Source organism: Cololabis saira, chromosome 2 (assembly GCF_033807715.1).
Source record: "Cololabis saira isolate AMF1-May2022 chromosome 2, fColSai1.1, whole genome shotgun sequence".
Lineage (NCBI taxonomy): Eukaryota > Metazoa > Chordata > Actinopteri > Beloniformes > Belonidae > Cololabis > Cololabis saira.
This window is the reverse complement of record NC_084588.1, coordinates 5980225-6052313: the sequence shown is the minus strand read 5'-3', so window position 1 is coordinate 6052313 and position 72089 is coordinate 5980225. Positions and strand designations below refer to the sequence as shown.

Genomic DNA, 72089 nt, shown 5'->3' with positions numbered 1-72089 from the left:
TGCTGGGCAGATGCTGCAGATGCTGCTGCTGGAAGCAGCTCCGTGTTTACTGCTCACGTCTCAGTAACTTTGGTTTTACTACTTTGTTTTTTAGTTTAGTTTACTTTATTGGTCCTTTCAATTTCCACAACACAAATAACCCAAAGTACAGGTGTAAATCATCAGTGTACAATTTTAACTAAAAACCAAGGACCAAAAGGTGTAGACTGAAGCCTAAGCTTATGACGCCTAACCTTTTCACAAAAAAATGTTAGCTTTTATAAACTAGTGCATTTAGGATTTAAAGAATGAAACAAAATACATAAATAAATCCATATGAGAAGTTGCCTGAGTATAAAAAAATAACTGTACACAAACATACAGCATATTCCAAATGTCATTACTAAATATCATTCCATACAGTGTGTGTGTGTGTGTGTGTGTATATATGTGTGTGTATGTATATACAGGCGCGTCATCTCCGCCGGGGACAGTGGGGACGCGTCCCCACCACTTTGTCTGAGGAGCAGATTTGTCCCCACCAATGAGAGGGCCCCGTTTTGTGTGATACGTTCATATATAATCGTAAAATTTGTAGGTTATAATAAGGATAAAATGTGCATTGTGCGGCCAGTGTAGGTTAATTCTTACTTTACAACTGTCCTGAACGCATCAGGGCTGTGAGCCAACCTGATTGGCTGGAACTTAACTTGTTTCGTTTTTTTACATTTGAACTAACTCGTCTTGTTGTAGGCTATGTGCGACTGCGGCATTTTGGAGGGAACTTTGAAAGAGGAAAAATAAAAAAATAAAAAGCACCAGTCTGGATCGTTAAAAAGAAAGGTAAAAGAGAGAAAGGAGAGGCTAGTTGCTTCCTGTCCGCCGCTCACCTCATATTTTGCAACGGTGCCGGTGGCTGATGAGGAGGCTAGTGTTAGCTGTAGTGCAGAAAGAAGTTTCAGCCGCCTAAAGCTCATAAAAACCTGTTTACGTTCGTGCATGGATGAGGCCAGGCTGTAGAACCTCACTTTGCTGAGTGTTGAGCGGGACATTAACATCGATAAGGAGAAAGTGGTTGGCAAGTTCGCCGCCATGAAGGAGAGGAGGGTAAAACTTTAAGAAGACCACACAGCATGTACATAGTTCTGAACCGTTACATTGTTTTCAACGTTACTTGGAATATATTGTTGGAGCCGAGGATGATGTCCTGGAGTTCGGAGTCTGAATTGGTGCCGCGGCAACAAGCGCAGAGACAGCAATCGGTGAGCACATAAATAATGATCAGAATGTTGTTATTGCCTTGACCACCTTAATGTACCTTGTGTTGTTGTCAACTGTAATAGACCGCCCAGTCTATTTTCTATTTGAATGCATATTGTGTGCAGTTGATACATTTTTAATAGGCTATGCGTTTTGTTGTGTTTAGACCGCCGTGTCTATTTTCTATTTATAGATATCATTAATGGCTTATAGACAATTGTGTCTATATTCTATCTGAATAGATTGTGTAATTGTAGTTTACATTTTAAGTTATATTAAATGGTTTGGCTCAGACTCTGTGAGTCACACCAGCACCAAGGACAGCGATGCTCTCAGATGTGAGAGCATCGCAGATGCGGTGTGTGTGTGTGTGTGTGTGTGTGTGTGTGTGTGTGTGTGTGTGTGTGTGTGTGTGTGTGTGTGTGTGTGTGTGTGTGTGTGTGTGTGTGTGTGTGTGTGTGTGTGTGTGTGTGTGTGTGTGTGTGTGTGTGTGTGTGTGTAAACTGGTTTGTGGCTTTCTGAGGCACCTAGGCTTGCTTGGCTCAGTAAACGTGAGCATTTGGGTTGTTTGCTGGGTATGATGAGGTGTCCGTTATCTTTAAGTTGTTGAATAGTAAAATAATTATCATAAGGGCCCATTGAGAATGCTCCGCCCCCTCTGTGCTGAAACCCACGCTCCGCCACTGAAGACCGTGCAGATGGCTTTTAATATGGGGACAATATCGCGTCAATACGCATCATCTAATGCAGGGGTTCTTAACCTTTCTGACCTTGGGGCCCAATTTTTTCAGTACAGAGTGGCCCGGGGCCCATTAAATATAAACACTGTATAGCAGGGGTATTCAACTAAAACTTTAAGAGGTCCATTTGGAGAAAATGTACTCAAGCGAAGGTCCAGAACATCATAAAATATATATATATATATATATATATATATATATATATATATATATATATATATACATATGTGTGTGTGTGTGTGTATATTCAAGTAGCCTCATAGTTGTATCAACATCTGCATCTGACTGTTATATTTAAAAAAAGTACATATTTGCCAATTAACATGTTTAACTTGAATTAAACATATTTTTTTCTCTTAAAAATAAAGTAGATTTTATTTTATTTTTCAAATGCTATCTTATTTTATTTCTCTACCAGCAGTTTGAATTTCCCCTTTTCTTTGTTAATTGTCTCAACACATTTTTATACTAAATTAATATAAACACATCTTAACAATTTAACAGTTTTGCAGTTTTTCTTTCTTCCCCTCTTATAATCTTATGCCCCCACTTTCTGTTGTTCAGTGAGAGAACTGAGCTCTAATTTCTCCTGTCAGGACTTTAAATCTGGGCTGGATGGTGTCAGGTTCTCATATGCATGTGGAGGTGCTCATTGATGAGCCTGAAACGATATTTAGTTTTAATTATGTTCATTGTGGAGAAAGCTGCTTCACAGCTGTATCTGGACCCAAACATGGGCAGGATGTTTTAAGATGGTCAGTTTATTTTTCTGTGACTTCAGTTCAGACTTGAGTGGATATGTTTGATGAAAAACTTTGTGTTTTGTTTCAGTGGCATTTCACTTTCGCACTTTGAACGCCACAGTCTCTGAACGTATGAGACACTGGTTTTGTCCCAGTGGGAAGACTGAACAGGATGAATCTGTCCATTCCGGGTTGCATATTTAAAAATACAGCGAGGACAAAACTTAGTTTGATTTTACTTTAAGTTATTTACATTAATAAGTTGTCAGGATTCAGTGTGTCGGGTTCATCCGAGCCTGATCAGCTGCGACGGGCACAGCCCGCACCGCAGCTCTCTGGTCGCGCTGCAGCAGTTACTTTCCGATGCTTTTTCGAAAGCCCAAACAGTCCAGTCCAGCAGACACGACAGCCCACGCATCTACATCTACCATCCTTCAGCAGTAACGACGGAGCCCACCGCCCGAGCGGCAGCCTCAGCCGACCTCCCCGGCCGCGGGGACGCGCCGGGATAAATGAGCACGCCGCGCTCGCTTGCTCTGGGCGCAGACCCAATTAATCGATCCCTAATCCTGGCGGATCTAAACCTACTCTGTGCAAAATGAAGGGTTTACTCTGTAAATACACACCATTTCTCTTACTATTACACGTACAGCTAGCTGAGTGTCTTCTCCTCATTTGGTTGGGAGTTGCTATGCAGTCCCGCGGCCCCCGCGGCCCACACGTACAAAACTGAATTTTTTTTGGCGGCCCAAGTGTGGGCCGCGGCCCTATGGTTAAGAATCACTGATCTAATGCAATGCCTATTATTTATCATGAAACCTCAATTCGGAAGTAATCGGCCTAGCTCGTACCCAGCACTTTTCAAACCTTACTCAGGTTTATGGTAAATGCCCCCAGCACTTCTGAAATCAAACTGACGCCCATGTGTGTGTGTGTGTGTGTGTGTGTATATATATATATATATATATATATATATATATATATATATATATATATATATATATACATACACATACAGGAGCGGTTTTCATTTATCGTTGTTAATATTACTACTGTATTTTCCGCACTATAAGGCGCACCTAAAAGCCTTTAATTTTCTCATAAACCGGCAGTGCGCCTTATATAGGATCATTACGGTAATTTCTGTTACTGTAGTCAGGAGTGTCGCTGAAGTAACGGCGCTAAAAACGTCAGGAATCGTCACAGATGTTCAAGACAACAGCAGCGACGCTGACTCGCATAATGGCGACTGTGACAGACGGAGCAAAGCTGGTTTTTATTTTGTTAATAAAGTTTGACATACTTTTCTTCTTGTTTTTTTTTTTTGCATTTGCTGTAGGATTTTGTAGCATTTCCTGTAGCGCAGCTCCATCAGGTAGATACGTAACTCAACCCCAGCCACTATAGTCGGTATTTTACCATAGATTTAGTGCGCCTTATAGTGCGGTGCACCTTATATATGGAAAAAGTTTTAAAATACGTCATTCATTGAAGCTGCGTCTTATAATGCGGTGCGCCTTATAGTGCGGAAAATACAGTATTTAAATGCTTTGTTCTTAGTGTTTTTTGAGGCCCTGATGATTAAAGATGGTAAAGCATTTTCACTGACAGCCTTCTCGTCTCTCTGCTTCCCATCTGACAGACACAAACGTCCAGCCGAGCTGAAGGCTGAAGGGTGTGTGTTCCTCCCAGGACGGAGCGGATCAGTGGAAAATATTTGAAAAGAAAAACGGAGCCTGAAAAGGCTCGTCCTGAGTGTTCCTGCTGGACTTTAGCTGTTTTCAGAGAAAGCAGTTTCCACGGCAGGACGTGGCGGTCGGTGCAGCTCAGACCCAGACCACGCAGATCTGAACCCGTTACAAACGTTATGCTGTTACGGAATAACTTTAATCCTATACGTCCCAAATATTGTAACAAATGCAAGGTTTCTTATGGGTCTTACTTCCACTTTATTCGGCAGGCTATGGAAACGCCTGTGGTCATCACATGACATCAAAGTCGACACAAAAATCTCTGTATATAAAGCTGTTGTGTTGTCAGCCCTTCTCTATGGTGCCGAAACGTGGACACTATACCGTCGCCACATCACACGTCTCCGCTGCCTCCAACAACGCCATCTACGGGCAATCCTTCGCATCTCATACCATCAAAGAGTGACAAACGATGAAGTTCTGACTCGAGCCAATATGATGGATATGGAGATCATCCTCTCCAAGATACAACTAAGGTGGGCAGGGCACATCGCTCGTATGCCTGAAAACCGACTCCCGAAACAAGTACTTTTTGGAGAGCTTGCTAAAGGAAAAAGATCTGTCGGTCGCCCACTCCTACGATGGAAAGATACACTAAAGAGCACTTTTAAGCAATGTGACATCTCACCAGACACATGGCAACTCGAGGCTTTGGAGCGTTCCAGATGGAACAACACCACAAATGCTGGCCTTAAAAAGTTGGACGATCTGAGGCAGCAAAACAACGCACTTAAACGTGCACGTCGTCATGCGCAAAGGGAGGCCACTGCTGACGGGAGCCTAGGAGCATTCAAGTGTCGTCACTGTGACCGAAGATGTACAAGCCGCATTGGCATGCTAAGTCATGAGCGTGCCTGCAAGAAATAAAAGAAAGAGTAGTGAAAACATTGGAACATGGACGTTTCGCAGGCAGCCATCGTCGACTCGACGGGCAGCTTTGTGTTGTGTGTGTGTTACTTCCACTTTATACGTTTCTGGGGAAAGGTTTGTAATGAAATTTCTGTAATATTTGGTAAAAATCTAGGTCTTAAACCCCTTTCTTGTATTCTTGGATTACATTCTTCATTGAATCTTAAACCCCACACGGTAAAACTGCTTGACGTTCTTTTGTCTGGTGCCAGAAGGTGCATCTTACGTCAGTGGATTTCTGACAAACCTCCTACGCTTTCACAACGAAGTATAATAATAAAACTCATCCTTCTGGAAGCCACGACCGACTGGCTTAAGGACAAACCCTCAATGTTTTATAAAGTTTGGGAGCCATTCTTAGACTACATTGGAACAGAGAGTGCACAGACTTTGCAGAGAGGCCTCTATGGACTTATCTGGAAATATATATATATATATTCCTATAGAAGCCTATACTTGAGTTTGAACCAAGCGGAATATTGTAACACCTCACTGTCTGGATATCTGGTCATGCACCCATTCAACTGTTAAGTCTTCTTTCCCCTCCATCCCTTTTTTTTCTTCCTTTATTTACTCATTTTGCTTCATCATCGTGTGTGAATTCCTGCTCAGTGTGTTCTGTGTAGAATATGGTGTTCTTATATTTTACTTTAAAACCAAAATCAATAAAAAATATCTATTAAAAAAACGTTACGCTGTGTGGTCACGTTGGCTCTTTTAGTTTTGGCAGCTTTTTAAAGTGTTGACTTTGGCCCCATCTGCTTGTGGTAACAGCACACTGACACTTGTAGAGTCGCGTGGAAAAGAAGAGATGTCACTTCTCAAAAATCAAGTCATGAAGTCTAAAAACACACATCACATTTAAAGGATGTCTTGTTCTTCCTGATCAAGGATTATATTGATGATATTCTCTGTTTTTTAACCTATAATTTTGTTAGATGTGCCTTTTATTTTCCATGTGATTCCCAGTAAATGCTTTTTTAAATTTTATTTAAAGGTTTAATTATCAGGGACCATGCACATTAATAATACATTTAAACACATGTAAAATATGCCAGAATTAGCCAAAAAGGCTATTTTGAATCTGCTGTCCCTGGACTGGTGTAAAATAGTCAACCTGAAAGAAAAATTATTAAGATATAATCAATAAAACATTTCCAAATAAGAAGGCTACATTAGAATAAAGATTAAAAGGTAAGAGACTAAGCTCAAATACATGCACACACAGGTTAACGTAAGCTCAACAGACAATTGCTACAAACGCAAACAGACACAACATGAAGCAGCAACAGTAACATCAACATTAATAACAAGACACAGTAACACACTAACAGGCCAAAAACAAACAAGACAAAAGCACTAAAGACAGAATAATTTCACATGAATAAACCCTTACCTCTCTCTCTGTTGTTGCTGCCAGCTGTTTTACTTCTCAGCATTTACAGGCCAGCATGTGTCAAACACGGGGGATCCGTGTGGAGCAGGTGGAGCAGCCTGGCTGGATGTTGAGGGTGGTTCTCTACGGGCCTGGTGAAGCAAACCTGCCCCACGAGCTGAGCAAACACCTGATAGATCTCTCTCTGCCAGTCTCCCGTCTATTATCCACATGTCTGTGTGAACTTGGCACAGAAGGAGGAACGTTATGTTCAGCCGTGAGTCCTGGTTCTGCAGCAGCTGGATCGCACGGTCAAAGTGTGGGGGAGATGTGGAGAACACTGCTGCACCCATAGAGGAACATCTTTATTTATTTTTATAAACTTTCTTTATTGATTTTTAATACACAAATTGACAATGATAAAGTGCATGTAAATGACAGTAACATAAGAGCCCCAAAAAAAAACAGTCAGCTTGGCCATATTTCACATACAGGACTGTCTCAGAAAATTAGAATATTGTGATAAAGTTCTTTATTTTCTGTAATGCAATTAAAAAAACAAAAATGTCATACAATCTGGATTCATTACAAATCAACTGAAATATTCCAAGCCTTTTATTATTCTAATATTGCTGATTATGGTTTACAGTTTAAGATAAAGATTCCCAGAATATTCAAATTAAGATAGAGATATTTGAGTTTTCTTAAACTGTAAGCCATGATCAGCAATATTAAAATAATAAAAGGCTTGCAATATTTCAGTTGATTTGTAATGAATCCAGAATGAATGACAATTTTGCAATACAGAAAATAAAGCACTTTATCACAATATTCAAATTTTCTGAGACAGTCCTGTATTACAGTGACAATAACCTAACTTTTCAAGTCAAAATAGAAACATAAATAAATGACAAAAGGTAAATAACAATAAAGTGGAATCTTATTCCGGTGTAACTGGGAACTTTCTCTGCATAGGCAAAGAAAGGTCCCCACATTTCACTAAATGTTCCGGTTAGAGTTTGTATCGGATTTATTCAAGCCTCAAATTGTTGGAAATCTCTTTTTTCAACAGTGTATGTGATGGCGGTGTTGGTGATTTCCTCCTCATTAGAATAAGATGTCTAGCCAATAATGTCACAAAAGCTATCAGATCTGCTTGAAGTTTAAGCAAAGGCAGTTGAGAGAAGCCAAACAACGCAGTAATGGGAATAGGCTCAATAACTGTCCCAGTTACCGCTGTCAAAGTATTAAAAACTGCAGTCCAATAGTTATACAGGGATGTAAAATGACCAAAACATATGCACCTGATTGGCTGGTGTTTGATGACATTTTTCTAGAGGAACATCTTTAGGTGGAGGTTTGAAAACTTGGGACATTTTAGTTTGTGACTCTTGTTATATTGAATCTTTATCTTTGTAATTTGTGCGCTGGAGCGCCGTGGCGAAAGAATTTCCCAGAAGGGATAAATAAAGTCTATTCTATTCTGTTCTACTTCTCGGAACTTTGTCATATTTGCCAAAAAAACAACAAAAGTATGTTGTATGTTTATTTTTAAATACCAAAACAGAAACTGCCACCACTCTGTTTACCGTGGAGTCATTAGCCTCTTCACAGGCTGCTCTCTGCTCAGAGTTCACACTAACAGGAAGTCTGATAACTCAGAACAACCTCTCAACCCTGCAGCCAGAGCAGCTCCATCATCCACACAAGTAAACACCCAAGACTCAATTAAACACCCAAGACACCAGTTAGTCAACAACAGGACCGCTGGTCCATCTTCAGTCCAGTAGCACACTTCATGTGGCTGAACTGTCATGTCCAGGTCAGTATCCAGGTCAGCAACCAGGTACAGCTGGGGGGCTTTCTCTTTCACACTTCAGGCCTCCTGGTTGCAGCAGACCAGTTCTGCTGTGGCCGGGTGTCACGATTGGTTTTATTGAGGACCCAAACGTAGGAGAGCAGGAGTTCCAGAAAAACGCAGGTTTATTTGTAAAGACAAACCAAAAACACTGCTGAGCAGGATCAAAAAGGCAGAACAAAAACAGGCCAACACATGGTCAAGGTTCTGGGGGCCGTCCTCGGGGCCGGACCGACCGGGGAGACAGTTCGGGGGCGGGGGGCGGTCTCGGGACGTAGCAGGCGGGTCAGGAGATCGGTCTCAGGACGTAGCAGGCGGGTCAGGAGGTCGGTCTCGGGACGTAGCAGGCGGGTCAGGGGGTCGGTCTCGGGACGTAGCAGGCGGGTCAGGAGGTCGGTCTGGGGGCGTAGCAGGCGGGTCAGGGGGTCGGTCTGGGGGCGTAGCAGGCGGGTCAGGGGGTCGGTCTGGGGGCGTAGCAGGCGGGTCAGGGGGTCGGTCTGGGGGCGTAGCAGGCGGGTCAGGAGGTCGGTCTGGGGACGTAGCAGGCGGGTCAGGGGGTCGGTCTCAGGACGTAGCAGGCGGGTCAGGGGGTCGGTCTCGGGGCGTAGCAGGCAGGTCAGGAGGTCGGTCTGGGGACGTAGCAGGCGGGTCAGGGGGTCGGTCTGGGGGCGTAGCAGGCGGGTCAGGAGGTCGGTCTCAGGACGTAGCAGGCGGGTCAGGGGGTCGGTCTGGGGGCGTAGCAGGCGGGTCAGGGGGTCGGTCTGGGGGCGTAGCAGGCGGGTCAGGAGGTCGGTCTGGGGACGTAGCAGGCGGGTCAGGGGGTCGGTCTGGGGGCGTAGCAGGCGGGTCAGGAGGTCGGTCTCAGGACGTAGCAGGCGGGTCAGGGGGTCGGTCTGGGGGCGTAGCAGGCGGGTCAGGAGGTCGGTCTGGGGGCGTAGCAGGCGGGTCAGGAGGTCGGTCTCGGGACGTAGCAGGCGGGTCAGGGGGTCGGTCTCAGGACGTAGCAGGCGGGTCAGGAGGTCGGTCTCAGGACGTAGCAGGCGGGTCAGGAGGTCGGTCTGGAGGCGTAGCAGGCGGGTCAGGGGGTCGGTCTCAGGACGTAGCAGGCGGGTCAGGAGGTCGGTCTCGGGACGTAGCAGGCGGGTCAGGGGGTCGGTCTCGGGGCGTAGCAGGCGGGTCAGGAGGTCGGTCTGGGGGCGTAGCAGGCGGGTCAGGGGGTCGGTCTGGGGGCGTAGCAGGCGGGTCAGGGGGTCGGTCTGGGGGCGTAGCAGGCGGGTCAGGGGGTCGGTCTCGGGGCGTAGCAGGCGGGTCAGGGGGTCGGTCTCGGGGCGTAGCAGGCAGGTCAGGAGGTCGGTCTGGGGACGTAACAGGCGGGTCAGGGGGTCGGTCTCAGGACGTAGCAGGCGGGTCAGGAGGTCGGTCTGGGGACGTAGCAGGCGGGTCAGGGGGTCGGTCTCAGGACGTAGCAGGCGGGTCAGGAGGTGGGTCTCAGGACGTAGCAGGCGGGTCAGGAGATCGGTCTCAGGACGTAGCAGGCGGGTCAGGAGGTCGGTCTCGGGACGTAGCAGGCGGGTCAGGGGGTCGGTCTGGGGGCGTAGCAGGCGGGTCAGGGGGTCGGTCTCGGGGCGTAGCAGGCGGGTCAGGAGGTCGGTCTCGGGACGTAGCAGGCAGGTCAGGAGGTCGGTCTCGGGGCGTAGCAGGCGGGTCAGGGGGTCGGTCTGGGGGCGTAGCAGGCGGGTCAGGGGGTCGGTCTCGGGACATAGCAGGCGGGTCAGGAGGTCGGTCTGGGGGCGTAGCAGGCAGGTCAGGGGGTCGGTCTGGGGGCGTAGCAGGCGGGTCAGGAGGTCGGTCTGGGGGCGTAGCAGGCGAGTCAGGGGGTCGGTCTCAGGACGTAGCAGGCGGGTCAGGAGGTCGGTCTGGGGGCGTAGCAGGCGGGTCAGGGGGTCGGTCTCAGGGCGTAGCAGGCGGGTCAGGAGGTCGGTCTGGGGGCGTAGCAGGCGGGTCAGGGGGTCGGTCTGGGGGCGTAGCAGGCGGGTCAGGGGGTCGGTCTGGGGGCGTAGCAGGCGGGTCAGGGGGTCGGTCTCGGGGCGTAGCAGGCAGGTCAGGAGGTCGGTCTCAGGACGTAGCAGGCGGGTCAGGAGGTCGGTCTCGGGACGTAGCAGGCGGGTCAGGAGGTCGGTCTCAGGACGTAGCAGGCGGGTCAGGAGGTCGGTCTCGGGGCGTAGCAGGCGGGTCAGGGGGTCGGTCTGGGGGCGTAGCAGGCGGGTCAGGAGGTCGGTCTCGGGGCGTAGCAGGCGGGTCAGGGGGTCGGTCTCGGGGCGTAGCAGGCAGGTCAGGAGGTTGGTCTGGGGACGTAGCAGGCGGGTCAGAAGGTCGGTCTGGGGGCGTAGCAGGCGGGTCAGGGGGTCGGTCTCAGGACGTAGCAGGCGGGTCAGGAGGTCGGTCTCGGGACGTAGCAGGCGGGTCAGGAGGTCGGTCTGGGGGCGTAGCAGGCGGGTCAGGAGGTCTCGGGACGTAGCAGGCGGGTCAGGAGGTCGGTCTCGGGACGTAGCAGGCGGGTCAGGGGGTCGGTCTCGGGACGTAGCAGGCGGGTCAGGAGGTCGGTCTGGGGGCGTAGCAGGCGGGTCAGGGGGTCGGTCTCGGGACGTAGCAGGCGGGTCAGGAGGTCGGTCTCGGGGCGTAGCAGGCGGGTCAGGAGGTCGGTCTCAGGGCGTAGCAAGCGGGTCAGGAGGTCGGTCTCGGGGCGTAGCAGGCGGGTCAGGAGGTCGGTCTCAGGGCGTAGCAGGCGGGTCAGGGGGTCGGTCTCGGGACGTAGCAGGAGGGACACACCGAACCTGGGTTCATCTTGGCTGGTCCGTTCTGTCACAATTGATTTTTTTGAGCAGGAGAGCAGGAGTCAATGAAAACCAAAAACGCTGCTGAGCAGGATCAAAAAGGCAGAACAAAAACAGGAATCCAAAAACTAGACGAGGAGAAAATGGCGGGAGCAAACAGTACGGACCAGCGAGGAGCAGGGGTAAGACAAGACCAGATATACACAGGGGACAACGAGACACAGGTGCAGACAATCAGGGCAGATGGAAACAGGAAGGACAGAACTGAAACTCAAACTGGGGGAAATGTCAAAACCCTGACACCGGGTTCAGTTCTGATTAAAGCTCTGGACCAGTTCTGCTGCAGGTAGACCATCTGGTGAGCTGGAGCACTGGGAGTAACCTGGATCTGAATGTCAAGACCATAGAGGTCATCATGGACCCCAGAAAGAACCAGCTACACACCCCTCTCCTCATAGCTGCTGTGGAGATTTCCCAGAGTACAGAGTTTCTGGGGGTTCACATTTCCAGTGACTAGTCCTGGTCCACACAAACAGCCTCACCTTCAAAGAAAGCCAACCAGAGGCTGCACTTCCTACGTCGGCTGAGGAGAGCTCACCTACCGCTGCCCATCCTCACCACCTTCCATAGGGGCACGATCGAGAGCAAACTGACCAACCCATGTCATCTCCATCTGCCATGAAAGCTGTACGGCAGCCGATGGAAAAGCCCTGCAGAGAGTGGTGGATGCTGCAGCCAAAGTCCCCGGCACTTCCCTCACATCCATGGAGGACATTGCACACAGTCGTTGTCTATCAAGGAAAATAAAATTCTGGCGGATCCCACCCATCCTGACCGTGGAAAGTTCACTCTCCTGCCCTCAGGCAGAAGGTTTCTGAGCAACAGGTGCAGAACAGCCAGGCTCCATGACAGTTTTTCCCCACTCCATAAGACTTTTAAATAAACAACTCGTTCCCTGTCTACCCTCCACAATGATTGTCTACAGTACTGCACGCAGAGTTTTAGTTTGTAGCCTAGTGTCCTTATCTTTTAGTGTTTAGAGTTTTTAGTGTTTTAATTGTTCTTATTGGTTATTACTTTTGGTATGACAATAAAGTGAACCTTGAACCTTGAACCTGCAACCGGGTCCAGTTCTGGCTAAAGCTCTGGACCAGTTCGGGTTAAAGGGGACCTATTATGAAAAACAGGTTTTCTCTTGCTTTAACATATATAAAGTGGTCTCCCCTCAGCCTGCCAACTCAGAGAAGGAGGAAAGTAACCAAATTCTGCAGTGTCTGTACAGCCGCCCGGATGAGCCGTCCGGTGTGATGTGGCTTCTACGACCCAATAAGATTTGGTGCATTTTCTTTACGTAACCAAAATGCAAACCACGCCCACAACTATAAAACCGTGTAACTGCATGAGCATCCGACTATTGTAGCACTGCGTGACATCGGACGCTCTCTGTCCATCTCCCTCCTGGAGCTGCCACTTTATTGAGGTTTTTGTAGTGAAATGAGGAGGAATCATAGAGATAACTTCTCATTTCAACTAACTGGATCAGCCGTTCCTCATCATGACTGTTTCCTACAGCGCTTTTGAACCGGCTTTCAACGCGAGTGACAGGAAGAAAGTAGAAGCAGGGCGTCCGACAAATGTTCAGCTGAAAACCTCGCGTCGCTGCGTCCAGTTAGGACAGTCCAATAGAAAATAAAGCAATGGAATTGTTTTTGTTGCTGACACTCGCTCGCATCGCATGACCACGCGGAACCATAAATCAGCCTTAATAGTGTATGCAGCCGTCTGCTCTTCTGCCAGAGCGATGCTTTGTTCCCTCCCCTGCTACGGGTCATTCAGGCAGCCAATCAGCACAGAGCCTCATTATCATAGCCTCCCCTCCCCTCAGAATCCCTCATTGATAATGAAGTTAGAGAATGAGATGATAAAGACATGGTTTAGAGGCTGAATTTCTAATTTCTGTAGAAAAAACAATCAAAAACTTGTTTTTAAGACATTTAAGGCCTGTTTAAAATAGACATTAAATGCCATAATAGGTCCCCTTTAAAGCTCTGGACCAGTTCTGCTGCAGCCGGGTCCAAAGGGGGTTCTGGCTAAAGTTCTGTAGTAGGATGATGACTGTTACAAAAAGAACTGGACTCTTTTGCCCTGTGGTGTACAGACAATTGCCTGGACTTAAACAAAGACCAAAGAAATGGTCATAGTCTTGACTTCCGCCATGGACACCTCACTCCCACACTGTCTGTCAACACTGAAACAATAGAAAGGGTGGAATCATACAAATACCTCGGCACAATAATGGACTACAAACTCACATTTCAACCTCACAGTGAACATCTTGTTTCCAACTGTCAGCAACGCCTCTTTTTTCTCCGTAAACTTAGTAAACTCCAGGTTCATCAGACAATACTTTCTGCTTTCTATAAATGTTTCATTGAATCCATCCTCACATTCAACATAACAGCCTGGTTTGGTTCACTCAGCATCACCCACCGCAACAGTCTAAATAAAATAGTCAAACTCAGCAATAAAATCATAGGTCAGGAACAGGAACCACTCATCAACATCTACAATACTCAGGTCAAGAAAAAAGGCACACAGATCGCAACAGACACAACACACACATGACATGGCAACTACACTCTACTACCATCAGCATCAGATACAGGTCACTCCCACTCCGGACAAAGAGAGATCATCCAGTTTCATCCCCACCTCAATCCCACTTTTAAACACCTAACCCATTTTTCCTTTTTCTATAGACCTGTTTCTTTCTTTTATCCTATGTAACTTTTTTATCCTGTAGCCTATGTGATTGTTTTTAACCCTTGCTACGAGTACTTGTGCTTATGTAGGAATTTGTTTTTATTATTGTACTGCATGTAAGGATTCGTGGACTGTGATTTTTGCACTTGCACTTTTGTCCTCCTGCAAGAAGTTCCTAACGGAAAAATAAAGTACTTTTGAGTTTGAGTTGAGTTGAGTTCTGGTCCAGTTCTGCTGCAACCGGGTCCAGTTCTGGTTAAAGCTCTGGTCAGTGGCGTCAATTCAGTTGAAGCTAAGGTATGGCAAGGTTACGACTCACAGAACTTAACTAGAGTATCAATCAACACGTCCAGCAAATACTCATCACACAAGTCTGCTATGTAGCTTATCTGTGTGGTCAAGAAAATTGGAACTTTTTCAAATGCAGTCTCGCTCACTGCAAAAACTCAAAATCTTACCAGGAATATTTGTCTTATTTCTAGTTAAAATGTCTCATTTTTAGGCTGCGTCCCAATACTCCCCCTCGCCCTCGTTTTCTTCACTAACCCTAACTTTTGCGCGTTCCCGTGAAGGTAGTGGTGTCCCAATTCCTCTTTTCACCTAGGGGGAGGGGGAATAACGAGGGCTAGGGGCTGAGAATAGCCCCTTCAAATCGAGGGATTTCAGATGCTGACTTGGCGAGCGAGGGGGTATGAAAATTTCCCAGAATGCTTTTCGTCGTCATTTGCGGACTGAATAAAAAAAAAAACATGGCGGACATTTCTTGTTTTTTTGGGAATAAAATCAATATTTTGAGTTAGTTTCTGCATAAAAATGCGTTTTGATTACATTTCCTTTTGCAAACCGATATTTTACTTTCATAATATTCACTCAGTGAATGTACATAATCCCTTTTTTGTCCATTGTTCGCTAAGATCGCGCCGGAATATGGTTACGTAACCTACGTAAGCGACGCCGTAGGTTACGTAAACTACGCCATAGGCTGCGTCTATTTAATGCGGACCTAAACTCCGGAGCCGGCAGACAGAAATCTCTAAATTTCGGAGCAAATTTCTTAACAGGCGTAGCTACAACTGTTAGATTTCATCTATTAAACCAACATCTTCCTAAATGATTTATTTCAGCCAGCATAATTCTCAACAGAGCTGCGTCCCAGGAGAGAGTTTCTCACCCGGGACGACGCAGCAGCTTGACCCGGCGGACACGTCTCTTCTCGGGCTGTGAGCTGAGGCTGCTCCCCGGGGGCGGCGGCTCTTCTCATCTCCCAAAACATCGGGTCAAATTTCTTAACAGGCGTTATTTGGATAAACTGAGCCCCGGTTGCGGATCTTAAGGTTACCTTTATACCTGAAAAAATATTAAAACTTAATAAACGCCGTAGGTTACGTAAGCTACGCCGTAGGCTGCGTCTATTTAAACCTCGCCGACCGAGGAAAAGGAAAAAGGAAACGTTTTTTTGAGTCAAATGGCGACCCGCAAAGAGCAGGAGGATATTGAAAAGAAAACCCACAAATGTAAGTATAATGTCCCATGGAATTAAAAAAAAAAGTTTTGTAATCACAGTGCTTTTGTAGTGCTTTTGCGTTTGTATGAACAGTACATAGAAATCCAGGGTAGATAACATTGCCGTGTCCTGTTAACTACTCGTTAACTCTCATATTTTCTACAAATTTGTTGGATATTTCACATTACTATAAGGCAGCAACGTTATTTGGGGGGGGGGGGGGGGTTACGAAGTAATAACGTTGCTTGCTGCCTTGTTATCATAGTTCAAACTTTTTCTTTTTGTTGTTTGTTTTTTTTTTTTTTTTTTTTACGAGGACGTTTGTGCATTGCAGTAATCACATTTCATTCCAGGGACTCCGGATCAGGTCCGACACCTAATAAGCTTTAGGACTACCAACGAGGAGAATTTTACTAAGAAGAAATATGCTGCTAAACCACTGTGGGAGTGAGTGATCTAGCCTATCTGTGATGGGGTCCTTAACCATGGTATAACTACTATTCATCACTGTTTTCTGTTACAGGAAACTCACCAAAGAGCTGGAACTGGAGGGGAAGGTGACCACAGCACAAATTGGCAAAAAATTGGAAAATCTTAAAAAAATATATAAGGTAAGCAATGGTTATGGTTATGGTAAGTAATGTAATGAAATGTATCTGTAAATGTATTATCTGCTGAAGAGATGATGCTTAACAAAAAAAAAATACATGTAAAGTATTTATTAATAATCTTCTGTAAATTGTGTGTGTGTGTGTGTCTTATGCAGGACCTCAAAACCCCTAAAACCGGCTCCGGGACAGACAGTGGGGAGGCCACAGCAGCCTCATGGCCTTTCTACAAAGAGATGCATGAGGTTTTGGGGTCCAGACCTTCAATCCAGCCTCCATGTTTGTTGGCGTCTTATGAAGATCCCACGCAAATACTCATGGTAAGTTTAGCAGTAAAAAAGCACAATCTTATTCCCCAGTCCTTCTTCCTATAGCTAGCTTGTGCTACGACCGGTGGTTCTCTAACTGTTATTTTCTTTTCAGAACATAATCGACCCTCCATCCTCACCGGTGTCCTCTCTGACAAATTCAGAGGAAAGCACAGAGGTAATTTTTATTTATACAGTGATAATGAACCTGGTATGATGTTGTGGGTGTGTATGATAGTCCAGTCATGTGTGTAATCAACATGTGTATCCATCTTTTTTTTATCTCAGAACACTTTGGAAGACGCCAGCACATCGGCCTCAAGCTCTGCCTCACCAGCTGGAAGAGGAAGCTGGAAGCTTCAGGCATCAGGTCCACTTTCCCCCCGATCCCCCAAAAAAAGAAATTCTCTATGCAGGACTTCCTTCAAGCTGAGGCCGCCAAAGACAGAAGATGTCAAAAGAATGAAGAACACATGGACAGGTTCCTGAACCTTTTAGAGAAAATGATGGACCAGACACCTCATCAGCAGTAGCAGCACATACACTGCAAATTTATTTTTTTGTACATATTTCTGTGCAAATTTTTTTATATGGAACAGCACCTTTCTTTGTTTTGCGTGCAATGTTCACTTTTTTCTTTTTAAAAATTGTATTTGAATATAGCAAATAAAGCCTTTTTTACTGCAGATTCTCTCACCTTATTTTACTATTGATCTCGTTGTACAGTTTATATTATTTGAGACATTACCTTACTTTGAGAAACCCCAGAAGAGAAAACTGTTGTGTAACAAGTTTTATTAGACAATTTAAAAGTATTTCCAAGTGAGTAAAACCACACAAGTACAAAACTATATGAAGAACACATGGACAGGTTCCTGAACCTTTTAGAGAAAATGGTGGACAGGACACCTCATCAGCAGTAGCAGCACATACACTGCAAACTTTTTTTTTTGTAAATATTTCTGTGCACATTTTTTTATATGGAATATACGTGCCATATTAACAGAGCTACAGCTGAAATTAAAACAGCTTTTGGCTCTCAGCTTCCTGATCAGGGTAGGGATGGAAACGAGGGGTAGGGGGAGAAATGGGACAGGCACCTGGGCCAAGTGCCCTAGATTTCAAGTGCCCTAAAATCTCCCCCTTCTTTTTTAGGGCTTAGGGAAGAAAAGAAGTGCGAGTGGAGAAAAGAAGGGCGAGTGAAGGAGAATTGGGATTGGCCCTTAGTCAAAAAATCTCATTAAACTTAAAACAAAAGAGTCATTACCAGGAAAAAAACTTGTTATTTGACCATTTTCACCTGTTTCAAGTAAATTTTCACTTGAAATATTTGGAAAAATCTGCCAGTGGGACAAGATTTATCTTCTCATTACAAGCAAAACAATCTTGTTCCATTGGCAGATTTTTCTACTTATTTTAAGTGAAAATCTACTTGAAACAGGTGAAAATGGTTGTTTTTGAGTCTTGTCTTAAATGTAATGAGATTTTTTTTTACTAAAAATGAGACATTTTAACTAGAAATAAGAGTTTTTGCAGTGTATAATAACTAGTGAAATCGATCATGTTCTGATTTGCATTTGTTATTCTATATGTATTAAGTAATAGAATAATCAATACAAAGAGACACAGAGTAATTCCATAAATGTATTTAAAAAAAGAAACATTTACATTTAACCCTTGAAGCCAAGGTGTGGCGGCTGCCATACCTTGCCATACCCAATTGACGCCCCTGGCTCTGGTCCAGTTCTGGATCTCTGGATCCTTCTGGGACCAGCTCATCATGTGGCTCACATCTGTCCGCGCGCCCGTGCGCGCGCCCGCCCCTCAGCATCCTCCGCCCCTCAGAGTCAAACCCGACTCTAGACTCCGGACCGGTCCCGGGACTCTGGTTTCCATCCCCAGGACCGCGGTCGTGTCCTCCGCAGGGATGGATCCCCCCGTGAGAGGCCCCCCCGGTGCCGGCCCCCGCGGTGCCGGCCCCCCCGGGCTGCAGCCCCTGCTGCTGCTGCTGCTGCTGCTGCTGGTGTCCTCCTGCGGGGACGCGGCGCGGCCGCGGCTCGGACCGGGACACTTCTACACTAACCACTGGGCTGTGCGGATCCCCGGCGGCCCGGGACACGCAGACCTGCTGGCACACAAGTTCGGATACACAAACCTGGGCCAGGTAACCGACACGAGCACCGGCTTCTGAGCGTGGGGACACTTGGCCCCTTAAAACTTAAAACCAGAGATAAATGTTATGCATCCCAGAAAGTAATGAGAGGGTGACATTTACCTGGATGTGGTGACGCGTTCAGACTGAAGGCTGATTTATGGTTCCGCGTTACACCGACGCAGAGGCTACGGCGTAGGGTACGCGGAGACCTCAGCTGATCAGGAGTTTAAATGTGTTGGCAGGGCCGGTGTTCTGCCAATTTCTGCTGCTTTGCCAAAAAATGCTCCCTAATGGTTTTCTACCTTTGTAGAGCTAGAATTTTACTGTGTTTTAATCCCTAATCCACCTCCTTTCCCCACCAAGTGGTCCTTGTCACTTGCCAGGCCGTAATTGTAAATAAGAATGTTCTTAATGACCTGCCTGGTTAAATAAAGGCAAATGACTGAATGAATATCAAATAAAGCGATAGAATTTTTTTTCCCTCTTTATCGTATAATGTTCACAAAGTGTAATGCAATTCATGTCATGGGTAGTGTATTTTGAAGGATCAAATACTCAACATCCCATATTATCAATTTTAAATCATGCAAGAAATGATGGACATGCCAATCAAACTTTGAAAATCGACTGTTCGCATGCGCAGAACCACAAAGTAGCATTTCTCGGCAGGTAGCAAGGATTGGCAGAGCACCGGCCCAAGCATCCATGGGGCCCTATAAGCAAAATATGATCTTGGGGCCCTCTATTACTGCCAATAATACTGATTATTGATCATTCACACACCCACTATAAACTTATTTCATGTTCTTCCCTGTCATTAAATACACTTGTAAAACTAGATGTAAGAACTTTTTGTTGTAGTTAGATTGTAATCCACAGGGATTAAGACCATGGAAGCAACAACAGATTAACAAACCTGCAGAAAAATCTTTCAATTAACATTTATCAAAGTCAGCAACTGCCCCTACTGGCCACACAGAGAAGTAATAGATAAAAGGTGAAAGAGCTGCACAGTTGCAGCAGTGTTGTTTCCATCATCCTACTGTCAGCCTGGCAGGTTTTTGGGGGTTGACGACATCCACTGCCAATCCAGGAAGCAGGAACACACGGAGACACACGTCAAGCACTGGAAATCTGCAACAAAAAACCACAAACAAAGCACGAAACCGGCACGGAGCCATCCAAAACACGAACAGCAATCGACCTAAATCTTGAGATCTGATCGCAGTCTGAGCTAAGCTATCGCTACCGCTACCTAAACCCAAAAACTAGAGAGCCAGCATGCAGGTGAACAAGCCAGTGTGTATGTATATGATCATGCATGTGTGTGTGTGTGTGTGTGTGTATTTTATTTATTTTTATTTTTAACTCTTGACTCTTAACTCTAGTGGTCACGGGGCCCTAAGCAGCCGCTTAGTTTGCTTATGCCTTAGGCCGGCTCTGTGTGTTGGTATCCTTCAGTGAAGGAAAGAAACTCCCACAGTGGACACTGGGAGGACTTTAAACTGACTAAAGTAAGAAGTAGGATGATTGTGGAGAATCACACTTTTTTCAGTAGTGGCACAACTGGACACAAAAGACACAAACTCATGAAACTGGCCACGACTAATTATTTGTTGCACAACCTTTTGAGGCAAACAGGTGATATGTGTAACTCCCACTCACGTCTGAACCTGCTGACAGGTATTTGGCCCAGTCCTCATCGACGCTCTCCGCCCGCTGTCTCGGGTTTGAAGGGTTCTTCTCCAGACTGGGTCTATCCTGGGTCTTCCCCGGGGTCTCCTCCCGGAGGGACATGCCTGGAACACCTCCCTAGGGAGGAGGGACATGCCTGGAACACCTCCCAAGGGAGGCGTCCAGGAGGATCCGGTACAGATGCCCAAGCCACCTCAGCTGACTCCTCTCAATGTGAAGGAGCAGCAGCTCGACTCCGAGCTCCTCCCGGGTGACCGAACTCCTCACCCTATCTCTAAGGGAGCCTCCAGCCACCCTGCGGAGGAAACTCATCTCAGCCGCTTGTATCCGCGATCTTGTCCTTTCGGTCACTACCCAAAGTTCATGACCATAGGTGAGGGTAGGTGCGTAGATTGACCGGTAAATCGAGAGCTTCGCCTTTCGACTCAGCTCCTTCTTCAACACGACGGTCCGGTACACCGGCCGCATAACTGCGGATGCTGCACCGATCCGTCTGTCAATCTCACGCTCCATCGTTCCCTCACTCGTGAACAAGACCCCGAGATACTTGAACTCCTCCACCTGAGGCAGGACTTCTCCACCCACCCGGAGAAGGCACGCCACCCTTTCCCGGTGGAGAACCATGGCCTCGGTCTTGGAGGTGCTGATTCTCATCCCGGCCGCATCACACTCGGCCTCAAACCGCCCCAGCACATGCTGAAGGTCCCAGTCCGATGAAGCCAACAGGACAACATCATCCGCAAAAAGCAGAGATGAAATCCTGAGGTTCCCAAACCGGAACCCCTCTGGCCCCTGGCTGCGCCTAGAAATCCTGTCCATAAAAATTATGAATAGGACCGGTGACAAAGGGCAGCCCTGCCGGAGTCCAAACTCCAGAATGACATTTGCAGCTCTACTCAGAGGGACGTCAAGCTGCTGGGAGATGTTCTCATACTCTTTATCTTCGACAGGATTGTCTCTTATATGGGTTCTCATCCCCTCAGACGTCGCTGTGCTCATTCAGTGTGGCCAACGCCACTGGTGTCCTCTCACCCTTTAGATAGTCAGACCGACTCTCCTGCCTTCTATTATGCTAACTAGAGGACACGCTTACATTTATGCGTCACTATGGTCAAATTATTCTGAATCTTTTCTAAGGGTACCAACTAATGCCAGTTTCATTAGCTTGTTGTTTTCATGATTCTGTTGAATCCCAATTCAAATGGAATATTTCATTTCATAAAACAATGTTCGGTTAATGGGCAGCACAGTGGCTCAGTGGTTAGCACTGTTGCATCACAGCAAGAAGTTTCCGGGTTCGACTCCCTGGCCCGGGGGGGCCTGGAGGACCAGGAGGGCCAGGATGGCCTGTCCCTGGTCCAGGTTTCTTCCCTCCTAAAGGGGAGTTTTTCTTGCCACTGTTTGGCTTAAGGTTTTTGTCCCACCAGGGGAATTTTTACCAGCCATTGTTTATGTTATGTTTATGTAATAATTACTTGGTCATGTTCTGGTCTCTGGAAAGATGCTAGAGACAAATGCTGTTGTAATAGATGCTATATAAATAAAATTGAATAGAATTGGAATTGAATCCCTACAGTAGATCCTGGAGAGGACAACGAGAGTCATATGTGCTCCTCAAGTAGGATTAAGTCCATTTGTTTGTCCATTCAGAGCTGCACGGCCAACCAGATAGAAAGGTAGAACATTCTCAACACAGAAACAACAACTTACTGTTCCAGCTACATAAACAAACAAAGGTCTCGGCCAACACGAAAGGACGCAAGACAGAAGGCGTTATCTTTCTGTTTTACAGCTGATCCACAACACGGAACTGGTTGACCCTTACATATTAATAAGAAAGAAAATCCTGCCATGTGTGGAAGAGAAAAACAAAGAAACCTTTGTTAAGGTTAAGAGTATAAAGAGAAATGTAGTTTAAGTCGAAACAGCCTGTAGTCAGAAAAGTATGAGCGCGTGTGCCAGCAGCGCAGATGTGCCCCATCTTCTGCCCCATCGTCGTTGCCAAGCTGACAGAAAACATGCATATAGATGACATCACTGACTGGATTAAGAAACGTTTGCAACTTAAAGCTTCTGTTCTGAGCAGCGTTTAGTTTGAAGAAGCACTGCAAAAGTCATGCAAACAAGAACACCTTGTACACAGGTGCTGCATTAGTAATAGAGGGTCTGCATTGACATCACTTCCCCACTGGACCAGCCCCCTTACTGGCACTGAGTGGCAAAACATCAGCAAAAACAGCTGCAACTAGTGGAGAAGACGAGCTAACAGTCGATTATTGGCTTAAATTAAAGGCAGTTGGACTTGACAGTGACCCGTACAGTTACCCCAAGAACCAGTGGTCCATGGACATTAATATTTGGTACAGTTACCAAGAACCAGTGGTCCATGGACATTAATATTTGGTACAGTTACCAAGAACCAGTGGTCCATGGACATTAATATTTGGTACAGTTACCAAGAACCAGTGGTCCATGGACAATAATATTTGGTACAGTTACCAAGAACCAGTGGTCCATGGACATTAATATTTGGTACAGTTACCCCAAGAACCAGTGGTCCATGGACATTAATATTTGGTACAGTTACCCCAAGAACCAGTGGTCCATCGACATTAATATTTGGTACAGTTACCCCAAGAACCAGTGAACCATGGACATTAATATTTGGTACAGTTACCCCAAGAACCAGTGGTCCATGGACATTAATATTTGGTACAGTTACCAAGAACCAGTGGTCCATGGACATTAATATTTGGTACAGTTACCAAGAACCAGTGGTCCATGGACATTAATATTTGGTACAGTTACCAAGAACCAGTGGTCCATGGACATTAATATTTGGTACAGTTACCAAGAACCAGTGGTCCATGGACATTAATATTTGGTACAGTTACCAAGAACCAGTGGTCCATGGACATTAATATTTGGTACAGTTACCAAGAACCAGTGGTCCATGGACATTAATATTTGGTACAGTTACCCCAAGAACCAGTGGTCCATGGACATTAATATTTGGTACAGTTACCCCAAGAACCAGTGGTCCATGGACATTAATATTTGGTACAGTTATCCCAAGAACCAGTGGTCCATGGACATTAATATTTGGTACAGTTACCCCAAGAACCAGTGGTCCATTAACATTAATATGTACTTATTTTTCTACGCCGGGAGATACACGAAGCAAAGCTTGAAGGCATACAAAAGTCTTGACACTTGGTCCAACTTAAAGGCAGGATTGGTTGGTGAAATTAAAGTGAAGAGGACACGGAACTTTATGATTTGACCGTTTAACGTTAGCTACCCAAAAATCCAACATTACCTGATACAAAATGGGAACCACAAATCCACGTTTCGGTGTCTGGAATCCAGTTGTTTCTGTGAATTGCAGCGATTTATTTTTCTCTCTTAAGCTTATTTTTAGGCAGTCTGTAAAACGATAACTCCGATTTCTTGCTAAATCTATGAGTACAGTCGATCGCACAACAGCTCTTTCCCATTTTAGATGTTTTCCAGTTGCTCAAACTGAAAGTCTACGCTGCCACTCAGTCTTTCTGACACTCAGTCTTTCTGACACTCAGTCTTTCTGACACTCAGTGGGCGTGAAGTGAAGTCGCTGTGAAGTCGCACCTGTGACGTCATGCGCATTCCCTCTATTGTTGTGATTGTTTTGATGTTGTTGTTGGATGTGCTTGGTCAGGTTGGAAGTCTGGACCATCATTACCACTTCCACCACAGCAGAGTGGTTCGCCGGGCTGCCTTTTCTTTGAAGGGCCCCCACCACTTCATCCATATGGATCCCAAGGTAAGACTCCACACACACACACACACACGCACACGCACGCACACACACACACACACACACACACACACACACACACACACACACACACACACACACACACGGGCCTGGATTCAGTCTAGAGTAATGCGCTGGCAGCATCTCACATATTTCTATCATAACTGCTTTTCTTCACTTTTTGTTTGATGTCTTTGTTTCCATGAAATGGGATTCAAAAGAAGTGAAAAAGAGACATCATGAAAAAAAAACAAGTGTAGCAAATGTAAGCAAATATGTGTTCTTACCAAACGTTACCAGCAGTGACCCACTGTCACGAGCCAAATCAAGGAAATGTTCAAGTTCTAAACTTTATCTTCTGGTGCAGTTTACAGCTCAGATCGTAGAGCTGGTAGTAGCAATAACCTAAATTCATCAACGTCCTTGGCATCTGGCCCGCCTGGTCTTCAGCAGGAGGTCCCCCCTTATGATCCAAGTCCTGTTCCAGATTTCTACCCCCTTATGATCCAGGTCCTGGTCCAGGTTTCTACCCCCCTTATGATCCAGGTCCTGGTCCAGGTTTCTTCCCCCTTATGATCCAAGTCCTGTTCCAGGTTTCTACCCCCTTATGATCCAGGTCCTGGTCCAGGTTTCTACCCCCTTATGATCCAGGTCCTGGTCCAGGTTTCTACCCCCCTTATGATCCAGGTCCTGGTCCAGGTTTCTCCCCCCCTTATGATCCAGGTCCTGGTCCAGGTTTCTTCCCTCCTAAAGGGGAGTTTTTTCTTGCCACTGTTTGGCTTAAGGTTTTTCTCCCACTAAGGGAGTTTTTGGTAACCCTTTCTTTTACAGTACAGTAATAACCAGGTAATACCATGGTAATTACACTGTAATTACCTAGTAGTACCTTGTATTTACAAAGAAATTACATGGTAACTACCGGGTAATTTACCCAGTATGTACTAGGGAATTATTACTTATTTTCTTGTACCATGTAATTATGTGTATTTACCATGTAATTACATGGTAAATACCTGGTTGTTTAAACTAAACATTACTAGGTAATTACAAAGACATTAGATGGGAACTATGAGGGAAATTACAGGTATTTACTAGGTTAATATTGGTAACTACCAGTCAATTTACCATTTACTCTGAAATTACATGAATTATTTATTGGTATAAGTACCAGGTAATTACTAAGTATTTTACTAAGTATTTTTCTGCAAACTACCAGGAAATTATAACCTATATTTGAGGTAGTTACCAGCTAATTACACTTCAATGACCATGTAGTTACCTTGTATTTACTATACATTTCATGGATAACTACCGGGTATTTACCCATTCATTAATGATTTATGTATTATCTATGGATTGCTGCATGTACCCCCGAGGGGTGTAAATGACTCTATTGACTTGTAATTAACCTGATAGTTACCATGTTTTACCTGGCAATTGGCAGGTACTTACCTTGCAGTTACTTGCCCAGTAATTCTATTTCCTAAGTATTTACCCAATAAGTACAGACATTGTTACCTAGCTTTTACTCAGTAATTAAAGTGAAACTGGACTGTAAAAGAAAGCGTGTGTTGTTTCCATTATATTACCTGGTACTTCCTCATTAACTATAGACATAATTACATGATATTTACCCATTAATTAATAGAAAACTGGACTGTAAAAGAAAGCTTGTGTTGTTTCCATAATATTACCTGGTAATTGTAGATTATAATTATAAAGATTTGAACAATTGGCAAAACGTCTGATAATTACCTCCCCTTTAACCCGCAATTAGAAAGTTGGACCACGCCCCCTCACATATACCTCCTCACACACCCCTACCTACTTGCAACAAATACGCCAAAACAGGTGATCTGTCAAAGACAGAAAATATAGGCACATTCAGTCAATCAATGCAACAAATAAAAAATACAGGGCATTCAATAACGATATAACAACATATTTAGATCTCAAACTGGCATGTCAAGGACCCCAGTATTATCTGCATTTGTCCATCACCCTTAATCTCAATTTTTTTTCCAGAGACCCTCAGAGAAGCAAAGATTTGAGACATATAAACAACAAAAACACGGGGCGAAGCACAATAAAATAACTTTTCATAAGTTTCAACACAAAATATGAAAAGTTAATCATTTGCTTGCATAGTTTACCAACTCTGGAAGGAATCTAGGCTCCTAGGACACTAGGCCCCTAGGCCCCTTAGGACTCTAGGACCCTAGGCCCCTAGGACTATAGGCCCCTAGGACTCTAGGGCTCTAAGATTCTAGGCCCCTATGAATCTAAGCCCTAGGACTCTAGGCCCTAGGACTCTAGACCCTAGGACTCTAGGCCCTAGGACTCTAGGCCCTAGGACTCTAGACCCCTAGGACTCTAGGCCCTAGGACTCTAGGGCCCTAGAGCCCTAGGCCTCAGAGCCTCTAGGCCTCGGGGCCGTAGACCCTGCAGCCTCTAGGACTCTAGGCCCTAGGACTCTAGACCCTAGGACTCTAGACCCCTAGGACTCTAGACCCTAGGACTCTAGACCCCTAGGACTCTAGGGCCCTAGAGGTCTAGGCCTCACAGCCTCTAGGCCTTTAGACCCTTAAGCCCTGCAGCTCTAAGTGCCGTATTGTCCTGCCCCCCCCCCCAGGTGGACTGGGCCCAGCAGCAGGTGGTAAAGACGCGGGTGAAGAGGTCGGCTCAGAGACAGCCACATGTCCTTTCCTTCAACGACCCTAAATGGTCCAACATGTGGTACATCGTAAGCAGCGTCCCCTGAAGATTCATACCACATTCATGACTAGACGAGACGTTTATGGCTGTATCTGTGTTTCTCCTCAGCACTGCAACGACAGGAGCGGCCGCTGTCACTCAGAGATGAACATCCTGGCAGCCTGGCAGAGAGGATACACCGGAAAAAACGTGGTGGTGACCATCCTGGATGACGGCATCGAGAGGAGCCATCCGGACCTGAGTCAGAACTACGTAGGTGCTATGCGTTCGTCCACCTCCAAAGACACAGTCATGTAGGCTCCTCGTGTGTTAGCACGCGGCTAGGGGGGTACCAGGACTCTCTACTGGTCTTAACCAGCGTCCTTCCTGCTGTCCTGTTTCCTCCCTGCAGGACCACTTTGCAAGTTATGATGTAAACGGGAATGACCACGACCCAACACCACGCTACGACTCCCGCAGTGAAAACATGTAAGAATCAACTCCGCCGTGTGTAAAAAAACAACACTAAGTGAAAAACTATGTTGGAAGCCACATATTGATTACATTAGACAGAAATTGTCAAGATCTATTGGTATTATTTACAAAACAAGGGATCTGTTGGACAAAAAATGTTTGCACATATTGTATTTCTCTCTTATAATGCCATACATATATTGTGTGGGGATTTGGGGAAACACATACAGAACTTATATACAGTATATAACTTATATAGTGTAGACCCTATAGTTAAACTCCAGAAAAGAGTTATGAGAATAATAAATAAAGTTTCTTATCGCGATACAACTAATACATTATTTATATTCAGGCACATTAAAATTCATAGATATTGTTTATTAAAAAACATTAGAAATATTATTTCGAGTTAAGAATAAAAGCCTTCCTACTTGTATTAAACATTTCTTTAGATTAAAAGAACCAAATTATAATTTAAGAACGCTATGGGTCTTTGAAACATGTTATGTGAGGACTAATGTTAAATACAGATGCGTTTCATTTTTGGGAGTCAAACTATGGAATGGACTTTGTGATGAACTGAAATTATGTAGATCTCTGTTGAGTTTTAAAAAAATATTGAAAGACAAAAAAATTAAGGATTACAATGCAAAATCGTTTGAATATAATTTAATTATGCAGAGCAATTTAGAGTAAATTTTCTTTTCTTTCTTTTCTTTTGTATTTCTGATAAACTGGGTTATCTTTTGGAAGGTACAGGATCGGCAAAAATAAGCTTCGGCTTCAGCCTGCTCCTTTTTCGGTTACACAGAGTTTGTGTGTTATTGTTTATTGTGTGAAACTGATTAGTGTAAATATGTATGATAATGTTTTGTCAGTTACATGCACACAAGTTAAGTTGCATATAATGTAATTTAACCGAAATAAACTATTCATTCATTCATTCATTCATTCATTCAAAAATGGTCTGCAACGAGGATGCACCACCTACATATTTGAAAACAGCTGTCAAACGTTTTCTTCAGGTGGCATGATGACAATTAGTCAATAAATTATTCAGAAAGCAGTAATTGCTTCTGCTATTGGGTCTCAAGCTGACACCAGGTTGCACATGGGGAAGTGATTTCTCGGTCTTGTCTTTTGTGCAGACATGGAACTCGCTGTGCAGGGGAAGTTGCAGCGGTGGCCAACAACTCCAACTGCATTGTCGGCATCGCCTACGATGCTCACATTGGAGGTAAACTTCTCTTTCTTTTATATGCAGACACTTCCGAGAACCAGTGCAGACATTTGCTCTGTTGTCTTTGTTTTTTAACGACACTCTCGATGTCATTCAGTGAAATATCTTGTAATTGCATGGACATTACTGGAGTCTTTGCATCTACTAATGAAGTCAACCATGTTTTCTTCATCCAGTCATGTGGTTCATAACATACACACTCTGCAGTGGAAATTCTGTAGGTCGGCGTTATCAGACACCTGTGGCTGGGAGGGAAGCACCTGCTGTTGACGGAGAAGCACAATGAAAGTTGAAGGATGTGCAACAGAAGTACTGGACTTAAAGACTCCGGATCAAAATCTTAAGACCAGCTATGAAATTGCAAGAATTTTCATTTTGCACTGCTGGATCTTAAGAAGGTTCGAAGTTGAGCTTCAAAATGCAAAAAGAAGAAATGAGAACAAAGGAAAGAAAATGAGCCTGCAACTGGTTGAAAACAACAATTTAACGTGCCCTCGCCATCCGGAGATCAGGGCCGAGTGATTACTTGAGGATTTAAATACTACTAATATTCATACCACAGTGCAGCGTGATAGATTTATAATCTGAACTTGTGTTTTATGTCTAGAGTCAGATGTATACATGTATACATCAGTGACTGTGCCGTTAGCTGAACCTTCTTTCTTCCATTTCTTCCATTTCCTTCATTCTCGTCGCGAAGCTGCTCTGTTGTTTTGACAGCAGGGATTGTGTGTGTTGGGAACAGGGATCCGGATGCTGGACGGGGATGTCACCGACATAGTGGAGGCCAAGTCCCTGGGGATTAGACCCGACTACATCCACATCTACAGCGCCAGCTGGGGGCCCAAAGACGATGGCAGGACAGTGGACGGCCCGGGGCCCCTCACCAAGCAGGCCTTTGAGCAAGGCATCCGGAAGGTCTCAAAGAAATTATCTTCTTTCCAAAAGTGTCTGAATAGTACGGAAGAGTATTAGGGCCAGGCAGGAGAAAAATAAAAGTAATATTTTAGAGGAGGAAGATTTTTTTTTCATTATGCACTTCGAGAAAAAAGTCGAAATGTCGAGAAAAAAGTTGAAGTGTTGAGAATAATGTTGAAGTACAATTTCAAGTAAAAGTCGAAATGTTGAGGAAAAAGTCAAAATTTCGTGAATAAAGTTGAAATGTTGAGAAAAAAAAAGGCAAACCCAAAATGTTGAAAGAGCCATATTGGACCAAAAACACAAAAACCAAATATGTCTGGAAATATGTCCGCATAAAATGAAAAGTCTTGTATAAGCCTTAGAATGAAGGCAACACATGCTGCATGTATCTATATTAGTTATAACTGGGGGAAGATCTTTTTTTTTCATAATGCACTTCGAGAAAAAAGTCGAAATGTGGAGAAAAAAGTCGAAATGTTGAGATTAATGTTGAAGTAATTTCGAGAAAAAAGTCGAAATGTCGAGAATAATGTTGAAATACAATTTCGAGAAAAAAGTCAAAATGTATTTCAACATTATTCTCGACATTTCGACTTTATTCTCGAAATTTCAACTTTATTCTTGAAATTTTATTTCAACATTAATCTCGACATTTTGACTTTATTCTTTAAATTGTATTTTAACATTAATCTCGACATTTCGACTTTTTTCTCAAAGTGCACAATAAAAAAAAATCTTCCCCTCTCAAATATGTTTTGTCCTGCATGGCCCTGATACTCTTCCGTAGAATAAAGGCGTATGTGGACATGCACATGTCCGAGTTCCCTCCCAGCAACACATCTCTCTCCACTGTCTGCTCCCACAGGGGCGCAGAGGCCTGGGCTCCATCTTTGTTTGGGCAGCAGGTAACGGAGGTCGGCAGGGGGACCACTGCTCGTGTGACGGCTACACCACCAGCATCTACACCATCTCCATCTCCAGCACCACGGAGAACGGAAACAAGCCCTGGTACCTGGAGGTGTGTAGCGCCATCATGGCCACCACCTACAGCAGCGGAGAGTTCCACGAGAGGAAGATTGTAAGTCCTGCTTCATCAACTGTACGAGGGGGGGGTCTGGTCCTGAGTACTGGTGTCCAGAGGCAATACAGTCCGAAAGACAGAGTTCAACATTTAAATAAAGCTTGGCAATAAGGCTGGAGATCCATTCAAATGTCAAGAATCGATTCGATTCCGATTCTTAAGATTCAGAATCGATTATCAAGATTTGATTCGATCTGATCCGATATTGATTTGGGTTAGTGTTATTAAAACTGTTTTTTGAGCTGTTGCATGAATTATATGACTGTGTAGTTATGCAATATATTAATACTAGTATTATATTGAGATTAAACAGCAAGTATTGCAGCTAATGATGCTGTAAGGACCAATCAGCTCCCAGAATGATGATATAACTGCTTTCAGAAACATCATGTGGTTCAGAATTACCAAACAGATCCAGGGCAGCAAACAGAGACGGATGAAATCGCTTTTATTTTTTAACACATTCCTTTTTTCATTTTTTCCATTTTTCTGTCTATTTCGGTTTAGAATTTTTGAAAATTTGGTATTTTAGCATTTTATGCAAATGTAACCCCAAGACAGTATATAAAGTAATGAAATATAGACAATTTATGCAATTATAACTGAAAACCTGTAGCGGAGCAGGCGGGGGGGCAGGGGGGGCGGCCGCCCCGGGCCCACTGCTCCGGGGGGGCCCACTCCGAAGAGGAAAAAAAAAAAAAAAAAAAAAACTCCGAAGAGGAAAAAAAAAAAAGTGTTCTGAATAAAATAAGGAAAGTTGGACTGTATAAAACTTGTGTTCATAAGGATAAAGTTGTTTAAAAAATAAAAATGAAACAAATAGTCCCTTCTCCCCGTGTGTGTCTGCATGTCATGCACGGGTTCGCACGCGCATCTGTTTAAGGCTGATTTATGGTTCCGCGTTACACCAACACAGAACCTACGGCGTAGGGTGCGCGTCGCTGCGTACCCTTCGCCGTAGCAATGCGTCGAGCCAGTTCTCGCATCAGAGCCTTAACTCATGCTCATGAGTTTCAGCAGCTGAAGTTGATTAAAAACTCTCTCCAGGCTGCATGGATGAGACAGACTATCAAACCTCACCTTGCTCTCATTTGAGAGGGACTTCGCCATTGATGAGAGCAAGTTTATTGTGACCAAAAAGACGAGTCATTAAGAAATCCACTGCTGATGTTGCCAGATCTGACAGGTTCCAGCCCAAATGCAACGTAAAACCCACCGAAAAAATGAAAAACCAGCCCGAATCTTACATTCTCTGTTAAAACCATAAATTATGAAATGCGTAATACATTTCATCTTCACATTACTAAATAACCTAAAAAAAAGTTCAGGCTCCAAACAAAAACTACAATAAAATGGAGTAGATTAAAGCAAATATATTATCAGTGAGTTTATTGTGTAAATTTTCTACTTTTCTCTGCCATAATGGAAGCTTTTTTTTGTTAATAATTTCTCCTAAATATTAAGTAAAACCCAGGAAAAGCAGCCCAAATATATATTTTTTAGCCCAATTGGGCTGAAACCTGCCCAACCTGGCAACCTCACCTTGCTCTCAATCCAGAGAGATTTCTCCGTTGATGAGAGCAAAGTGATTGAAAGGTGAAGAACCGGCTGATGGTTCGGAAATAGTTCGGATTTGAAAAAGTTTTAAAATAAAAGTTTTTGCATTTTGGGTCGTTCAATACCCCCACCCCAAATGGAAATATTTTTTGTTGTGGTTCTCCGCCCACCGCTGGATGAAACCATCATTGGTAAGCTGTCATAATATTAATTATTTCTGATGACATTGCCATAATGCTGAATATATGGCCTTTCATATATTGTTTGTTGCTGTTTGACCGCCGTGTCTGATTGTGTTAAATACATGTCGTTGTCGTGTAGGTTGAACACGTGTGTCTGAATTGTGCTACTTGGCGAATCAGACATCTATGGCTAAGATGAAAACTTAGCCTTAAAAATAAATATATCCCCACGATAAGTCATAATTATGAGATAAAAAAGTCGAAATGATGAGATAGAAAGTCGAAATGATGACTTTTTATCTCATAATTATGACTTACCGTGGGGATATTTTTATTTTTAAGGCTAAGATTTCATCTTATTTTTTTCTTTTACTGGCGGAAATGAGCTTCCATAGACATCACTGGATGTCATTTGATTTTTATCTCCAGTTTGATACTTATATCTTAAAGTCTGCATTAGGGTTATAATTAGGTTTGACATAATGACTGGTAAATCCATGGTGCTGAAACCTCATGTAAATGGTTCTGACCGTGTCGCAGCTGCTGTTGGAATTGTGGTTGGTTGGGCCTGATCTGTGGCATTTTTAGCGATTATGTTCTAACGGGGATGTTTAGGCCACAAGGGCCCATCTAGAATGCTTCGCCCCCCCTAGGCTGGGACCCCTGCTCCGCCCCTGCTGAAAACTTTAATGTTTTCATACCTTTAAACATATTTAAAGGCAAAAACATGGCACCAGTTATTCTCATGTCCAACAAAACATTCCTTTTTCGGGCATAAACAAAAATGTTTTTGTAACCCGCTAGGTGCAACAGGGTTAATAATGAATGGGCTAGTACTAGGTTCGTAGAGGAGGGTTTGAAGGAAAACGACAACCACAATGAATAAATGGAGCCACAAGGTAGTTTAAATGGAAAATGAACTGTATTAAAGTGAAAAGGTTGTATCAAAATAAAATAACACATTCAGTAATATTCAACTGATCTTCAAATATAAACAGAAATTGTCCGTACAAATAATTGTACAGTAATGTCCTTTGAAATGTTCCTTTAAATCAAAAATGTTCCTTTAGGTCAAAAATGTTCCTTTAGGGTGAAAAAAAAACTGCAGCGCACGATAGTTCAGAGTCAAGTCAAGTCAGGGGATTTGTAAACAGTCAGGGCTCAATAGTCAAGGGTATGTGCAGTGGTCCTACCACAACACACTCAATTAAGGCTGGCCGTCCTCCTCGGCTCAGGTGCTCGTTCTCTGCTCCTTGGGTTAGGAGTGTTTCCACTGGCTCGCCATCTCCGTCCACGGGGAGAATCCAGATCCAGATCCACAGGAAGTTCTGAGGGTTCTCAAAAACCTAGCCTGTATAAAAACAGGACTATTACTACTTTCAAATCATCAACTTTGTATTATGGCCATATCCAAATCTCATCACACACTACTGGAACACAGTAATGATTATATGAATGATCTTCTTTAACTGTACAGTTCTCTTTTTTTCTCAAGGTAAGTACCTCAGTAGTTTACCATGAATTATGGTATTTTTTTATCTGTTTACCAGATGAAATAAAATGAATTTCAACACTCTTTTTAACCATGAACTGAAAATAACAAAATGCACCTTTAACACACATTAAAATAATACATTCAAGACTTCAGCAGGCTTTAACACATACTTCATAACAGTGCATCTAAGAATAAAACAGAAAATACACACACAGAACAGCAAAATAAATAGCAAACCTCATTGTTCATCAGATAATCCGAGCAAAATAAGAGCTTTGCCTCTTAACACACACACAATGAAAAGTAGTTGTAAGTCACGTTCATGTACAAATTCTCCGCCATTTCATGGACTGATAAAACATGTAGCTACGGCTGTTAGCATTCGCTAGCTAGCGCGAGCTAGCTCAGATAACTCACCAGGTCCCTTGCCGAAAACAACTAACAGGTCTTCAAACACTGCTCCACTTCCGGTGAGGTATAATTTCAGAGATCTTCTGTGCTTCTAAGTGAGTTAACAACCGCTTTTTTGTTTAATAGTTGTGACTTTCTTCTGTATTGTCATCTGCTCGTTATCTATGCCATAGCTGTGTTCGAAATCATCCACTCGTTCACTCACTCCCTACTCCCTACATAGTGTACACTACATAGTGCACTACATAGTGCACTATGTAGGGGATGACCAGAGGAGATTTCGGACACTACAACGTACATTTTTTTAACGTGTTCGCGTCAGTAAATGCGCCGGATGTTCCTGTGACGTAGCGGACGCGACATGCAACATGTAAACACTCCGAACCATGCTCCGAACAGCTCCGGGATCTGATACTTCTGTGTCAATAAATTGTTGAAAATGAATGGTGTAGAAGTGTGCTTTTGTCAACTACTGTTGTGTGATCCAATCCTCAGCTATAACTGCTCACGACATTGCACGAGCTAAAAACCTATTTAGTACGTCCGACCTACCGTTAGCTACTGGCTGCTGGCATTTAACCGACGATACATCTAAGAAATATGATTCCTGTGGTTGTTTGGGTGCTTTTTTGCACAACTCCTGCTTGTTGATGTAACTCCAGTTACATCAACTCAAAGTTATAAAAGTCTCAAATTACCAATGTATTTATATTTAACACGAGTTAAATTAAATTACTAATTAACCAGTTATTACATTAATCACCAACTGCGGTTATCATTGATTAATTTGTTCGAGTACTTGCAACAATACTTCTGTAATTTCAGTTTGTTAGGAGTGTTTAATGGTTTCTCATATCCTGACAGGGAATTGGCTTGTGAGCAGTACTCGAGTTGTAAAATAAATCAGGGGGGATGGTGGACTTTATCATATGGGGAGAGATAACTTGTGCTGATTACAAAATAATATAATATATTACAAATAATAGGACTGCCAAAAACAGCTGCAGAAATACTGCAGGAATGACATAGCAGCAGTTAAATGCAGCCTTCTGTAAGCTTTAAATATCCACTGGGCTTACATCAAATACATCAAAACACAACAATAAAAAACTGTTTTATGAACCTATCAATATGACTCTGTCCTTCACAGGATAAGTAAAATGGATCACTGCAAAAACTCAAAATCTTAACAAAAATATTTGTCTTATTTCTAGTTAAAATGTCTCATTTTAGTAAAGAAAATCTAATTACACTTAAAACAAGATTCATCACTGGAAAAAACAACAATTTTCTCCTGTTTCAAGTAGATTTTCACTTAAAATAAGTAGAAAAATCTGCATGTGGAACAAGATTTTATTGCTTGTAATGACAAGATAAATCTTGTCCCACTGGCAGATTTTCCTACTTATTTCAAGTGAAGATTTACTTGAAACAGGTGAAAATTGTCAAATAAGTTATTTTTCTGGCGATGACTAAATGTTGAAATAGCAGTAAAACCACATTCATTAATGAAATGACATAAGGGATGGAAAGGGGGGTGATTTTGACCGTTTTTATTTCAGGGGGGATGCCATCCCCCATCATCCCCCCTCAACTCGAGTACTGCTTGTGAGTAACTGTACATTTGAATATATCATTTCGGCTTTCCACTGCAACATTTTAAAACAAATAAATAAAAAATGTTAGAGTAATGAATCACCATTGTACCATTGAATAGTAATAAATAATGTAAGCAATTAACTGATAAATCATCTAAAATACCTGCAGCATCCTGTATTTATATACCTTAAAACAAACTTAAACTCATAAAAAGGAACATTTCAACCAGGAAAGACACATATGAATTCAATAACAATTTTTAATTCATTATTTATTACTTTGAAAAAAGCTTCAATAAAAAGGTCTTAAGAACAGTCTTCTCCACCCAAGGGAATCATTCTGGAGGGAGCTGGAGATGACAGCAACTGTAAAACACAAAGCAAACGTATTACAAGTTAAGAATGTTTTTTACAAAGAGACAAATCTTACCTTGTAAGTTTTTTTTTTTAATTTTCCCATTTCTTCCCAGCCCTGGCTGGGGATATCACACCCTCCAGCCCCATTTCTTTTAGGACAACCCTAAGAAATACAAGACAAGTATTAATTTCATGCATCCATCAAATACAATATTAAATATACCTACGTGTTTCTGTTTAAATTGTATAACATGTCAACGAAAAATAAGAAAAAAGTCTGCACACCATAGGAGCTCCCATGCAAGTGTAATTTAATTAAGCATGACGTTTTATGCGATGGCTCTTAGATGCTTATAAACAGGGTAAGCGGATGTGCATGTTGTTTCTTTACCATGGTTTAATAACATCATATCAACCTCATAATTGTTAGATTTCCCTACATCTTTTGTCACGATTTACAGAGTACAATGCACATATTTACACAGGTAATTCGAGGTTAGGACTAGCATAATTTGACAAGATAAAATCCACTAAGGAAAAACATAAAGCTATCACTGAAATGTGTTTGCTTACTCCCATTACTCCCCGAGAAGAGCCTGATTAAGCCGCATACGCAGCTTAATCAGGCCCTCAACATCATCATCTGTCCCTTTGAAAATAACAGACAAGCATATACTTTTATAACAAGTCGCCAATTGTGAACTTACATTTATAAGTACGTAAAGCGCTCCCGCGCTCCCCCGCCTCCTGTTCAGCTGCCATTTTTTCTTCTTCTTTTTCTTCTTCTCCTCAGACAAAACATGACCGCATTGCATTGTGGTATACGGGAGTAAAAAGTAGGGTACATGGCTTGTACACTAACTTTTGCGGTGCATTGTGGGTATTTTATAGTGAACGAGGTAGTGGACGAAAAGTAGTGTAGAGAATTCGAACAGCACTACAAAATGGCGTGCACCCTATGTAGTGCACTATATAGGGGATAGGGGGCGATTTCGAACACAGCTCATGACTCAGCTTTTCTGCCCGCATTTCTCTCTCTCGCGCTAACTCTCGCGAGAATTTCTTTCACAATAATATTAAAAGATTGAGTGTGTGCAAAATAAATAAATAAAATAATAACCCAATGAGAGTTAATAAATAAAATAAACATTTTCAAAGAAACAATAATATTACCAGTTCCAATTTTGTACTGGATTTCATATATATATTTCTAGTCCCAATTATCTACTGGGTTACACCCTCCCCTTTTAATTCTCATGCACGTCCCGCTGCATGTTTATTGCTGTACAATAGGAGTGGTGATTTCATAAGCATAACTCTGGGACCAATAATCCCTATCGTCAGTAGTCAGGGAATCAATAAAAGCTTCACTCAACCCTTGGAATAGTGACTTAACGACTGTGACTAATGGGTTGCCTAACTGAGGATAGTCAAGTCTTTTTGTCGGTTGACGAGTTCTCTCAGATCTCCTTACAGGTTGAGGAGGGTCTGAGTTGTCACTTTGGGTCACATTCACTGGTTGGTCAGCTACACCTTGACTTTCTGTCTGCATGGGACTCTTTGCGGGTAGGTTTGATCCATCTACCAAGGTGTTATTTGGCATGGATGGAGGCTGGTTGAAGAGGCTGTCTCCTGCCTCAGGGTCAGTGTCCTCCATTCCAGGTGACTTGTCAACTATGACTCTTTGTTCAACATCTGACTCATTTGAATGACTTTCACTTTCTCTTTCAAGTGGTTCCAGATTGGGCTCTCCATATGAGGTCCCCCTTCATCGTGGTACTGCTACTTGTGGCCTTTTTAACCCGAGGACAGTTGAGCACTCAGAAGCTGCAGCGCATAAAAGATGAGTTGAAGACAGTTATGCCAGTGCTTGCTGATATGCTGGAACCTGGTGAAATTGCAACCACTTTCGCAAATTTCGGAGAGTGTATTGACGATGCAAATGCACACATCGTGTTTAGTCGGTGGCTTCGTCATGTGCCTCGTGCAGCAATCAGACTGAGAGTACTATTGAGCCAGGCTGCCGGATCTGGCGTAACATTGCTTGACATCATCGCGGAAGCCGTAGCTAGCCATGTTGACTTCCCATGGCACATGGTTGCGAGGAGATACCCGGACGAATGGGCGGCAGTTCAACAGGCTCTGGAAGCAATAGGCGGACGCATTTACGCCGGGTATGCCGGGAATCTGGGGTCTGTCAGAGCCACACTCTTCCGCCATATCACATGGATATCAAAAGACCTCCTAGTGGCGTTTGGAAACACTTCTCTGAATAACTACCGAGGGGGGGCTGAAGATCCAACCATGAGTGAAACTGTGAAATTGTGGATAAAGGCTCACATTGAGGTGAGTGGGGCTGGAGACGAGCTGAGTGATGCGGACCAAACAGATGCGGAGCGAGGTTCCCTAAGAACACTGGTTGACTTGGCCCGGGCTCATCCTAATGTTGCCTATCATCTGGCCGATATGGATGGCCACGCGAGAGCCACAGTCCAGGAACCCGCTCAAGAAGAGGGCGAAGAAGCCTGAACTCCTATACACGAACACAAAACTGGAGACAATCCAATAGGATTTACACAAATTGCTTTAAAACATTTCTTCTCAGATCTCTCGTTCAACATGTGGAATATGTTTTGCGATGCAGCACAGGCTGGGAGAGGGGGAATTACTGCGGAGAGGCTTCGTGGCCTAGCAGAGAGAAATAGAGCTGGAGGGATACCATTGGCACAGGTTGCCCGACGAGAAGTGAGACACGGACCCGCTCCAGTCAATGAACAGGAGCCGAGGGTGGTGGTCGAGGTAGCCGGTGCTGACAACGCAGGAGTGTTCGCTGCGATGGTGAACACAGCAGGGGTGATGCGGTGCATGCTGTGTCGGTGCGAAATAGCACCCTTCACTAGAGATGCGATTAACGCAAACCAATTAACTGTCAATGATGTCACCCTGGCCGCGGCTCTCTGCAGCATCAGGGCTGGTCTGATGGATGCCGGGGAGAGAGCCGGGGCCTTGGCTAGACAGCAGGTGATTGCTGAGATCCTTGCACCTAATTGGAGGGTTGACTGCTGCATGACCACAGAAGAGTCTGTGGCAGAACTCGGAAGAATTCTGGAAAATTCCACGGGTTTCTCACGCCAACAATGGTTTCTGGACGTGGTTTATCAAATGACCCCAGGCGCGGCAGATAACAATGTAATTCGGGGTATTTACAACAGGACCACAGGGGAATGGGTGGGAACACCAGAACTAACAGACAAGATTGCATTCATTCAGGCGGTTGCTGTGCATCCTGCAAGCAGGATCCATATGAGGTAATAAATGCTCGTGTCTGGTAGGCGTGTGGTTTGTAACTGTGTGAGAGCTCTTGTTTTTGTTATCCCCAAATGTTGTTTCATTCTGGTTGCTTTGCTGGCCTGCTTATCCTCTTCAGTGCGCAGTAGTAAAAGCAGTTCAGCAAAACAAGGAGGCTCATTTTTCCGCTGTTCAAGCTGGAGACTGGTTAGCAACGAGCTATCCCAGCAGCCGCGACAAAACTGTCGGAGAAGTTGTTTGTTCACATCACCAGGAGGTATCCCGCCTCTGCTAATTACTGAGCTCAAAGCAACGTGTAACCTCTGCAAGAAATCAGAAGCTTTCTCGCCAACATTCTGGTTAGTGTTCAAAAAGCGAGCAAAGAGCTCATCACCGTCTTCCACTGCGGCATAAGCTGAATCAAGCAGGGTGAGGTAAGTCTTAGGAGTTGCTTTTGGGCCTAGTGATTTCACTACATTTGCTGCTGGCAGTGAGAGACTCTCTACAATTTTCCTGACAACCTGGGAGTCTGGGATGGTGGGGTCATTTAAGTAAAACTCTACACTGCTGCGCCAAGCATCGTAATCAACTTCAAAAGCTGGGTGGGGAACTCTCCCAGAGAAAGGTTTCAGCTTGTAAGACAAATTGGAATGAGAAGCTACCTCACTGCTCTTTACAATGTGCTCCACGATGACACGTTGCACCTCTGGTGTACTGATCAGATCGGCTGACAATTGGGGCGATTGCATTTTCCTGTCAGTTTCAGTGACGGTGGCAGAAGGATGAGGTGTGACACTAACTGAGCTTGCATTTTCAAATGCAGGGGAAGCAGGTTGCCTAACTTGAGGTTCAACTTGGGGGAGTAATGGCTCTGATTCTGCAGGACTTCCAGTGACAATGGCTTCTGCCCCTTTCTCCACTGACTCTCCTATTCTAGCCAACTCTGCCCTCAAAATGTCTTCAAATGACCTACTGCTCCTCCTTGCTAAACTTCTCAGTTCAGTCAGGTAAGCTACTGTTACAGAAGCACTAACCTCAGAACTGTAGACACTGGCTAGGCTTTCAATGTGGTGTACGACATCTGGATCTGTAGTGGGTCGATGTAATGGTAAGTGTTGTCTCGATAACTCATTGACTGTAGCTTCATGTTGAAACTCAACAATAACCTGTAACTCTTTGTCTGTAGATGGATTTTTAACCATCCTGGCTACTGGCCCATGCTGTTCAAGGAAGACAAAAGCTTCTTTATCAAGCTCTGAGTTAGTTAGGCCACTAACTAAAACAGCGTTCTGAATTCTAATATTTTCTGATTCGATTACAACCTCCATTTTTTCAGGTGAATGCAGAAAATATTTTTGAATCAACACTTTAGACAATTTGCTGTAAAAGTCTGGGTAAATAAATGCAAAATTTACCGTTTGTTGCTCCAGTTACTAAATTGTGGTTTGTCTCAATGTTTTAGCGAAGGAGTTTGATCACAAATAAAACCCTCCTGGCTGGCTTGCCAAGTTTTCACCTGTAACCCGCTAGGTGCAACAGGGTTAATAATGAATGGGCTAGTACTAGGTTCGTAGAGGAGGGTTTGAAGGAAAACGACAACCACAATGAATAAATGGAGCCACAAGGTAGTTTAAATGGAAAATGAACTGTATTAAAGTGAAAAGGTTGTATCCAAATAAAATAACACATTCAGTAATATTCAACTGATCTTCAAATATAAACAGAAATTGTCCGTACAAATAATTGTACAGTAATGTCCTTTGAAATGTTCCTTTAAATCAAAAATGTTCCTTTAGGTCAAAAATGTTCCTTTAGGGTGAAAAAAAAACTGCAGCGCGCGATAGTTCAGAGTCAAGTCAAGTCAGGGGATTTGTAAACAGTCAGGGCTCAATAGTCAAGGGTATGTGCAGTGGTCCTACCACAACACACTCAATTAAGGCTGGCCGTCCTCCTCGGCTCAGGTGCTCGTTCTCTGCTCCTTGGGTTAGGAGTGTTTCCACTGGCTCGCCATCTCCGTCCACGAGGAGAATCCAGATCCAGATCCACAGGAAGTTCTGAGGGTTCTCAAAAACCTAGCCTGTATAAAAACAGGACTATTACTACTTTCAAATCATCAACTTTGTATTATGGCCATATCCAAATCTCATCACACACTACTGGAACACAGTAATGATTATATGAATGATCTTCTTTAACTGTACAGTTCTCTTTTTTTCTCAAGGTAAGTACCTCAGTAGTTTACCATGAATTATGGTATTTTTTATCTGTTTACCAGATGAAATAAAATGAATTTCAACACTCTTTTTAACCATGAACTGAAAATAACAAAATGCACCTTTAACACACATTAAAATAATACATTCAAGACTTCAGCAGGCTTTAAAGAGCATATTGCAGGTTAGAATTTTTTCAAAAATGATACCTGACCTTATGTGAAAATGACTATGTGAGAAGTTAATGTAGGATTTAATATGTTTTACAAGACATAAGGGCACTTATTCAGAGGAAAAAGTGGCTGATTTTAGCCAAGCTCGTACAAACGCTTTTTTTTTCGAACACAGCGTCATATGACGTCACGCCAGGGAGCATCTCCACAGCTCTGCCCCATCTGTATGCCCAGACCCCGTACACACGTAGCCGGTATCTGCTAAACCCAAGATATTTTCCTACGTTTGGACCTGTCATCCACATGAAAACACAAATAAACCAATGTTTAAAAAAACTCCGGGCAAAGGGAAGATTTTTGAAAACTCTGTTTATGTAGATGCGTGTAGACCTGGTGTAGACAGAGACAACCGGAGTTTTGCGTTTTCGAACGTCACATTATGCTCCAAACAACAACAAATCTGCTCTGATTCTGACGTCTAACGTGCGACCTTTGTTTACTACAGTTCTACAGATGATCCACCATCTGTTCTCCAAGCTATTTATTAAATAAATGGTCTCTGCTCTTGACACCGTTACACCGACGCGGAGCCTACGCCGTAGGGTACGCGGCGACGCGCAGCACCCCTCCTGTTAAACCCTGCTGTGTCGGTTTAACGCAGCAGCTCCGCGGTGGGACCATGGATCTGACACGGGGAGTCGAGCTCGTACCCGAGAATGAGACGCGGCTCCCGGACCCGGGAAAGCTGCCCAGCCCGGCTGCAGCAGGGCTGCAGCCGGGCTGGGTCGATTAACGCGGCAGCTCCGTGGCGGAGACCGGGGGGAACTCGAGCTCGTTGCCCGAGGAGGAGGCACTGATCCCGGGGTAACTGCGCCGCGGAGGCGGCCCGGAGTCCGGAAGACCAGATGATCTACAGGTCTGTGCTTATGAATGTGGTCGAAAACGCAGATCTTCGGTTCTGTGTGGAAGGTTTTTTTTTTTTTTTAACAACGATGTAATGTGGATACAAATTATTTTATAAACGAAGGGGGGGGGGATATTCGGTTTTAAAAATATCAGGAGTGCACGGGCGGGTGCTGCAGTGAATAAAGGCGGATTTATGGTTCCGCGTAAAATCGACGGCGTAGCCTACGGTGTAGGGTACGCGGCGCACGCAGCGTTCGGTGCGTCGCCGCGTAACCTACGCCGTAGGGTCTGCGTTGGTGTAACGCGGACCCATAAATTAGCCTTTTAAAAAGCGAGTTTCAGCTGTCAATCAAAAGAACGTGGGGGGACTAACGGGTTCTTAGTCATATTGGTGTGAATACACATTCGCAACCTCTTCAGTGTCACAACTAACATTAAGATCCATTATTTTTCCTATTGTTGAATTCACCGCGCTCCCCGGTGTGACGTCACTCCCGGTTCAGCTTTTTCAGATGCGGAAGTAAAATACTCTCACAAAAACAACTCCAGAGGTCACTGTAGTATATATTTATGCGTATTTCAATGAAAATTCAGTTCCTACATTATTTTCCTACACATTGATTCACAGGGGTCTCCAACCTGCAATATGCTCTTTAACACATACTTCATAACAGTGCATCTAAGAATAAAACAGAAAATACACACACAGAACAGCAAAATAAATAGCAATCCTCATTGTTCATCAGATAATCCGAGCAAAATAAGAGCTTTGCCTCTTAACACACACACAATGAAAAGTAGTTGTAAGTCACGTTCATGTACAAATTCTCCGCCATTTCATGGACTGATAAAACATGTAGCTACGGCTGTTAGCATTCGCTAGCTAGCGCGAGCTAGCTCAGATAACTCACCAGGTCCCTTGCCGAAAACAACTAACAGGTCTTCAAACACTGCTCCGCTTCCGGTGAGGTATAATTTCAGAGATCTTCTGTGCTTCTAAGTGAGTTAACAACCGCTTTTTTGTTTAATAGTTGTGACTTTCTTCTGTATTGTCATCTGCTCGTTATCTATGCCATGACTCAGCTTTTCTGCCCGCATTTCTCTCTCTCGCGCCAACTCTCGCCAGAATAGGCGGAACTCTCGCGAGAATAGGATGGAATTACCGCGATAATAGGGTAGAACTACTTTCTTTCACAATAATATTAAAAGATTGAGTGTTTGCAAAATAAATAAATAAAATAATAACCCAATGAGAGTTAATAAATAAAATAAACATTTTCAAAGAAACAATAATATTACCAGTTCCAATTTTGTACTGGATTTCATATATATATTTCTAGTCCCAATTATCTACTGGGTTACATTTTCTACTACTGTTTCATGATATAAAAACTCCTGCTTCAGTGTTACTTTTGATTTGTGTGTCTGAAGTTACAGATTTCTTACGGAAAAGTATTAGGGCCATGCAGGAGAAAAACTATTTGAGAGGGGAAGATTTTTTTCTATTGTGCACTTCGATAAAAAAGTCGAAATGTTGAAAAAAAAAGTTGAAATGCCGAGATTAATGTTGAAATACAATTTCAAGAATAAAGTCGAAATTTCGTGAATAAAGTCGAAATTTTGCCCTTTTTTTTCTCAACATTTCAACTTTATTCACGAAATTTTGACTTTTTTCTCAACATTTCGACTTTTTTCTCGACATTTCGACTTTTTTCTTGAAATTGTACTTCAACATTAATCTCGACATTTCGACTTTTTTCTCGAAGTGCATAAGGAAAAAAAAATCTTCCTCCTCTAAAATATTATTTTTATTTTTCTCCTGCCTGGCCCTAATACTCTTCCGTAGATTTCTACTTGTTGTAGTGTTTAGTGTTCAAGTATGCAGATTGTTAGCAGTCATCAGTGGTTGGAGGGAAGGAGGTGCAGGTGACTGGTCCTCGTTGCACACAGAGATGAGCAGCTGTTCTTGTTCATGGTGAAACATGATCATACGATCAGGGCTGCCACGAGTCATACGTGTGCTGAAGCACATTTCTTATCTAATATCTGAACATCTGTCCTTCTTCCTGGCAGGTGACCACCGACGTGTGGCAGCGCTGCACCGACGGACACACCGGCACCTCCGTGTCGGCTCCCATCGCTGCAGGGGTCATCGCGCTCGCTCTGGAGGCCAAGTCAGTCTCTTCCCCGTGTTGTTATTTCATTAAAAGGAACCCTGGTTATTAACACTTGTAGTCCCTAATTAGCCACAACTGTTCTCTTATACTAAAATATGTTGTTAGAAACACATAAAATAATCTAATTGCTTTAAAAATCTACAATGTTTATCACATATTTTGACCTGCGGGAGGCGCCATGTTTTACCTGCGCAATGCATTCTGGGGGCGATGACGTAAAGCGGTGGCTCTGGGAAGATAAGCCCCGTTAGTTTAACTGGGACAGGTATCTAAAACATAGATGAGCAGCACTCTCCCGGCCGTGGAGGCTGACGAGGGAGCCCATAAGACGTCTCGGTTCAGGCAAACTGGATCAAAGTTCTGTGATGCATGTGAGATCTGCAAAAATGATCAATGTCGTGCGCATCTCACCAGTGCATTAGGCTCCTGCGGAGACGGCGTAGCCTACGGCGTAGACGGCGTAGCCGGGGCTTTAGAGCCTGCAGCGCACTGCCATCCGCTCTCCGCTCTCCTCTCTCCGCTCTCGCCGCCGCCGAGATGGAGACGCCGGTGGGCAATATGCACGTTTGGGAGGGCATAGCCCACCCCTGCCCCCCCTAAAACCGGCTTCGGTGCTGGGTGATGACAGATCAGATGCTGAGGGGACTGGCCCGGGACTTTGACGAAACGGGAGGCGCAGACTTCGCTTCAAATAGGCAAGAACATCTTTATTTAATTTAATGACGCCAGATCTGGCTGGGGTTTTTATTGTAGCATCGGCTATCTGCTAGTTGAAACGTGTGGTCGGTTAGTCTATCTGAGTTTTATGGTGTTTTTGTAGTTCATGCTTTATGGTGCGGTACTTTTTTTTTTTTTTTTTTTTTTACTTTTTTGTAGGTGCTTCGTCACCTTAATGTTTAGCTGTGTTTTCATCTGTGTTTCTGGTGCGCCGTCACCTGTTTAGGTGTGTTTTCATCTGTTTCTGGGTATCAAAACAGTGGACGGGGGTTAGCAGGAGCCACCGTCTGACGTCACTACCCAGAATGTATTGCGGTGTAAACAACAATGGCGACCTACTAGTTAAATTATATTTTCAAATTTTATAAAAACGAAGACATCAACAAGGTTTTTTATATCACATTGTTATAATTGATACCAACATTTATCTTTTAAGACCTACATGTCTTAATAGCCAGGATTCCTTTTAACAAGTAACGTTTTCACAGGGTACTATCAAGTACTACAGTATATTTCTGTTATCGCAGTACCCAGAATGAATACTTCATATTTGCTTGCTCCCACAGAAACATGAAATGCAACTGTCGTTTATATGAATTCATTTCATGGTGTGCTCATTGATTGACTGCCCAAAACATACTATTGTGCTGTTTTTGAGCTGCGTTACTAAAGTTTAAATAGCACAAATGTTTCTGGATGTTGTTAGGGAGTTAACGTACTGAGATCAGTGAAGGTGTTGGAGCTGGAGGAGCCTGTAGTGCAGTAAACCAATAAACAGCAGCTGCTGTAGCGGCTGACTCTCCTGCTACAGGATCCTATGCAGGTTACGTCAGCCCCTGTTTCCCCGCGCCACAGCATCTGCAGCTCATGCAGCATCCGCTTCCTCTTTAAGCCAGAGAACCGTTTATAACCTACAACCCTTTCTTCTAACAAAGCTTAACCGTGGAGGTGTGCGCTCCGTCTCAGCGGCCTGTGTGATCCCCCAAGACCTTATCTCAGATAGTAGATATTTGTATGTGTTACTGAGTGTTTTGGCTTTAAAACAGGGCGCCTAAAGGCACAGTCTCCAACGCGCTGTAATGCGCTTTCATACATGTTTTCTGGGTTACTTACATGGGATGAATTGTTGGTTGAAGGTCCGGGTTGATTTGCTGCAGGTTGAGTGAATGAATGAACAAATGTACGAGTGGATGTGAGCGAGTGTGCCGTGCGGTCTTATAAACAACAAAAACATAGAAGTTGCTATGCATGCATGCATCAAAAAGGCTGATGGTTCAAAGTACAAATAAACTCGTTCAAAATGTCAAAACTAGATAAAGATTTAAGCGAATTCAAACTATGCAAGTGTACGGAAGCGTATTGCATTCACTTGAGAAAAAAAAATCTGCTCTGTTTTTATGAATTAACGAGATAATTATCTCAGAATTCTGAGAAAAGTTTTAATAAAAAAAAAATCTGCTCTGTTTTTACGAATTAACGAAATAATTATCTCAAAATTCTGAGAAAAGTTTTAATGAAAAAAAATAATTCTGCTCTGTTTTTCTGAATTAACCAGATACGTCACAACTTGCAAGAAGCTGTCATTCACTAGAGAGCTGGATTTCATGGAAGCAAACATGTTCCTGTCCAGTTTAATCCAGTTTTATTTTGCTTTTGGTTTGAAACATTAGGAGATACTCTTGTCTTTAAGTTATATAGATGGTATTGTTATTAGTTTGTCGACTTTGCGCAGGAACCTCAGGACTTTGTGGTTGTTCAGACGGAAAGCCCATTCTGATCTGCTGGACATTGCAACTTTTCTCCAGGATAATTATCTTGTTAATTCAGAAAAACAAAGCAGATTTTTTTTTTCTCACGTGAATGCAGTGTGTGTCATCAAGTGTCTAACGAGTGTGCGGTTGAAACAGTTTCTGCTCGGCATCCTTCACCACCCGCACACCTGCGCCTGCTCTTCTTTTCTTTTTTTTTCTTTTTTTTAAAGATTTTTTTGGGCTCTAGTGGCCCTTTATTGAGATGCAGACTGGAAAGGGGTAGAGAGAGAGAACGGGGAAGACACGCAGCAAAGGTGCGCGGGCTGGATTCGAACCCGCGACCGCTGCAGGAGGAGGACTGTAGCCTCAGTATATGACCCGCCGCTTAACCCACTGCGCCACCGAGCGGCCCTGCGCCTGCTCTTCTTAATGAGATGTGTGTTGATGACGTCAACTCAAAATGCGACGCCTTGTAGTTCTTTACAAAACAAAACAAGAAAAGGTCTCGTACCCTGAGTGAGTCCAGATAACAGGTTTGTTGTGTGCAGCCTCCTGCTCACCTGGAGGGATGTGCAGCACCTGCTGGTGGAGACGTCCAGACCGCTGCACCTGAAGGCTGACGACTGGAGGACCAACGCTGCCGGACACAGAGGCACTCTGCATTCTACTTCTAATGCTAAAATACTACATTGCTGTTTTATACTTTAAGTACTTGAGACTTTTCTCCAACATTGCTGTTGTCACACGCCCGAGCTCTTTTTCACTCCGACAGCCGAGTGATTTCTCTTGGTGATGGTTGTTGTTGCAGTCAGCAGCCTGTACGGGTTCGGTCTGGTGGACGCAGAGGCCATGGTGATGGAGGCGGTGAAGTGGAGGACCGTTCCTGCTCAGCACACCTGCAGCCACGTGTCTGTGCAGCATGGCAGGTGAGCAGCGCCCCCCGGAGGGGGTGGGGGGGGCTTTAACTAGACAGGATTTGCTGGCAGGCTTGTGGAGGTTTTTTTGTTTTTGTTTTTTATCCTGTGCATTAATGGTTCGTTAAAAAAAATTTACGGCGTTCAGAGGACGTTAAGTTAAAGCGTTATTAATGCGTTACCTTTGACAGCCCTAATTGTTTTATGTGTGGCCCCTTGAGTGTCCTTGTTGCTGCCTTGCCTTAACGGTGTGATGCTGAGCCTGGTTCCTGTTCAGGCACCTCCCTGCCGGCCGGAGCTTGAACAGCAGCATCAGCACCTCCGGATGTTCAGACACGCCCCAGCAGCATGTGGATTACCTGGAGCACGTCGTCGTCAAGGTGTTCATTGCTCACCCGCGACGGGGAGACCTGGAGATCAACCTCCATTCTCCGTCAGGGACCAGCTCACAGCTCCTGGCCAAGAGGTGAGGGAGCTGGACATGGGAGCGTCTGTTCAAACACTGTCCAGGCTGATGCAAGAATTCTTCTTCCCTTTTCTGATATCCATGTATGACCTTTAAAAAACACGTTCTTTACCAAATATACACTAAATGACCACATATTGTGTGCTCCATCCCCGGACTGCGTTGCACCGTTCAGCTGCGCTGGAGCCAGAGGTGGGTAGTAACGAGTTACATTTACTCTGTTACATTTACTTGAGTAACTTTTGGGAAATTTTGTACTTTTAGGAGTAGTTTAGAATCACTTTACTTTTTACTTTTACTTGAGTAGATTTGTGAAGAAGAAACTGTTCCTCTTACTCCGCTACATTAGGCTACGTTGAGCTGTTACTTTTCTTTTATCCCTTTTATCCACGTACGCGTAAATCTCATGACATCACTGGGTGATTCTTTGGGAAAAATGTTTGTTTTTGCATGTTTTGTCACATTTACACAGACTCAAACACACACAGAGTTTCTATGAGTTCATGTTTGTTCTAGTTCTGCCTGGTTAAAAAAGAAAAGTACAAAGGCTGGAAATTTTGTGCTACTTGTGCTTAATATTTTTTTTTATTCTGTTATTATTTTATTTATTAAATTACTTGCATTTACTTTAAGATTACTTTAATTTAAGCTATTTTTTTATTTTTTATAAATTTTTATCTATTTTATTATTTTATTGATTTAATTTGCCTGAAGATGATTATTTTGTACTTTTGTCTGTTTGAATCAGACATTACTCAACAGTTACTCAGTACTTGAGTAGTTTTTTCACCAAGTACTTTTTTACTTTTACTCAAGTAATTATTTGGATGACTACTTTTTACTTCTACTTGAGTCATATTATTCTGAAGTAACAGTACTTTTACTTGATTACAGTTTTTGGCTACTCTTCCCAGCTCTGTCTGGAGCCGGGTGGTTAGACACAGGATAGATGAAGGAAACGCAGCGGTTGACATCCCGTCACCCGTCCTGGTGAAAGATTCTCAGGAACCAGATGTTCTCACATGCAACAGTTCCATTGAACTGCTAGTGGTCTCATTGATTACATTGTCACGAAGTGAGGTGGACGGGACCCAGATGCAGGAGACCAGGAGACAGGAGTTCCAAAAAAAGCGATTTATTATCAAAAAGCCCTGCTGAGCAGGATCCAAAAAACCAGAATATGAACGTGACAAACCTGACCAGAAACATGGAGGGAGGAAACAGTACGGAGCAGCAGGGAGAGGGGGAAAGACAAGACCAGATATACAGAAGCTTGACAAGACACAGGTGCAGACAATCAGGGCAGATGGAAAACAGGAAGTCAAAACAGAACTGAAACACAAAGACACAGGTTTCAAAATAAAACTGGAACTAAATAACCAAACCGTGACAACCTGTAGTTGTAACAAACCTGTGCAGGCTGTACTTCACAAACTCTAAAAAAAACTGTCTGGTTGTATAATTTGGTTAAAAAGATGAATCTCTAGCAGCAGATTTTTTTCATTTAATTGATTTGAATTGATTTAAAAAAAAATCAGTTCTACTGATATAGCGTCTCAACAGAAGTTGTGTCTAGGATCTTTTAAAATTTAAGAGACCAGAGCATGACCCCCGATCAATTATTACATAAACATAAACAAAGGCAGGTTAAAACAACAAAGTTGAAAGCTGATTGGTTAATTGGTTCCTTCATTTCTGGTCTTCTCCCTGTTGCGTTTGCAGATTGTTTGACAGCTCTAAAGAGGGCTTCAGGAACTGGGAGTTCATGACTGTTCATTTCTGGGGTGAGAGGTCAGAGGGCACGTGGACCCTGGAGATTACTGATTCACCGTCGAAGCTGCGTAACCCTCAGGTTCTGGGTAAGACGGGTCCACACAGGAACGTTTTACATCTTATCTATCTTTATACTCACACCAGTGGCATTTACCAAGGGCTTACTATCAGTTATTTGAAATATATTTCTTTTTTTTATTTTTTATTTGGAAGAGCCTTGATTTCAGTTTCAGTTTCAAAGTTTATTTAGACGGGACAATGCATATTAATGAACACTACATTGAGCAGTGTAAATACACCGGGTTTAGCAGAAATGCTAGTTTCCACCCGCGGTCCCCACAAACAACCAGACACACTCACACTCACACCTACGGGCAATTTAGAATCATCAATTTACCTAGCATGCATGTTTTTGGACTGTGGGAGGAAACCGGAGTACCCGGAGGAAACCCACGCAAGCACGGGGAGAACATGCAAACTCCACACAGAAAGACCCTGCTGGGCCTGGGTCACAGATGCACATTTACATAGCGTCAAAATAACTTCAAGTTTTAAAATATTTATATGGAACATGGAAAGCTTCTCATCTTAAATATTACATCCAGAATTTTTTTTTTAAAGATTTTTTTGGGCTCTAGTGGCCCTTTATTGGAGATGCAGAGTGGAAAGGGGTAGAGAGAGAGAACGGGGGAGACACGCAGCAAAGGTGCGCAGGCTGGATTCGAACCCGCGACCGCTGCAGGAGGAGGACTGTAGCCTCAGTATATGAGCCGCCGCTTAACCCACTGCGCCACCGAGCGGCCCACATACAGAAAATTACACACAAAGCAGAATGAGTAAAGATTGTGCAGTAGATTATATCAATATATTTCTCCCGTGGGAGATTAATAAAGTAAACCTTGACCTTGAATATATCATATTACAAAACACATTTTGATCCCACTCCTTATTTTTGTCAAGTTAGCAAAAGTCAGACCTAATAGGTTTTATGTACTCAGTCCACTTAGACACATCTGGTCAAATTTCTCCTTCTCCATTTTAGGGGGAATGACAACTTTTCCATTTCATATATTTCATATATTATTCCCATCCATTCATCTATAGTGGGGGATTCGCTGCAAGGAGTATCTGTAGCAGTTTCTTATCTTTGTTATTCCACTCTCAAATTGGATGTCACCCATATATAGAGTATCAAACCGGTAGGGAATTTTGACTCCAAATATATTATGAATGTGTTTGTGAATTTCCCCCCAATAGGGTACAATAACCTTGCAATCCCAAAATACATGGAAGTGATTGGCTTCCTGAGCCCCACATTTTCTCCAGCAATCATTTCTGCTTCCCTGGTGCCGCTTTTGTAGAGGTGGAATAAAAAACCTTACAATCTTTTTCCAACAGAATTCTCACCATGTAGATGAGTTAGTTGAATTCCATTGTACTTGACAAATTTTACTGCAGCCTTCCTCTGTAATAATTACATTTCCCTCCTTCTCCCACTTCTAATTTATGTATATTGTATTTTAAATATATTTATTTTTATAATAGTTATTGGCTGTTACTTTGCACAGGGAACCTGAAAGAATGGACTCTAATCCTTCACGGCACCTCTCAGAACCCTCGGCAGCCCGACGGTACTCAGGTCCGCTCCAGAACGCCGGAGGTCCCAGGAGGGACCGTGCAGGAGCCGGGTCTCCAGGAGGACGAGGACGAGGAGGAGTACGACGGTGAGGGCTGTATGGATTCATAAAAGTACATTTTTAGAGACTTATTTCTTGGCATTGGTACAGTGGGGCAAAAACGTATTTAGTCAGCCACCAATTGTGAAGTTCTCCCACTTAAAAAGATGAGAGAGGCCTGTAATCTTCATCATAGGTAACTTCAACTATGAGAGACAGAATGGGGGGAAAGAATCCAGGAAATCACATTTTAGGATTTTTACTAAATGAATTGGTAAATTCCTCTGTAAAATAAGTATTTAATCACCTACAAACAAGCAAGATTTCTGTCTTTCACAGACCTGTAACTTCTTCTTTAAGATGCTCCTCCACTGGTTACCTGTATTAATGCACCAGTTTTAACTGGTTATCAGTATAAAATACACCTGTTTTAACTGGTTATCAGTATAAAAGACACCTGTTTTAACTGGTTATCAGTATAAAAGACACCTGTTTTAACTGGTTATCAGAATAAAATACACCTGTCCACAACCTCAAACAGTCACACTCCAAACTCCACTATGGCCAAGAACACAGAGCTGTCAAAGGAAGCGAGAAACTAAATTGTAGACCTGCACCTGCTGGGAAGACTGAATCTGCAATAGGTAAACAGCTTGGTGTGAAGAAATCAACTGTGGGAGCAATTATTAGAAAATGGAAGACAGACAAGACACTGATAATCTCCCTCCATCTGGGGCTCCACCAAGATCTCCCCCCGTGGGGTAAAAATGATGAAAAACGGTGAGTAAAGATCCCAGAACCACACAGGGACCTAGTGAAGGACCTGCAGAGAGCTGGGACCAGAGTAACAAAGGAACCATCAGTAACACACTACGATCAGGGACTCACATCCTGCAGGGCCAGACGTTCTCCCTGCTGAAGACAGTACATGTCCAGGTCTGAAGTTTGCTAGAGAGCTTTTGGATGATGCAGAAGAGGATTGGGAGAGTGTTATATGTTCAGATGAAACCAACATAGAACTTTTTGGTAGAAACACAACTTGTCGTGTTTGGAGGAGAAAGAAAGCTGAGTTGAATCCAAACAACACCAAACCTACTGTGAAGCATGGGGGAGGAAACATCATGCTTTGGGGATATTTTTCTGCAAAGGGACCAGGACGACTGATCCGTGTAAGGGAAAGAATAAATGGGGCCATGTATGGTGAGATTTAGAGTGAAAACCTCCTTCCATCAGCAGCATTGAAGAGGAAACGTGGCTGGGTCTTTCAGCAGGACAATGATCCAAACACATCGCCACGGCAACGAAGGAGTGGCTTCGTAAGAAACATTTCAAGGTCCTGGAGTGGCCTAGCCAGTCTCCAGATCTCAACCCCATAGAAAATCTTTGGAGGGAGTTGAGAGTCCGTGTTGCCCAGAGACAGCCCCAAAACATCACTGCTCTAGAGGAGATCTGCATGGAGGAACGGACCAATCACTGCTCTAGGGGAGATCATGGAGGAATGGGCCAAAATACCAGTAACAGTGAAACCTTGTGAAGACTTACAGAAAACTTTTGACCTCTGTCATTGCCAACAAAGGGAATATTCCAAAGTACTGAGATGAACTTTAGTTATTGAATGACCAATTACTTATTTACCATTATAATTTGCAAATACATTCTTTAAAAATCAGACTATTGATTTTCTAGATTTTTTTTTCATTTTGTCTCTCATAGTTGAGAAATACCTGTGATAAAAATTACAGGTCTCTCTTACCTTTTTAAGTGGGAAAACTGGTGTCTGACTAAAATTAGAATATTGTGATAAAGTTCTTTATTTTCTGTAATGCAATTAAAAAAAACAAAAACGTCATACATTCTGGATTCATTACAAATCAACTGAAATATTGCAAGCTTTTTATTATTTTAATATTGCTGATTATGGTTTACAGTTTAAGATTAAGATTCCCAGAATATTCTAATTTTTTTAGATAGGATATTTGAGTTTTCTTAAGCTGTAAGCCATGATCAGAAATATTAAAATAATAAAATGCTTGCAATATTTCAGTTGATTTGTAATGAATCCAGAATGTATGACGTTTTTTGTAATTGCATTACAGAAAATCACAATATTCAAATTTTCTGAGACAGTCCTGTATAAATGTAAGAAAGAAGAAATTTAATATTGATTGGAATTCACAGAGATACATTTTTTTCATTGAATTGAAGACAAAATTAGAAATGGCGAGCTATTTCTACAGATTACGTAGAGCAGGGGTTTTCAATCCTGGTCCTCGGGCCCCTGCCCTGCATGTCCTGGATGCCACCCTGCTTTCAGCACACTGTGGTACAAGGAGCTGTGTCATCAACAGAGATGTGCAGACCTGGATGACAAGCTGATGAGGAGCGTTAATTAGAATCAGGTGTGCTGATGCAGGGAAACATCTAAAACATTCAGGGCAGAGGGTCCCGAGGACCAGGGTTGAAAACCCCTGACATAGAGGGCAGTTCTGATGGCTTTAATCCTCAGGTCCATAAGGTTATTGATTGTAATGGGGATAATCCATGTGCTGCAGGGCCGTGCCACCGTGACTGTGGAGACCAGGACTGTGACGGGCCGGGGGCTGAACACTGTCTCAACTGTGTTCACTTCAGCCTGGGGAACGTCAAAAGTGGCAGGTAACCAGTGTTGAGCAAGTTCCTACTTCTCATGAACTAGTTCAAAGTTCAGTTCACATAGTTTAAAAATGAATAGTTCACATTCATAGTTCACCATTTTCATTTTGAACTAGTTTAAATTCAGTTCATTTCAATATTTTTAGGTGAGAAGTACGAATGAAATGCCCCCTATCCTAAAACTGTTCACTGTGTACAATCATGTTTTGTCCTAGTGGCTTTTCAACTTTACTCAGAGGCTGTAAATCTCCAACAACGTAGTCCATTATCAGTTTGTCTCCCTGTTGCTGGGAAATCCTCCCCCTGAAGGAGCAGCAGTGACTGGGGTCGTTTGGGGATGTTGGGTCTTCTTGTTCTTTCCTGATCACTTTGTTTGATTGTCAAGGACTTGCAGATATTTCCTCCCACTGGACGGATGCTTTAACTCCACATGACGTTTACAATGTGAAGTTGACGAGGCAGACGCTTGGACTTGTTTTCTCAGTGCAGGTGGACATAATTTGCACAGAAAGGTTAGATTTTTACCGTCTGACTCTTTGGGAGACGATGTGTAAAATTCCCACAGATAATGATAAGGATCATCATCTGACGTCTCGCTGACGCTGCGTCTGCAACATCTCTCTCTTCACTGTCATGTAAAGATGCACCGGGCTCGGGCCGCCGTTGCCATGGAGCTGGTGCCCGTTGCTATGCTAGTGTGTGCACTGCATTGTGGGTAATGTAGTGTGAAGTTAAATGTTCCCGCTGGTGAAATGTATTCTGTAATTATTGGACCTAAACAGTGAATTTGAAATTTACATAATCTGAACAGTTCAAATTCCAGTTCATGATCTGCAGATCTGAACAAGTTCATGTTCAAGTTCTTTATTTGCAAATATGTTCAGTTCAGTTCAACGTTCTCACAGAAATGAACGTGTTCAATGAACGCGTTCGTTTGAACTCGTTCATGCACAACACTGCAGGTAACAGAGTAAACGGATCAATGGTTTGGGTGTTAGGGCTGCTCAAGCTGACGCACAGCCAAGCCCAAACCCAGACACTCAGGGAAAACATCTACCCGTCACAACAATGACTTCCTACTTGAGACATCATCGGAGGCTGACGGTGTATTCAAAATAAGAGAACAACAAATGATGGAAGACTTTATTTTGTGACTTCAAGTATGTCTTGGCTTATTTGGTCCGATGGCAGATAGACTGACGGGGCTGCGGGTGTTGGTGAGCACCTCTTCAGGCTAGGTGTCATGTCGCTCCCAGAGGGGACCCAGGGAGTCATGGCAGAAGAATAATAGCGCTTTTCCACTAGCACCTACTCGGCTCGACTCAGCTCGGCCTGTTTTCTTTTCCACTACAATTCAGCACCTGGATAAGAAGTAGGAGGTTGGAGAAGCTGCTGTGACGTATTTGATTGTGTGATCTAGACGAAGACGACAACAACACTAAAGATGTAGAACCTGGAGGAGATGATAGATGTGCTGCTGGATCTGTGGCTTGTATTTGATATCAAATTAAAAAATGAGAGTGAGAGAACCTTCAACGGGCGACGCTTTTTAATTTTTGTTAGTTTGTCTCTGTGCTGCTGAAAAGTCAGCTGGAGCCGTGAGCAGCTATGAAGAGACAGAGCTCCTGGTAGATCTGGTCGTTCCTTATCTCCGTCTAGATCTTTTTAATTCTCTCCTCAGCACCAGGTTTATGAACATCTGACCCTCAGAGTTGGATCAGAAACAGACTTTTGCTGCCGTTGCTGGTTGAATAAAATGAACAAGAATCCGTCAGAGTCTCTTTCTCTGATTTCCTCCTCCTGACTCAGACGTCTGACTCCAACCCCCCGACCAATTGGTGTCCTGTAGTGTGATGATGTCAGATACAGCCGACTCAGCAGCTTAGAACCTCAGCAGAATAGATACAGAAAAGTATCTACTCGGCACGTTAGACCCCTAGTGGGAAAGGACCAAACCGAGTGGAGTCGAGTCGGGCTGAGTAGGTTCTAGTGGAAAAGTGCCATAAAGGACCAGACAAGAGACCAAACAAGGACAGCATCGTAAAAGGGACGTAACCTCTGTGACTACGGCGTAACCCAGGTGGTTCCATTAACTGAGCTAAAAATGACAAAGGCTCAAAACCTATGTGGACAAAGAGCGGCACTTCTGCGTCATACAGACGGTTTTCTTGTTGTTTCCATGACGTCTGGGAGAAATCTTGGTGAGGGGCGTCCTCTCTTTCCCAGGAAGTCTGCCTGAGTTAGGCCACTGAACCGACTTCCACACGGGGATTCTTCATTCTCTGTTAAGCCTGAATTATGGTTCTGCGTCAAAACGACGCCGTGCCTATGCCGTCGCCGTGACGCCGTCGTGAACCATTCGGACTTCTCCGTCACTCCATTTCGTCGCGGTGCAGTACCCCCCGTGACTGCTAATTCGCAATCTTTTCCTGAATGGTTTATCCGACTTTTTCCGGTCACAGTGAATCAAAGAGATAAGGACAACTATTGTGCAAAAAAACAAAACAAAACAAAAAAAAAATCACACATACACGAAGAAAAGAGCGCGGAAAGTTCACGACTGCCTCAAACCGGAAACCGAAATTGCGTTGCTACCAAGCGAACCAATCACAGCCCTCTCGTCTGCGTCGCCTTGACGTGTAGTTACAATTTTGGGAGGAGCACGTCAGGCTACGGCGTGTGGTCTGCGTCGACGCGTCGTTTTGACGCAGAACCATAACTCAGCCTTTACTCTTATCAGCTACAGTAACTGTTGTTGGACGTTGTTTTCCGGGTGTAGGACCTGTGTGAGTCACTGTCCCCTCGGCTACTACGAGGACGCAGCGTCCCGCCGCTGCAGGCGCTGCCCCCGAGGCTGTGAGAGGTGTGAGGGCCCGGCCCCCGGCAGCTGCCTCTCCTGCAGGAGGGGCCTCCACCTCCACACGCCCAGCTCCACCTGCACCCACACCTGCCCCCCCGGCCACTTCGCAGATGAGAGTGAGTACTATCCAGAATATTACCACAGTCTCACTTTAGGTACCATATATTTACTTGATACACAGGTCCTTCACTTTTCTTTTTCTTCAGTGGTCATAAGAGTGAGTGATGAATGGCAGCCTGGTTAAATATCAGGTGCTGGAGTCTGCAGAAGTGCAGCACCGGTTAGAGCATGCTGTTGTCTGACTGTAGTATTGGTAGTAGTAGTAGTAGCATACCCGTCGCTATGGGCGGGCCATAGGGGGCCGGGCCCGCCCATAGCAACGGGTGTGCCCCCCCACTGGGTGGGGGGCGGGGCACGTAAGAAACAAACATTTTTTAAATCTTTATTTTATTATTTTTTTGTTAAAAATACTAATGTCGCTTTCTTTATCACTAAAATATTAAAAATATAATGGAAGAATCGTATGTTTATGTTTGATCAACGGCAACGTCAGATTACGACGTAGCCTACGTCATAACCATTACGCGCCATTCGAATTTATGAATGAATCTGCGGTCTAGTTTTCGCTGGCTTTCTATTTAGTTGACATGGATATACGAAAGTGGTTTAAAAATCCACGACGATCAAATCAGAACCAACACTTCCTGATGCTGCCTGCGGAGGACAACAGTCTGAGCCAGACCTGGAGCCCGTTATCAGCTCCACAGAGCCCGACCCCGCCCCCGGCAGCGGCCACAGAGAGGAGGCTACCGGCAGCAGGTCAAGTGCACCCGCGACTGGGGCAGTATTGGGGCCACAGCTGCCTGATGCATCTGTGAGTGATCTCGGCACAGACAACCCCAAACAGGTTGTCTTAAAAAAATACCCTGTCACAATGTTTGGCTCAAAAAAACGATCATTTTCCTCCAGCTGGTACTTAAACAGGGACTGGCTGGAATACTCCGTAGAAAAGGACGCAGCATTTTGTTTTGCTTGCAGAAAATTCAGATCTTCATCAGATGCGACCTTCTCCATAAAGGGATATAATGACTGGAAGCATGCCATTGAAACAGGCAAGGGCTTAAATAAGCATGCGGCTTCAAAGGAACACTTAGCGTGTGAAGCAATGTGGAGGGACTCTGACAAACGTAGGGAGACAGGAAAGGAGATTTCCACTCTATTAAATTCAGAGCAACTGGCTCGCAACAGATATTACATGTCAGCAGTGATTGATATGATCGAGTTTTTAGTGGTCAATCAACTGCCGTTACGTGGAGATAATGCTGGTTTTGCCAGTGTGCAAGATGACAATAGCTCCATGGGGCTGTTCTTGTCTCTTTTCGAGTACTCCATGCGCAAAGACGCAGAACTGACGAGGATTACAAAAACAATCCCACAAAATGCACGCTATACCAGCCCACAGATACAAAACGAAATAATCGAAATGATGAGCAAACTTGTGACAGAGGAAATAGTGAGAAAAGTCGGGGATGGCTGGTATTCAATTAAAGTGGATGGCACAAGGGATCCTTTAGGCCGAGAAAATATCTCCATTGTGGTGCGTTTTGTTGATGAAAACTGTGGTGTGTGTGAGCACCTCTTGGTGATGGCCACGTCTGAGAAAGGTGATGCAGAGACTCTGACAGGTGTGATCATTGATGAGCTCACTAGCGCCGGACTCAGCACAGACAAAATTCCGAGGTTTATGATGGTGCATCACTCATCTGGCAGGCATGGTGGTGTGCAGAAATTGCTCCAAAACAAGCTGGGTCGCAACATACCATACATTCACTGCTTTAATCACCAGCTTCATCTGGTTGTGATTCATGCTATGTCCAGTGAAGCAGCTGTGGAGGATTTTTTTGGAGTATGCAACATGCTGTACAACTTCATCAGGAAGCCAACCGTCGCTATGTTGTACAAAGGCGAGACCCTGAAACGTCTCTTGGACCAGAGATGGACTGGCCACTTGGCAACGGTCAAAGTTGTGGTGAAGAGTTTTCAGGACATTTTCACATTACTGACCGAGGTGGAGAACACACGAGGCCTTGGAGCGGAGGTACGCGTCGAGGCAACAGGGCTGCTCCGTGCCATTACGCAGCACAGTTTTCTGTTCATTGCGCACCTTGTCATGAAACTGTTGTCACTTTTTGAGCCGCCAAACAAACTACTACAGGCCAAAGATATGGACTTTTTCACTGCAGTGACTCTTGTGAATAGCGCTTCTGACTGTGTGAAGACACTGCGCACAGAAAAGGAATTTGCTGCGCTATGGGATCTCTGCGCTCCTCCAGTCACGGCCAGCGAGGCTGTGCCAGTGACCGGCCCCGGTCCAAGCAAGAGAAGACGCACTGTCAACAAGAACCTCTGTGGATTTGCAGTTGAAGAAACCATTGGGCAAGCACAGAGTGACATAGATGAAAAGACAGAGTTCAAGAGGCTATTTTACAGTGTCATCGATGCTGTGCAAGGAGAGATGGATGCGCGTTTTGGAGAGCGCAGCAGCGAGCTCATAGGCGCACTGGCTGCTCTGGATCCAGAGGCTGAGAATAATTTCCTGGACCCATCAAAGGTAACCCCTCTACTGGAATTAGCTGGAGCTGATGTGGTTGAATCTGAATATGCTGTGGCCCGTGAGTTTTTGGCGAAGAAAATGACGAACACCCTGGTCCCCCCCGAAGATGGAAAATGGACAATAGCCAACATCCTTCGCACATTCAACTGTGCTCTCCAGGCTATGCCGACTGTTGTCACAGCATACACCCTTGCCCTAACTTTAGGAGCTTCCACAGCAGTATGTGAAAACTCATTTTCCACGCTCAAAAACGTGTTCTCGGAGCATCGGCGCAGTATGCTGCACAGACGCAAGGCCCAGCTGATTCAGCTCGCTTTTGAAAAGGACCTCACTCACAGGTTCAAGTCCCAGTGGAAGGATTCATTGATGAGGAGGTTCAGCTTGGAGAAACGCCGCCTCCTGCTGTACTGACACAGGATGGACTAATAAGAGGACAGCAGTGCCTCCACTAAAAGTGGGATCAAAGTGCGTGTGCCTGCAGGACTATTTCAGAAAATTTGAATATTGTGATTTTCTGTAATGCAATTACAAAAACAAAAATGTCAAACATTCTGGATTCATTACAAATCAACTGAAATATTGCAAGACTTTTATTAATTTATTATTGCTGATCATGGCTTACAGCTTAAGAAAACTCAAATATCTTATCTAAAAAAATTAGAATATTCTGGGAATCTTAATCTTAAACTGTAAACCATAATCAGCAATATTAAAATAATAGGCTTGCAATATTTCAGTTGATTTGTAATGAATCCAGAATGTATGACATTTTTGTTTTTTTAATCACATTACGGAAAATAAAGAACTTTATCACAATATTCTAATTTTCTGAGGCAGTCCTGTATGTGTGCGAGCGCGTAATGGAAATGCATATCCCTCTGTTGACTGTTTTAAAATGCACCCGCCGTGTTGCTTTTTCAGTTTGAGACACGATTCTGGTGTTACATATGTTGCATAGTCAAGTGTTTTGTGGATATTGCTTCAATGCTTTTGCTTCAATGTTTTGTGGATACTGCTTTGATGTTATGATTAAAATTGCGAGGAATGATGCTATAGCTGGTCATATTTGCTGTTGGTTATGTTTAACGTGATTGTTGGAGCCAAAATACTTATTTTTTTTTATTTAAACTGAATCTTGAATTGTCACCCCCTTTATGGTGACGTCATGTTTAGCCTGTCAATCAGCCAGGTGGGTGGTTGTCATGGTACCCATTATAACCTTCCTGGGTGGTGATTGCACGCAGGTGCGACAGGGGGAAGACAAACAGTTTTTGACCGTGCAAGGTGTGCAAAGAAGACAAGACGTGCAAAGACGTTCTTGTTAAGTTTATGTTGAGTTTAAACAGTGGAATTACGTTTGTTTTGACTACTGCTGAATATGGAATAAATGGATTGGCATATCCGACCCGGATTCTAAGTCTGAGCGTTTGAATCAATTTGAAGCACGCGTCCTAACAAAACCAACCCTGTTGCCCTGAGTATAGCCTATTGGTACAGGCTCTACAGTGATGGTTATGTGTATCAGTGCTGCGTGAATATATGGCTGAAGTAATGGTGCCCCCCCCATGCAGTTCAATTCAATTCAATTTTATTTATATAGCGTCTAATCCAACAGAGTTGTCTCTAGACGCTTTCCAGAGACCCATACCCAGAACATGACCCCCGAGCAGTTATTACATTAATGGCAGGTAAAAACTCCCCTAGTGGGAGAAAAACCTTAAGCCAAACAGTGGCAAGGAAAAACTCCCCTTTAGGAGGGAAGAAACCTTGAGCAGGACCAGGCTCATAAGGGGGGACCCTCCTGCCGAGGGCCAGACTGGTGGGTCAGGGACGGCAACAGCACAGCAGGCAGGTGGAAGCAGCAACGGGATGACCAGGGGTGGGGACCGCAGGCCAGCACGCAGCTCCCGAAGCTCCGGCCCAATCAGCAAGTCCCAGGTTGGGGTGCAGGGTCAGGGAAAGACTTGTGCTCCGTAATGCAAGCTACAAGCCACCCACGACCACCTGCAGAGAGAGAAAAGGGAGGAGAAGGGGGGCCAGCAACGGGATGACCAGGGGTGGATGACCAGTTGATATGCCTCCCTTAAGACTGAGGTCTGGCGACGGGTCTGAGTAATAGTAGTAGTAGTAGTAGTAGTAGTAGTAGTAGTAGCAGTACTGTGCGGATGCTCTGCTCGTTCAGTTGTACTCAGCCTGTCGTATCAGGGGTCAACAGGGTTGAAGGAACTGGTGTTACTGACCTAACTGTTGGAGGTTGTGATGGGAGGAATCTGACACACAGACAGCTAGGAGGCTGCAGTAAACAAGGATTTAATCAGTGCAGCTTTAGACGACGTGATGATTATGTGGCAAGAAATTATCAACTTTATTTATAAAGCACTTGACTGAGTTGATGTAATGTTTCCTTTTGGTTTGACTGCTACTATTACTGCTAATACTAGTACTACTACTACTACACCACTACCACTACTACCACCACCACCACTAATACTACCACTACTACTACTAATACTACTACCATGACTACTACTACTACTACTGCTACTACCACTACCACCTTTACTACCACCACTACCAAAACTACTACTACCACTACTACTACTACTACTACCACCTCTACTACTACTACTACTACCACCTCTACCACTCCTCAGGTACACATTCCCAACAGGAACAATGAGAAGTTGACTCTGATCCAGTTACACTGGCTCTTTGCCGTCCCTGTCAGATCAGAGGAGGTGTGTGAGTTGCCATGCCAACTGCACGGCGTGTGTGAGCTCTGCAGACAGGTGCACGGCGTGCGGCGAGGGCTACAGGTAAAGGAAGCTGTTCTTTAGACCTCTGAAACCCCCAGTGGAACCTGTCTGAGTGTGGTGTGTGTCTCCAGCCTGGCGGGGATGACCTGCCTGCCTCTGTGTGCCGACGGAACCTTCTTCCACCTGGAGGAGATGACCTGCAGCCCCTGTCACTCCTCCTGTCACACCTGCACAGGTCAGTGTGTCTGCAACCACCCGCACGTTTGTCACATCCTGGGATTGGAATCATTGGAATCATTGGAATCATGTGAAATAGAAAGCTGCCCTTCAATCCCAGCCTTTCATTTGTACACGTGGGTTTTAGGAACACTCCCGGGTTGATGTTCAGAGGTGTCTTCAGTATTCACATTCATTACTCATGTAGAAGTATACATACTAGAGTTTAAAAATAGTCCTGTAGAAGTTGAAGTATCAACTCAAGTTTTTTACTCAAGTAAAAGTATAAAAGTACTGGTTTCAAAACTACTTAAAGTATAAAAGTAAAAGTAATGTAAGGGGGAAAAAAGCCATTAAGGACAAAAGCCATTGAAAATGAATGTATCTTAGTATAATGCAAATATATTAAAGAACCATATATGTCTACTATTGAGCATTAACATGTGTTTCAGAGAGCAGCAGATATGATGACTAGTTGCCTATAAGTATTGTAATGGTGCAAAAAGTCAAACTTCAGAGGCATGTTATCATTTATCCTAACCTTTATTGGAATGTACATCCAAGTTTAGTTGCAGGAATCTGAGGGAACGGATGTAAGAACAAAACTGGACAAGAACATCTGAAACAACCACAACCAAATTCACTCTATCCGGATGGAGCAATTTAACTGGATAGTTTTTGTTTAAAGGCCCAAATGAAATTGAGTAACGAGGCTGTTTTTAAAATTTAAGGAGTAAAAAGTACAGATACGTGAAAATGTAAGGAGTAAAAGTAAAAAGTCTTCTGAAAAATAATTACTCCAGTGAAGTATAGATAACCAAAATTTCTACTTAAGTAAGGTAACAAAGTATTTGTACTTCGTTACTTGACACCTCTGGTGATGTTGGGGCACGCTCTTATGACTCTTTTCCTCTTATGGCGCTTTTCCACTAGTACTTACTCGGCTCTACTCATCTCTACTCGGCCTGGTTTTTTTTCTATAACAATTCAGCACCTGGATCAGAAGTAGGAGGTTGGAGTGAAGTTGCTGTGACGTATTTGATTGTGTATCTAAAGGAAGAAGACAACAACACTAAAGATGTAGAACCTGGAGGAGATGATAGATGTGCTGCTGGGTCTGTGACTTGTGCTTGATACCAAGTTAAAAAATGAGAGTGAGAGAAGCTTCAAGCGGCGACTCTTTCTTTTTTTTTTTGTTTTTGTCTCTGCGCTGCTGAAAAGTCAGCTGGAGCCGTGAGCAGCTATGAAGAGACAGAGTTCCTGGTAGATCTGGTCGTTCCTTATCTCCGTCTAGATCCTTTTTAATTCTCTCCTCAGCACCAGGTTTATGAACATCTGCACCTCAGAGTTGGATCATGAAACAGACTTTTGCTGTCATTGCTGGTTGAATAAAATGAACAAGAATCCGTCAGAGTCTCTTTCTCTGATTTCCTCCTCCTGACTCAGACGTCTGACTCCAACCCCCCGACCAATCGGTGGCCTGTAGTGTGATGATGTCAGATACAGCCGACTCAGCAGCTTACAACCTCGGCAGAATAGATACAGAAGAAGTATCTACTAGAAAAAGTACAGTAGGACAAATTGTGACTGGCGCGTATTTCACTGCTCTTCTGATGCCGCTGCATCCTGACTCGCTCTGTAGCGTCTTTTTCTTCTAAAGTCCGCGGTGCAGGTGTGTTTTTTCCAGAGAAGAACATAGTTATGGGTCGTTGTTGTCGCTCTTTTTTCTTATACATTCTTATAAGCCGATATGCCACCATCGATTATATTTGAGAACTGTAATGAACGATTCATCAAAGAGTCCCATTCGCTGAAGTTCATTGGTCGTTCTCAGCTTGTTGCTAAGCAACCAACGTTATTGACACAGGAAGTGAAGAAGCGGGGAGACTGTTTAGCCAATCAGAATGCAGAACACGATGCACAATGCAGCGAGACGTGAAAGGTGAACCGCGTTATAGCCAGGGATTACTGTATTCATTTAATTACATGTTTTGATCATAGTCTGATAAAGCCTGGGAATTAAAAAGGGGTTGCTTTCCTTTTCACATGAGCTGATGCCCTCCCGTCATTCTGAGCACTGGGCCCGGACTCTTCACAGCGTAATGTGTGCTGTCTTTTCCAGGGCCGGGTGAGGAGGAGTGTATTCACTGTGCGGAGGGTTTCCTGCAGCAGGAGTGGCAGTGTGTGCAGGCCTGTGCTCCTGGATACTACTCTGGAAAGGCAGCAAGACTCCCTCATAAGATCTGCCACAGGTTACTCCTTTATCTTTGAATGCATGAGGGCAACTGTGGCTCCAGAGGTCAAGAAGTCACCTGCCAACTTAAAAAGTTTGTGATTGGATCAGCAGTCACCTGCCAACTGTACCTGTGGTGCAGTAAATGACTGCAGCGGCTGAGTAGAAACAGAACGGTTGGAGACTGAGGCCACGTTTACACATAGCTGGGTATTTACAAAAATGGATATTTCCCCCTCTACATTTTGAAAAATACCATCATTTACACGAACCCGCATAAATACACTTTAAGGTGCTATGAGCAGCCAAACCTACAGGGGGCAGTGTAACGAGAAGATAAAGTCATGCTAGCCAATCAGAATCCTGGAAAAAAACATCAACAAATGACACGAGTAACTTCCAGTTACTTCCAAGATGAACCAGAGTCTTTTATTTGGAGTGACAGAGAAGTGGAGTTACTTTTAAGTGTGACATAAAATACAAGAAAATATTGACGGTGGCCAAACTAATTGTAAACACAGGTTGCACACATGACGCTGGTGATGTTTCTGTCGCATAATGTGACGTTGTGAAGCCTAAATGTCCGTTTCTCTCTGTTTACAAGCAAACGTTAAGACAGAGGTTTTGCAAATCTCCACTTCGGCCGGAGTTTTCAGAAATGATAGTTTTCGGTGACTTTGAGCTTCGTTTTCGTGTAAACGAACGGCCAAAACGCATGAAAACACCACCGTTTTTGCTACGTGGAAACGGGGCCTGAGAGTGCTGTCTGAATGGGAGTGGATGGGGGGGCTGCCAGTTTGAGCAGAACCCTTGTTTTGTCTCCAGGTGTGAGGAGAACTGTCTGAGCTGCAGCGGTTCTGGGAACACGTGCAACAAGTGCAAAGCAGGCTACCGTCTGATCAGCAGGACCTGCATCGCAAATGCAGCTTGTAATAATGGTGAGTTGGATGTTATGACCCCACACTGGTTTTAAACGTCCTGGAAGGTTCCTCACAAGTCCAGCTCTGCTTCCACCTGTCTGTGTAGATGTCCGTGTTGGGCACCCCACAGGTAGAAATTGGTCTGGGTTCTTATGGGTTAATTACAACATGTACATGGCTTATGGAAACCAAGCTAATGTGCACCTGGGTGGCCCCAGTGGGATCATAATGACCCCCCCCCCCCCGACACGTTTCTTATGAGGTCTCCCTCTCTGTCTCCCTCCCAGCTGATGAGGTGTTCTGTGAGATGGTGAAGTCCAACCGTCTCTGTGAGAGGAAGTTCTACCACCAGTTCTGCTGCCGTACCTGTCTGATGAATGGATGAAGAGCTAATCGTCCCTCGCTCCTCTGGTTTCGCTCCAAATCAAACATTCGAAAGGAAACAAATGAGTGGTTGCTGGTTTGAAGAGTCTGACTTGTATTGGGTTCTTTCTTTTCCAAACGTGATGTTCAACATCACCAGCCACTCTCTGTTCTGCAAATATAAAGTGTACGTGCGCTCAGAAATGTATAGAAAGGACTCCAAAGACTATATATTATGAACCTGAGGCTCAACACTATGTTATCTGTGTAAGTCATTTTATCCCCTTTATATAAACTGATCCAACTAAATTGACCACACCTGTCGATGTTTGTGTGTAAAGCTTTATTTTGAAATGGTACCCCAATTTATTGGCTGCCCACTTTGCTCCACTCCTGCTTTGTTATACCTGCAGAGAATTAAACATTTTTTTTTTTTTTTTTTAAAGATTTTTTTTGGGCTCTATTGGCCCTTTATTGAGATGCAGACAAAGGGGTAGAGAGAGAGAACGGGGAAGACACGCAGCAAAGGTAAGCGGGCTGGATTCGAACCCACGACCGCTGCAGGAGGAGGACTGTAGGAGGAGGACTGTAGGAGCAGGACTGTAGCCTCAGTATATGAGCCGCCGCTTAACCCACTGCGCCACCGAGCGGCCCGAGAATTAAACATTTTTAATCAGTGTCTTGCTTCATCACTTTTTAGTGCTGTAAAAGTTGCAGCAGACAACTTTGCATGATGGAACGGATCAAAAAATATCAAAATAGACATTTTCACATAAGAAAAAAAATAAAAGCTCCTTGGTGTTGCTTTCATTGTAGAAATTGTTCTATACAACAGCCATTAAAATATCTCTAAATAATAATCAGAATTTATATTTAATATTAAGTTCATTTATTTCATTAGGCAAGTTGTTTGTTCGTTATAACTAGATCATTTATTTCTCTATGCGACAGATTAACTACTGGAAAGTGAAAATGGTTTACCGTCTTAATAGAGCTGGGAATCGATTCAAATGTCAAGAATCGATTTGATTTCGATTCTTAAGATTCAGCTTCGATTATCAAGATTTGATTCGATTCTGATATTGATTTGGGTTAGTGTTATTAAAACTGTTTTTTGAGCTGTTAAAGAGCATATTGCAGGTTGGAGACCACTGTGAATCAATGTGTAGGAAAATAATGTAGGAACTGAATTTTCATTGAAATACGCATAAATATATACTACAGTGACCTCCGGAGTTGTTTTTGTGAGAGTATTTTACTTCCGCATCTGAAAAAGTTGAACCGGAAGTGATGTGACACCAGGGAGCGCGGTGAATTCAACAATAGGAAAAATAATGGATCTTAATGTTAGTTGTGACACTGAAGAGGTTGTGAATGTGTATTCACACCAATATGACGGGCCACAGCCTTATAATTATGTTACCCGTTAGTCCCCCCACGTTCTTTTGATTGACAGCTGAAACTCGCTTTTTAAAAGGCTGATTTATGCGTCCGCGTTACACCAACGCAGCCCTACGGCGTAGGTTACGCAGCGACGCACAGAACGCTGCGTGCGCCGCGTAACCTACACCGTAGGCTACGCCGTCGATTTTACGCAGAACCATAAATTCGCCTTTATTCACCACAGCACCCGTGCTCCTGAAAGAAACTCCGAAAATAACTCCTTAAAAATGGGTGAGTACTTGTAATCTGTCTACGTTTGTACTTTCTAAACAGAAAACAGGCTTATTATCTTCTCTTTTTTCTGATTAAAGCATCCGAAATAGCCGGGTATTTTTAAAACCGAATACTTCCCCCCCTTCGTTTATCCACATTACATCGTTGTTAAAAAAAAAAACCTTCCACACATAAACGAAGATCTGCGTTTTCGACCACTTTCATAAGCATTCCAAACCTGTAGATCATCTGGTCTTCCAGCCTCCGGGCCGCCTCTGCTGCGCCGCTTCCCCGGGATCCGCGCCTCCTCCTCGGGTAACGAGCTGGAGTTTCCCCGTGTCCGCCGCGGAGCTGCCGCGTTAATCGACGCAGCCCAGCTGCAGCACTGCTGCAGCCCTGGGGAAGCTGTGCCGCTTCCCCGGGATCCGCGCCTCATTCTCGGGTAACGAGCTGGAGTTTCCCCGTGTCTGCCACGGAGCTGCCGTGTTAAACCGACGCAGCCCTGCTGCTGCGCATCGCTGCGTACCCTACGGCGTAGGCTCCGTGTCGGTGTAACGGTGTCAAGAGCAGAGACCATTTATTTAATAAATAGCTTGGAGAACAGATGGTGGATCATCTGTAGTTCTGTAGTAAACAAAGGTCGCACGTTAGACGTCAGACTCAGAGCAGATTTGTTGTTGTTTTGGAGCATAATGTGACGTTCGAAAACGCAAAACTCCGGTTGTCTCTGTTTACACCAGGTCTACACGCATCTACATAAACAGAGTTTTCAAAAATCTTCCCTTTGCCTGGAGTTTTTTTAAACATTCGTTTATTTGTGTTTTCATGTGGATGACAGGTCCAAACGTAGGAAAATATCTTGGGTTTAGCAGATACCTGGCTACGTGTGTACGGGGTCTGGGCAGACAGATGGGGCAGCTGTGGAGACGTCTCCCTGGTGTGACGTCATATGACGCAGTGTTCGAAAAAAAAAGCGTTTGTACGAGCTTGGCTAAAATCAGCCACTTTTTCCTCTGAATAAGTGCCCTTATGTCTTGTAAAACATATTAAATCCTACATTAACTTTTCACATGGTCATTTTCACATAAGGTCAGGTATCATTTTTGAAAAAATTCTAACCTGCAATATGCTCTTTAAGTAAAGTAGCTAGTAAGGGGGATTATGTGATATATTATGTAAATACTCTTGGCCAAGCTTCACCACTCTCTGTCACTACTTTGGTTCTTAACTTCAAAGTTTGCCTGTCCTCCTCCAAGGACTCTTGTTGTTTTGACAGTTGCTTTGATGACTGCTTGGAGTCTAACCGGGACTTAAGAACCTTACCACCTTTCTTAGTGGACACTTCTTTGTCTTTCTTCCTTCCTTTACTGGAAACCTCATCATCAGATGCCAGACGCTCCAATGTGAGGGTTAACCTCATTTCCCTCCTGTTTTTGGTGTGCCTTCACCTTCCTCTCTGCGCTATGAGAAAAAAGTTAAAATGTTGACTTTTTTCTCGAAACTTTATTTCAGCATTAATCTCTACATTTTGACTTTTTTCCTCGACATTTCGACTTTGTGCACAATAAAAAAAATATCTTCCCCTTTCGAATATTTTTTCTCCTGCATGGCCCTAAATTAGGGCCCCTAATACTCTTCCGTAACGTTGTGCGTGAGAGTTGAATGTAAGTCATTAATCTGTTGGTGATAATAATGTAAAAGCGCTTATTTGTTGGAGTTAATGAGCCTTAACCACGTGCAAAAAGCTGTAGGATGTGAGTGGTCGCTGTAAGCACGTTGAAAAATGTGTGGGTAGATTGGGCGACAGCGCCCTCTGCTGGTTGAAAAACCTTACAGCAGCCGTGCTGTTGACACATTGCACAGGTGGGTGAATCTCATGAACATGGTACAACTAATAGCAAAAATAAAAAAAAACATTGTATACACAAATTCTCCCCCTTTTTTTTTTTTTTAATAAAATAGGATCTAATTTCACTATTCAATTTATAATTATAACCCATATGCACATTTTTTAGGTGTTTTCAGACATTTTTATCGACACTTTGAGGAAATAAATGAATTACCGTACCACATTTTTGATTAAGAAATATGAAACTTTTATCAAATTTAAAAAAAAAAAAAAAAAAAATCTGGGTTTGTATGTGTATATTTATGTATATGTATGCATATGTATGCGTATATATATATGTATATATATTAAATATAGTAATAATGCACTTATATATGCTTTTGGTTTCTACCATCATGGTATCAATCATTAATATGTGTGCAGACAAGGGAAGGAAAAAAAAAAAAGAAATATGAAACAAACACAAAAAAAATTCACCTTTTTTTGACAGCAAGGACTTCAAGATGCTCAAGGGTAGCAGGTATCACCCAAAATATGCATTATTAAAAAATATTTTAATGCAAACAATTATTTCATCACCGTTTTTCACATCAATTTTCATTGTGTTTTTGTTTTAAAGCATTAAATTGAAGAAACAGTACAAACGCAGTATAAAGGGTCTGACACATTTTATTAAAGGATTAAACATTAAGGGTAATTAATTCATGCAATTTCAATAAATCATCAAATATTATACATTATTATTATAATTAAAAAAGTATATTGGCAATGAATAATAATGTTTCGGTAGTGAACAATTCATAACTACACTAACTACATTAACTACATATTAACAATCAAAACAAGTCAACTCAGAACGACATATATAATACATTGCATTATCATATTCAGTTTAATCCCAAGCAACCAACCCCAAAGCTGTGTTGACTGTGATGTCACAAATTATGCTTTCTTTTTATACTTACCCCAGATCTCTGGCACAACACTGAAGTGCCTGGCAGATGACGAGGAAGGCAGTGGTTCAGGGATAATTTCTTTGATGTCTTCCGCATAGTACCAAACCTTGTCACCAGCACATTTTATGGAGGGGGTGTAGAAACGGTTCTCATGGTGTCAACCTCATACTGGCCACTGGCAATCTGGATTAATGAATTAAAATTATATATAAAAATACCAAAATGATGAACATTAATAGCATTAAAGCTAGGGTCTACAATTTTACATATTGTACATTTTTATTAAAATCATTTAGAAGGTTGTTATGGCCCAATAGTGTTACCTATGAAATATGATCAGCAAAAAGAGCCACAGAAAATAATTCTTCTAGCTGCTGTAATCCTGCAAAGAAGCCACCAATAGCATATTGGTCAATCTGCCTGAATGTCAATGATGGGACAGTCCTCACCCTACTCCCCGCCTCCCATTTCACATTTTGAAAGTACGGCTGGCTCCCGTTCCCGAGGGGGTGTGTGTGGGGAGAAGGTGCCTTTTTTTTTTTAAACTGAAGATCGTAGACCCGAGCTTTAAGAGTAACACCTTGTCCAGCACATTTTGTTTTAAGTATAATTAAAGGAGATCTATTATGCAAATTAGTGTTTAAGTACATGCATACAATGTTATAATGTTGG

At 43.6% G+C, this 72089-nt stretch overlaps 2 protein-coding genes and 1 long non-coding RNA gene across 3 annotated transcripts in view; all 3 read left to right on the top strand.

The window, feature by feature from the left end:
• Positions 1-6044, top strand: part of rwdd3 (RWD domain containing 3) — a 12100-nt gene extending 6056 nt beyond the window's left edge. The window contains exon 6 of the mRNA XM_061736890.1: positions 4365-6044. The gene's annotated coding sequence lies outside the window, so the exon portion shown is untranslated. The remainder of the gene's footprint in view (positions 1-4364) is intronic.
• Positions 6045-16491: 10447 nt separating this feature from the next.
• On the top strand, positions 16492-17026 carry LOC133419331 (uncharacterized). The gene is made up of 3 exons (XR_009770508.1): positions 16492-16644; positions 16748-16810; positions 16921-17026. It is a non-coding gene; the product is annotated as an uncharacterized LOC133419331 (long non-coding RNA).
• A 7150-nt stretch (positions 17027-24176) lies between these two features.
• On the top strand, positions 24177-67485 carry LOC133457474 (proprotein convertase subtilisin/kexin type 6-like). The gene is made up of 20 exons (XM_061736798.1): positions 24177-24284; positions 26911-27021; positions 27102-27245; positions 27385-27461; positions 28595-28683; positions 29432-29604; positions 30473-30685; positions 44942-45042; positions 48062-48165; positions 48322-48439; positions 48705-48893; positions 50616-50752; positions 52235-52390; positions 54895-54997; positions 57774-57970; positions 63197-63284; positions 63356-63459; positions 65563-65692; positions 66499-66611; positions 66881-67485. Exons 1-20 carry the CDS (start codon positions 24273-24275, stop codon positions 66976-66978), a joined length of 2457 nt encoding a protein of 818 aa, XP_061592782.1. The 5' UTR covers positions 24177-24272; the 3' UTR covers positions 66979-67485.
• Positions 67486-72089: the final 4604 nt, after the last annotated feature.

Excerpts from the sequence above, each read along its gene's own strand:
- LOC133457474 (XM_061736798.1), top strand. Across the intron at positions 50,753-52,234 it reads GCGTAACCCTCAGGTTCTGG|GGAACCTGAAAGAATGGACT; the intron begins GTAAGACGGGTC and ends TACTTTGCACAG. Across the intron at positions 63,460-65,562 it reads CTCCTGTCACACCTGCACAG|GGCCGGGTGAGGAGGAGTGT; the intron begins GTCAGTGTGTCT and ends TGTCTTTTCCAG.